At 44.0% G+C, this 56,150-nt stretch overlaps 2 protein-coding genes, 1 non-coding gene and 2 pseudogenes across 12 annotated transcripts; 4 read left to right on the top strand and 1 right to left on the bottom strand.

The window, feature by feature from the left end:
• LOC8084983 lies at nt 7,027-9,963 on the top strand (annotated as a pseudogene). The gene is made up of 6 exons (XR_002450438.1): nt 7,027-7,247; nt 7,379-7,457; nt 7,993-8,468; nt 8,554-8,744; nt 8,816-8,948; nt 9,104-9,963. The product of XR_002450438.1 is annotated as an inactive receptor-like serine/threonine-protein kinase At2g40270 (transcript).
• Nucleotides 10,157-12,171, top strand: LOC8084985 (annotated as a pseudogene).
• TRNAH-GUG lies at nt 12,657-12,728 on the bottom strand. The gene has a single exon. It is a non-coding gene; the product is annotated as a tRNA-His (tRNA).
• LOC8084988 (importin-11) lies at nt 30,406-40,950 on the top strand. Of its 2 annotated transcripts, none has more exons than XM_021453906.1 (24): nt 30,406-30,726; nt 30,868-30,977; nt 31,425-31,497; nt 31,583-31,644; nt 31,746-31,887; nt 32,348-32,566; nt 32,665-32,731; nt 33,026-33,431; nt 33,784-33,931; nt 34,010-34,170; nt 34,477-34,576; nt 34,699-34,773; nt 34,864-34,998; nt 35,258-35,350; nt 36,244-36,426; nt 36,510-36,614; nt 37,577-37,735; nt 38,110-38,154; nt 38,266-38,487; nt 39,244-39,350; nt 39,441-39,497; nt 39,602-39,686; nt 39,772-40,054; nt 40,137-40,950. In XM_021453906.1, exons 1-23 carry the CDS (start codon nt 30,586-30,588, stop codon nt 39,934-39,936), a joined length of 3,060 nt encoding a protein of 1,019 aa, XP_021309581.1. In that variant the 5' UTR covers nt 30,406-30,585; the 3' UTR covers nt 39,937-40,054; nt 40,137-40,950. The 2 variants fall into 2 exon arrangements, with proteins under 2 accessions (XP_021309581.1, XP_021309580.1); XM_021453905.1 differs by having other exon boundaries at nt 39,772-40,036.
• Nucleotides 47,717-52,183, top strand: LOC8084989 (pentatricopeptide repeat-containing protein At1g09900). Of its 8 annotated transcripts, none has more exons than XM_021452089.1 (8): nt 47,717-48,823; nt 49,880-49,982; nt 50,106-50,176; nt 50,274-50,353; nt 50,463-50,565; nt 51,215-51,300; nt 51,379-51,610; nt 51,833-52,183. In XM_021452089.1, exons 1-3 carry the CDS (start codon nt 47,926-47,928, stop codon nt 50,161-50,163), a joined length of 1,059 nt encoding a protein of 352 aa, XP_021307764.1. In that variant the 5' UTR covers nt 47,717-47,925; the 3' UTR covers nt 50,164-50,176; nt 50,274-50,353; nt 50,463-50,565; nt 51,215-51,300; nt 51,379-51,610; nt 51,833-52,183. The 8 variants fall into 8 exon arrangements, with proteins under 8 accessions (XP_021307764.1, XP_021307765.1, XP_021307766.1 ...); XM_021452090.1 differs by having other exon boundaries at nt 51,392-51,610; XM_021452091.1 differs by having other exon boundaries at nt 51,235-51,300.

Consider the following 56,150-nt stretch of genomic DNA (forward strand, 5'->3'; position numbering starts at 1 on the left):
TGGATGAGCACCGTGCTCGCCTCCTGGAGCATCGATGGTGACGGTCTACCAGCCACTCCATCCCTCCTCTTATCTCCTCCTCGCCACTAGGCCCACCACGGGACTCGGCCGTCGTCTTCCCTCCCAACAACGCATCCGGAGCGCTGCCGACGTTGGTAGATGCTTCGGCGTCTGAGCTCCTGGCCGCTCGTGCGGCTTGGCGAGCTTCGGAAGTGATGGCTGTCCTCGAGACCTTGAAGCTGGGTGCCAACATCCCTCGGGAGGCTAAGTCCTGCATCTGCGTCATGCATGGCGGCAGCAGCAGGCGTTTGTCTCGACGTTTTCAAGTCTGCATCTGCGTTAGCAGGCGAGTAGATTGAGGCCTTGTTTAGTTCCCAAATTTTTTTTGGTCGGGATACTGTAGCAGTTTCGTTTATGTGCTTACATATACGAGTTTCTATGGATAGCAATTATGATTTGGACTAAATAAATAATAGATTTCGTAAATTGTTATCATGTGTTTTGATTTTCTATGCTTCTTGAGCCAACCGTGTAATTAAGAAATCATCTGGAATTCTATACATTGTTAGAGCACATTTTATACATTGTTGAAACATAATTTTATACATTTATATATTGTTGGAACTCAATTTTATATGTCTTATGCTTTTCAATTTTCTAGTATTTGCATCAATGCGAGTTTTTATTCTAGCATTAGTGAGTTTCTATACATACATTCAATTTTATTTGACAAGAGGCTAAAATTGCCTTTTTTTTTGTGAAACTACATATATGAGCGTGGTGCCAATTGGCGGTGGCGGATTGGGGCGTGGACAACGTAATGGCATGGCACAGTCAAGGATATCTTCCACATGTCCATTTTTGATTTTTATACTTCTTGAGTCACAGTTTCTATGTCATGGATTTTTATGTTTTGATTCAATTTAGTGTCTATGCATTATTCCTCTATTAATTGTATGTCCCCAAAGTGACAAAATGGTTTGAGTTGTGTTCGTCACGGTTTTTGGATAAATAAATCTCCTATATGGGAGGGTTTTATTAGGTTCTATACATTGTTTCTCTATTAATTATACATCCACACAAGTAGGAGGAAAAGTAAAAGTTTATGTTGGGACCATAATACATTTTTGTGCATATTTTATACGTTGTTGGGTGGGTGCAGCCAGCTAGTCGAAGGAATAAGTGAATTTTTTATGAACGTGAATTATGTTTTTTTGCTGTATAAAAATATTTGTCACTGTAACTTGGTATATATTGTTGGTATACGATTCTACGCATTATTGATTTATAATTCTATACATTGTAAGAGCAATTTTTATGTGGTAAAAAAAATAACTTTTATTCACCGAAATACTAATTTCTATGCAATGCGATAAAAACATTTATGCGCATATTGACTACTAATTCTATGGTGTGCGTATGGGTAGTAATGATGGTGTTGTAATCGGCCCCCATACTATGAAGCATGATGTTACAGAGAATAATGATTGTGTCAGGTGAAATATCCCATCTTGTGGAGAGGTTTTTACGCATCAATAAAAATTATTGTTATTTATTCAACTACTAATTTATATGCAATGTAGCACTAAAAATCTTTATGCGCATCTTGACTATTGATTCTATGTACCTAATCGGTAAGAGTTTTTGTGCGCCATTGTAAGGGTTTTTGCGCCTGCTCAAAACATGTTTCTATGCCTTTGTTGTGGTGTAGGATGGTCGAAAGGATTCCACTATTTGGCGTGAGGCCAATGGTGGCTCGTCATAGGACATGGCTTGCGACGTCCGCAACTTCCTTGGCTTGTGACAATGGCGTAGTTTGATATTTGATATAGTTGATAGGTTAATGTAAAAAGTTAGTTTTTCATATGTTGTGGTTATATGCTTGGATGATACGAGTGAAACTATTGGTTTCTATGTAACCTCTGTTGGGTTTCAATATTTGGTTGACTTAGTGTCTATGCATATTATGAGTTGAGAACATTATGGATAGTCCACATCTAGTGTGTAGTGTTTTGTATGTTTCATTCCCCTAGAGGGAATTATGGTGTAAGGTTTCTATACATTGTTTCTCTATTAAATAAACATATCTTGGTGCAAAGAATGGTGTGAGTATGGGTAGTGACGGTGTTGGTTGTAATAGGCCCCTGTAGCAGGAAGCATGATGTTGTTACAGACAATCATGATTGTGTTGTGGAATGTCCATCTTGTGGAGAGGTTTTTACGCAGCAACAAAATTAATTTTTATTAATTCAACTACTAATTTATATGCAACGTGGCACTAAAAACCTTTATGCGCATCTTGACTATTAATTCTATACACCTACTCGGTCCTCACATGTCAGCATTCAAATTTTGGAGAACCCAAGATCGTCTCTATGTGAAGATGTTTCTATACGGTAACAAAATTAATTTTTATTCATCCAACCACTAATTTCTATTCAACGTTGACGCCAACACTTTCTTACATGTTTTGACGAGTGATTCTATATATTTAATTAGTCGTTATGTGTCACGATTCAAATTTCAAATTTTAAAAAACACAGGATCGTCTCTATGTTTCTCACTCACAAGATCTATTCGTAGACGAATGCATAAAACTTTGTGTCATAGTGCACAAAATTATGATTTTTTTTTTCAAAAATGTATTCACAACTACTTTCAAAAAAAATGTATTCACAACGGATCTTGAATCGTGCACAAAAATATCAGGAGTTCAATGGTAAAAACCGTTTTTGAATCAGATGTTTCATTGAGAAATTGTTGTGAAAAAACGGAAGATATTAGAGTGGACGCAAACATGCAGGCATGTGTCAGTATGTGTCAGTCTATGTCAACTCTTGTCAGGTGTAACATCCAGATTGTAGAAAGGTTTTTACGCAGTAACGAATTAGTTTTAATTCATCCATCGACTAATTTCTATGCAACATCGCGTCCAAAACTTTTCTATGCAGCTTGACCTAGATTTTCATGTATCCGATTGACAGGGTCCACTGCGGTCCCCACCGGCTGGGTGGACTGAGTGGCATTGGTTGATTGCCTGGGGTCCCCCACTTGTGCGCAGATAGGGGTTGGGTGGGGTGTTGGCCGGGACTTCTAATAACTATTTGTAGCCCTGGGCTCCCAATATACCAGCCATATATATATATATATATATATATATATATATATATATATATATATATATATATATATATATATATATATATATATATATATATATAAGAGCAGGTTGGTAGATTTGCGTAATGAGTGCAGGCAATCATTACCCAACCAACATGATGCTCCTGGATGATGGATTTGATTAGCACACGGCATGCGGCAGAATCTTCATTTGTATCTCTGCACTGCTGCTGCAGCGTCTACTTGTAGGAGAGGACGATGACTCCGACCCCGACCTGCTCTCGTGAGAAAAAAAACTATCGCTAGGGCGTTGTTTAGTTCGAAATTTAAAATTCTTTTTAAGATTTTTCGTCACATCAAATCTTGTGGCACATGCATAAAGCACTAAATATAGAAGAAAACAAAAACTAATTGCACAGTTTATCTGTAATTTACGAGACGAATCTTTTGAGCCTAGTAAGTTTATGATTGGACAATATTTATCATAAACAAATGAAAATGCTACAGTACCAAAATCTGAATTTTTTTCAAGAACTAAACAAGGCCTAGAAGTGAAGCAACTGCTGCTTTCCTGGTTGGATTGGATAAAAACCGTCCCGTCGCACGTCTTCTACATAGTTTACATAATATAAGCTCAGCATCTTAAGGAGCTTAGACTATCTCCAATAATCGTAACCTAAAATATAAGATCTATTTATCTTTCGGTAGCGCTACAAGTAAAAAATTCTATACCTATTTTTAATCTTCTCCAACAACAAGCCTTAAAAGACAATATAGGTATTGCGTTGGAGATTTATTTTAAATTCGAGTTTCCAAATGAATCTTCTATTGGAGACAACCTTAATACTCATGAGCCTAGGATTCTACTTCTACCATTCCTTATCCTAATCGAATACTACTTTTCAGTCCCAAAATTCTATATCATCTCGCATTTCAAGGAGCTTAACTAACTCTGAGAAAATCCTGTTAATATTTATATCTTTAAATAAGATCATACATGATTTATTAATGATAATTTTTATGCACCATAGTTATTAGTACAATTTGTTATATATTTATCAAACTTAAAAAAAATTGACGCCTCAGACTATGTAGTTATTTTAGGACCAAGATAGTACTCCGTTAATTACTCTAGATATTGCTTACAACCGCCTCTTTCGAGCAGTGAATTTTTTACCTGGTTTTTAGACTTGAGTCTGAAGCCCTTTCGCAACAGGCAAATGACTAGCTACAATAATTAAAAAGTGCACAGATCTAGTGAGCAATTTGGAATCGAGTCATCGGTCATTTGTTTCCACCCTAGAAAATTTAGATACTTCGGGTGGGTCCACTGCATTGCATTAGCGACATACGGTTGCTAGTCATGGTCAACGGTTAAGGCGTCTAGCGTTCTAAATTTATTGCTGCACCATACTGTATCGCTTTCGTTGGAGCCAGGATTTGAACACAGGAGGACCATGCAAACTAAGAACAATTATATGTGTAAAAATATTACATGGCAAAGATGTATATAGCACCAAAATAAACGTTTGCGTCGCAGTAAAAGAAAAACAGAAAAACTAGAAAAATAAAGAGAAATTTAATTAGTCTCAAGCCTCTAGCCTTCACCTGATCAATCTATTTCTTTGGCTAGAAAAAGAACCACAATAAAAACAACTAATTAAATGGGGCAAAATTAATTAGTACTAGATCCTAACATCAAATGGCAAACAATCAGTTACATATTGTTTAACCTCAGACAAAACGATCACTTAAATGAGTAAAATGATCATTTAAATAGAAGGTTAAACAAAAACACCATTTCATTGTTAGTGTTTAAAAGTTGAGTACATGGGCTAAATGGCCATTTAGACTTTAGATGAATAATGATAGAAACATAGGAGATAAGAGAGATAATAGAAAGACTAATGTTAAATAATATAGATCCCATTGTTGGAGATCAATTTAGAAGGATTAAATAAGGTAAACACTGATTTTCAATTGACTAGCTAATTAGAGTGTGTGGTAGGGGACAAACTAATGTTTGATAGACAATAATAAAAATAAAAGATATAAGAAAATATTAGAAAGATCTAGATTTTATATGTATAAGAAACTATTAGAGACTAATGTGAAATAAGAATAAAAATGTTAGCACATATAATATCTTTAACTAACTAATTAGACAATTAAGCATTTAATTACTGGGTGTACTCAAAGGAAAGAACGGACATTTCTACGAGTGAACTCGCTAAAGCTGAAGATCCACCATCCAATTTAGGCATTGGGCAGAACTCTCTCAATCCAGGAACTAGCTCCTATCTCGATGATTCCATTTCTTGGGGGTGCCAGGCCCCCCTCAGCCTCCCCTTCCCTCCGCCACTGTTTAGGCCTTGTTCAGGTTGCAGAAAAGAAAACTTTTCTATTATAGACTAACTAGGCTCAAAAGATTCATCTCTCGATTATAATCATACTGTGTAATTAGTTTTTATTTTTGACTATATTTAATACTTCATGCTTGTGTTGCAAGATTCGATGTGTTGTTTTTTGGGGGTGAACTAAAGAAGGCCTAGTGAAAATTTTTGGTTTTGGGTACCGTAGCACTTTCGTTTATATCCAATCATGGATTAATTAGGCTTAAAAGATTATCTCGCAAATTGCAGGCAAATTATACAATTAGTTATTTATCTAATCTATATTTAGTGCTCTATGCACGTGCCGCAAGATTCGATGTGACGGAAAATCTGAAAAAATTTTGAGAACTAAACAAGGCCGAGCAAGAGCAACAATCTTCATGTGGACCTTAAAAAACGTAACATATAGGTTGAATAACATAAGTTTGACCAAATTTAAAGTGAAAAATATGAACATTTATTTCTCCAACTAGATGTTACTAAAATATATATATTTTACAATTAATTTAATGATATTTATTTTATTATATAAAAAATATTACTACTTTTTTTATATAACTTTCATAAAGCTTTAGATCATTTGCCTTTTTGGAAAAAACGAGAATTGCATCCTTCAGTAAACAGTGAAGTAACTAGACTTGTTTAGATCCATCCAACATGTACACCATCCATCCAATATGTACCATCATTGAATTTGTGCATCATATTAGGCCCTTGTTTAGATCAAAAAGTTTTTAGATTTTTATGCTGTAGCACTTTCATTTTTATTTGACAAACATTGTTCAATCATAGAGTAACTAGACTTAAAAGATTCGTCTCATGATTTACAGGTAAACTGTGCAATTAGTTTTTGTTTTCATCTATATTTGAAAAGTTTTTGGTTTTTGGGGTGAACTAAACAAAGCCTTATTTAATTTTAACTAAACAATCTTAATATCTTCTATTAAATCCATCATTACTTGTTCGCTGGTCGACTGATAAAAAATATATAGCTTATAAGATAAGCCAACAGGTGTGTGTGCAAATATCTTTGGTTTGCGCCGGCATATCCACACGACACACGCTCGCTTGTGGAAGGAAAGAAGGAAATGATCAAGAAAATGGATGGACACGCCTATAGAAATAGAAACATGGCCCTGTTTACTTCCGAAAAATTTTATAAAATAGGAATAGTAGCACTTTCGTTTATATTTGATAAATATTGTCCAATTATGTACTAACTAGCCTCAAAAGATTCGTCTCGTCAATTTCGACCAAACTGTGTAATTAATTTTTATTTTCATCTATATTTAATACTCCATGCATACGTCTAAATATTCGATGTGACAGAAAATCTGGAAAATTTTATAAAATTTTTGAGGAACTAAACAAGGCCAAAGAAAAATGCGATAGCTGCCAAGCTGTGCGGTCGCTTTCTTCTTCCTTCGTTTGGCCGCGTCCCTGTCCCTGTCCTCAAAAAATCAAAATAAAAAAGTGCTGCCTTTTCATGTTTTTTTGTTTTGTTTTTTCCCCTTTCCCCTTCGCCTTGGCTAGCATTCACGCGTAGCTTCCTACCGGTCAGTCAGAATCATATCGCCGCAGATCTCTCATCATTCCCCTCCTCCTCTTCCTCTTCTTGCTCCTTCCTCACCTGTCGCCGTTGCCAGATGGAGCCGCCTTTGCTGCTCAGGATTCTTCTGCCGCTGGCTTCTCTTTCTTGGCTGCTGCTGCTGCTGCTCGCCCGCGGTAGTGCAGGTCGGTGACCTCAGATTTTGGTTTCCCCTTTCTTACTAGTCTGCTTTGTTTTTGTTTTTGTTTTTGTTTTTGTTTCTACTGATGCTGACTGACTGCCCTCATGGATTGGTTTGGGACTTTGGGCCGTGCAGCGACTGGAGTTATAGGAGGAATCGGTGCCCACGAGGACGAGTGGAGCAGGCAGCCTGCTGCTGCTCATCTCATTCTTGGGTGAGTGAATGGTTGGTGACAGTTGCTTGTCTTTTCTTTTCTTTTCTTTCTTGTTGCTTTCTATTTCTAGCAGCTTGGCCATTCTTCGTAATTTGATCCGGACAACCAGTATACATGGAATATGCATGTTTACCTCCTGATTGTTGCGATACCTACAGTGTATTGGAGCTTAAGAGCTGATTAAATGCCAGGTTATCAATCAACGGGTTGGGTTGGTGAGACGCGCATGCGGGGTATACTTTGATTTCCTCGCTAATCGAAGGAGCATCATAACAGTAGTATCAGCAAATTTGCTACTTTATCGAGAATATGCCTACAAAGCTGTGTGAATTCATCATGTGCTGGAATTTGGGCACCGTTTATATGGTGATATGGAGTATCATCTGTACTGTTGCATACCATAGGCTAGCACTGGCAATATATGATTATGAAGTTATATCAATGCAGCTTTCTCAACTCCATTTCACCAAATGCTGTTTTGCATTCTTCTCTTGTGTTTTATTTTCAAAGCAATTAATTTTCATTTTCGTACCAGAGACTCCAGAAATGCGCAGGCTAGAAGATTGCTGCAGAGTGGTAAAAACGAGCATCCCCAACCACCTACACACGCTCCTCCTCCTAATCCTAATCCTAATCAGAAGAAGCCAAAGACAAATGAACGCCCGCACAGACCAAAACATCATCGACATAAAATGCATGCTCCATCACCCTCGCCTTTTAGTTCTGCACCTAAAGCCTTGCCATCACCATCTGCTTCTGCACCTGCAATATCTTCTTCAGGATCTCTTCATCCATTGGCAGCCCCTCCCCGACTGCTTATTAGCTCTTCACCTTCCATCTCTCCACCACATAAACATTCCTCGAGAAACTACAGTTTGGTCGCTGCAGGGAGTGCAGTGTTTGTTGTCATGGCTGCAGCTTCTGTTATGTACTGTCGAGTTAAGAAGGTGGGCACTGTGAGGCCATGGGCCACAGGTTTAAGCGGGCAACTGCAACGGGCATTCGTAACAGGTAATTTCTTTCTGTTTTGTGTGCATTCCTTATGCTGTTCTATTTCAGTGTGAACTTACACCATGGCACGATACTCATGTTCCAGGTGTACCTGCGTTGAAACGATCCGAGCTGGAAGCAGCCTGTGAGGACTTTAGCAACATAGTTGGTTCTACTCCTAGCTGCATGCTGTACAAGGGGACATTATCGAGTGGAGTTGAAATAGCAGTTGTGTCAAGCTCAGTAACATCCGTGAAGGATTGGTCAAAAGAATGTGAATCCCACTACAGGAAGAAGGTAGCATGCTACTTACCTCATCTATTCTTGTAGAATCCACACTTATAACTGAATCTCCATCGCTTGATCAGATCACAAGTTTATCCAAAGTTAGCCACAAGAATTTCATGAATCTACTCGGCTATTGTGAGGAAGATCAACCTTTTACCAGAGCAATGGTTTTTGAATATGCTCCAAATGGAACGCTTTTTGAGCATCTCCATGGTAAGTGACTTCCAGAAACATCAAAACTTTGTCCGTAGCAGTGCGTTCATTCGCCATAAGCTAGGCAATATGATTTCAGTTATCTGGATCTCGTATTTTTGGTGGAAAATATATCACAGTACACCCACCTGACAACATGTTTGTTTGTATTGCAGTTAGAGAAGCTGATAATCTGAACTGGGCGACACGACTGAGGATATCGATGGGGATAGCTTAGTGTCTGGAGCACATGCACCAGCTGAATCCACCTGTTGTGCCGAGGAACTTTGACTCAAGCACTATATACCTCACTGATGACTTTGCTGCAAAGGTCTCAGACCTTGATTTCTGGAGGGACACTGGCACCAAGGGATCTGATTCCAGTTCAAGCACTGACGATGAGTTCTCCTCAGTTTCAGACATAGATGTCATGGTGCATCAGTATGGCATGCTATTGCTGGAGATACTAACCGGAAAAGTTGCCTACTCCGAAGAGGAAGACAGGGTTTCATTGGAGCAGTTGGCATCTCTCTACTTCGATGGCAACATGCCCCTTGCGGAGCTGATTGACCCGAGCCTCGGTTCGTTCCCTCAAGAAGCCGCGCACGCAATGTGCGAGGTTGCAAGGTCTTGTGTGGACCCGGACCCGAAGAAGAGACCACGGATGGTACAGGTGGCTGCTAGGATGAAGGAGATCACCGCGCTGGGGCCTGAGGGAGCGACTCCAAAGGTGTCGCCGCTCTGGTGGGCGGAGCTGGAGATCATGTCTTCTGAAGCTAGCTAGCTGATCATGGTGAAATAAACCACCGTCTGAACGTAGTGATTCATCCTCAGTCTCCTCCCGCTGTGATTGGCAATTCTTTGGTTTGGTTTATTGTGTTGTGGTTGCGGAGCCTGAAGCAGAGTTGCTTGTGGTATTAGAGGTTTGCTTTTGCATTTTCCTTGGTACCATTGCGTATGTGTATATGTACTGTATATATCATCATAGCAGACTAACAGAGAAAGCAGCAAAAAGGGAAAAGGCTGTCTTCCAATACACTACTTGAGTATATATGTATCATTCATTTACCTCTATTTTTGTACACCAAAATCTGGTCGTTTCTTAGGCGATTGATTGAATTAGTTGCGGTGATTGGTTCGTTTTGACTTGCTTCCAAAACCAAAATCAAAAGACCTTAACTGACACAAATTCTAGGAATTGATTTTTCCATGGCAGAGAATCCTGTAATAACGCACAAATGGAGGAGTCGAGAGAGGAAACGAGTAATTACGTCCAGCTAGCCTAGCGTCGTGGTACACAAGTCAATCAGGATCATCCTTGACTTGCTACACACGTCCTGCTGCGCTTAATTTGGTCGGTCGTCGTCCCTTGCTCGATCCTTAGCTTCTCCGATCCGATCCTATAAATAGGAACCAAATCGATCTATCCATGCATCCGTCTCGTTCGGATCGAGCGAGGTGACCTTCCTTCCTCCGACTCCGAGCGATCCATCCTCGATTCTTTCCATGGACACGAGCGGCATCGTGTCCTTGGACGGGCACAGGCCCGCGGCGAACGGCGTTCCGGGCTCGGGCTCCATCATGTCGTCGTCGTCCACCGGCGGCGGGGCTCCTCCTCCTCCTCCGAACGCGACGCTGGGCCGGCACCTCGCGCGGCGCCTGGTGCAGGTGGGCGTGAGCGACGTGTTCGCCGTCCCTGGGGACTTCAACCTGACGCTTCTGGACCACCTGATCGCGGAGCCGGGCCTCCGCGTGGTGGGCTGCTGCAACGAGCTCAACGCCGGGTACGCCGCCGACGGGTACGCGTGCTGAACGCCATCGCCGGCGCCTACAGCGAGAACCTGCCGGTGGTGTGCGTGGTGGGCGGGCCCAACTCCAACGACTACGGCACCAACCGCATCCTCCACCACACCATCGGCCTCCCGGACTTCTCGCAGGAGCTCCGGTGCTTCCAGCCCGTCACCTGCCACCAGGCCGTCGTCAACAACCTGGAGGACGCGCACGAGCAGATGGACAGGGCCATCTCCACGGCGCTCAGCTCAGGGAGAGCAAGCCCGTCTACATCAGCGTCAGCTGCAACCTGCCGGGGCTGCCGCACCCCACATTCGCAACGGACCCAGTGCCGTACTTGCTGGCGCCGAGGCCGAGCAACCTGATGGGTCTCGAGGCCGCCGTGGAGTCCACCCTTGCGTTCCTCGACAAGGCCGTGAAGCCTGTCATGGTGGCCGGCCCCAAGCTGCGCGTGGCCAAGGCCGGCGACGCCTTCGTCGGCCAAGGGCCTGGTGCCAGAGACGCTGCCGCGGTTCCTGGGCACCTACTGGGGCGCCGTGAGCACGGCCTTCTGCGCCGAGATCGTCGAGTCCGCCGACGCCTACCTCTTCGCGGGCCCCATCTTCAACGACTACAGCTCCGTGGGCTACTCGTTCCTGCTCAACAAGGACAAGGCGGTGGTGGTGCAGCCGGACCGCGTCACCGTCGGCAGCGGCCCCACCTTCGGCTGCGTCATGATGAAGGACTTCCTGGCGGCGCTGGCCAAGCGCGTGCGCGCCAACACCACCGCCTACGACAACTACCGGAGGATCTTCGTCCCCGACGGGCAGCCGCCCGAGTGCCAGCCCGGCGAGCCCCTCCACGTCAACGTCCTCTTCAAGCACATCCAGAGGATGCTCACCGGCGACAGCGCCGTCATCGCCGAGACGGGAGACTCGTGGTTCAACTGCCAGAAGCTCAGGCTGCCACAGGGATGCGGGTACGAGTTCCAGATGCAGTACGGTTCCATCGGCTGGTCCGTGGGCGCGCTGCTCGGCTACGCCCAGGGCGCCCCGGACAAGCGCGTCGTCGCCTGCATCGGCGACGGCAGCTTCCAGGTGACGGCGCAGGACGTGTCCACGATGCTCCGGTGCGACCAGCGGAGCATCATCTTCCTCATCAACAACGGCGGCTACACCATCGAGGTGGAGATCCACGACGGGCCCTACAACGTCATCAAGAAAGGAAGAGCTCACGGCAGCCATCGCCACGGCCACCGGCGACCACAAGAAAGACTCCCTCTGCTTCATCGAGGTGGTGGCGCACAAGGACGACACCAGCAAGGAGCTCCTCGAATGGGGATCCAGGGTCTCCGCTGCAAACTCCAGGCCACCCAACCCGCAGTAGAAACAAACATTTCATTTCGTCATGCATGCGTGCACATGCATGTCTCTTCCTCTTCTTCTTCCTAGATATATTATTGGACCTCTCAAAATAATAAGTAAAGTCGATCTCGTTCTTTCATTATGCATGCATATATTAGAGCAACTCCAACATTTTGCCATCCAATTTTTGCCATCCTTAATATATTTAAGCAAAATAAGAAAAAAAAAACTCTCTCTAATAGTTTAGCACCTTCCCTCTCCATCTTTCTTTAAACTCATAAGAAATTTATCCCAAACGCACATATATGTGTGCGGCCTAGGAGGGCGCAAATATGTGTGTGTCGAGAAAATATTGTTGGCAAAGAAAAAAAAAGAAAAAACAAAATATTTTATATATATCCTCCTAAACGAAATGCTGTTTGTGGCAAGGAAAAAAAGAAACGAAATAATGTTGGCAGAACCCTTGTTGGCAAGGAAAAACCAAATATTTTTGGCAGACTTCTAAACGAAATAATATTAGCAGCGAAAAACCGAAATACGTTGGCAGGAGAAAAACCGAGATATTGTTGGCAGAAAAAAAATATAAAAACAAACATGTGGCTGCTGGGATTCGAGCCCAGGTCTCTACGGCCACAACGTAGAATTCTCACCACTAAACTACAGCCACTTTATTGGCATGGCGTTGTAGAGCCGTTATTTGAATGGAATCATGTGCGCGCGTAAATCATTCATTGCATGCGAGGAACACTATGGCACACATGCTGGGAGTTATTAGGACTCTGTGGAAACAAATCATATTACAACGAACTGATCATAAAATCAGCTAGTTAGGTTTTTTTTGGTGGAACCTGTCTACCTGGGTTCAATTCCTCGATTTGACACAAGTGTTCAAGTTTTCTAAATTTATTCTAGGATTTAATGGTGCTATGCTGGTAGGCGACGTCCTGATGATTTTGTGAATCTCGAGATCTGCCAACTCAGTCGATCGAAAGTGCTCATAGAGGTAGGGTTTGACGAAAACAATAGCATGCATATATATTGGCATTGTGGTGTAAGCCCATATTGTTGGGGGCTGTCTGCATCCTTCCCCCTGGCAGCGTCGGAGGATATCCTTCACCCAGGGGACCTTCGCTCAAATATGTGCGGAGGATCCTAGGGAAGACTAATGCTGACACGTCTTTTGTGATGCTGAGCAAATGCAGGGGCTGAGACACTGGCGGAGGACTGCAGGCGGAGAAGGAGTGAACCTTCGGGCCTTACAGTGGCGGAGGATAGCCGAAGGAAGGGCGAAGGACGCGGCGGAGGGGGGCGAACCTCCGGCGCGTCAATGCCAAGGAACCTCCTGCGATGGCGAGGCCGGCGAACCTCCGGCAAGGCCAGGCTGGGGGACCTCCGACGTAAAAGTGCTGGAGGATCGGCGATCGGGCGGAGGATCCAAGCGTTCGGCAGGCTGAAGCCTCAGGCGAGGGACACGTGAGAAGCTCGTAGTGTGAAATTACAGAAATGACTTAGGGCCAGTAGACTGTAAAATAGGAATATACTGGGATATTCCCCCACCGTCACGGGGCATTTCTGTAATTGTCTTAGGTCGGTTTCCGGGCCCTATAAAAGGGGAGTGGTGCCGCCATTAAGAAAGAGAGAGAGCGCATTTACTGTTTTCACCCACCACTGAGCTCGTTGTTCACTGTTGCCTGACCTCTCACGACACCGAGTGAGAATGTTCCCAATTCACTGTGTCGTTGGGGAGTGCAGTACGCATTTTCGCAACATATATTTTTTTATGCTAAAATTTCGCGTGCCTTAATGGTACTTAGCACAGACTGAAAGAGAGAAATCTTGATCAGATCCAATTTATTTACATATACCTAATAATAAAGTATGAACCACCCCCCCCCCCCCCCCCCCCCCCCCCCCCCGCGTCCTCATATCTCGGGATCCATCACCCCTCACTCACACCTCTATTCTTCTATCAATTACTTTGACCCTTTTTCCTTTACTTTTAGCTCTATCCTTTGGTTCATCACCTTTCACTCGTTCACTTGTTTCGTCCCTGGTCTCCTACTTATTTCAAAGCTACAGAACTGAACTTTCATCAGTAGCACCACACTAGTCATGTTGTGTCGTGGCTAGCCAGATCCATGCAAGCCAGTCAATCACTACTATAAAAATAATTTGTACTCGTGCTTCGTATATATTTTTTTTAGGGGTGTTTGGTTTGATGTTACGTTGTCTGATTTTGGGGTGACCAAAGACAGAGCCGTCTCATTTGCGTCACGATCGACTCACGGAGGATATGATGTCCTCGTCTGTGTTCCTCCGTCTCACTCTGTCTCTTTTCTTTTGTTATGGCCTTGTGGCCTGGTACTGGATGGAGTGTGAGCTTGGAAGGCTGCAGGATGGCGGAGGTCGAGAGAGGCCACAAGCGGAGGACGACCTTAAATTACTTGGGCGCGCGGCTGCGACACAAGACAATTAAGCGGCCTTTTGATCACATCCCTCACCCCGTACCTGCTCCACCAGCGCCGTGAACTCCGCCGCCGCCTCCATCGGTTTCTCTCCCGATCCGCTCCCCACCCACACAATGCAAGCGCGACCAGCATGATCGATCGCCCACCTCTTCTCCCGCAGCCCACCGATCGACGCGCTTGGACCGGAGAGTCGTCTGGCACAGCCAGAGACGGAACCAGAGCAAATATATAGAGGGGGGCGAGTATAGAAGATATACATGAAGATTACACTTGGCTTAAGCTCCATCACTTAAAAATAACTAACTTTGCATATACTTTTAAAGAAAGTTTTAGGAGTTAGGGGGGCATGGCCCCTGCTAGCCCCCCTAGTTCCGTCACTGGGCCCAGCAGCAACCCGGCCTCTCCAATTCTTCTCTACATGCATGGTGCTGATCTGAGCCGCTCATCAGTCTTCCTCTTCGTGGATCGGATGTTGGCCCTCCTGTCCTACATACCAGCCTCCTCTCCTCTCCTCTCCTCTCCTCTCCTCTGCCATTGAGATTTATATATGAAGAAGCAAGCAAGCTTTCTCGCGTCCCTCTCCGTCTGATGTGTGCTCGATATAGAGGAGGAGATCGATCAGGCTCTTCGTCTTGCGTGATTTATTTGCTGGCAACCTTTGTAAATCGTGCTCTCAGTCTCAGTTTCAGCCTATTTCTTGTGCGCATCCATTGCATGTGCATCGAGTCGGGTGTTGGCCACATAAGGCTAATCTAGTCACTTCCCAGAGCTTCCCACTTAAATCGAATTTAATAATAGATCTAGTTTCCACTGAATGGAAGTATTTATTTCTTGGAAGAGTCGAAAATAAAGTCCAGATCGATCTTATACACAATGAGATGTTATGCAAACAAACTCATGCATGTTTACACACAATGAAATTCCTCTGCCCTGGAACGGGTGGGGCACGATGGAACACGGACGGCTCTCGCAGCCGTGCGGAAAGAGGCGCCAATGGTCGGATTGCATTGGACGGGTATATTATATATATATATATATATATATATATATATATATATATATATATATATATATATTCCTTGGCCGCCGCATTGTGTACGCCACGCCCTCGCCCAATTGCAGCCCAACACATACAATCAACTGCAACGCCTACGCCACTCCGGCCGATTGTGAGTCGCCGCCGCATGCACCGTCCTCCTCCTCCGATCCGCTTCTAGTCGTATCGTACGTAGAGGTGCGTACCTGCATGCGATTTCTTCTCCTTCTCGATCTGTTACCCCCGATCGATCGATTCAGATTCTTTGTATTCGAATCGCAGGAGGGGGATAAGGCAAATCGAATCAGATCCTAGTCTTTAATTTGCGCGCCGGTTCGTGTGTGTGTGTAGGCCGGAATCCGGATGCCATGGCCGGAGGGAAAGGGGAGTATGATATTGATGATGCGGGGAAGCCATGTCTTCTCGGTACGTCAGATGAGCCGACGACGGGGCAGCACCTTTACCTCATCTTTGATGACTGGCCGTGGGGCTACAGCATCCGCAAGCTAAACTTGCCGTTGCCATTGCCGCCCCGCTCTCCCCATCACCATCAGCCGGGGCCTGTGCCTGTTAAGCGCTTGCTGCCTCCTTGCATCTGCTTGGAGGCCACGCGTCGTCACCCCTTGTTCTTCGCCGCCGTTGGCACTAACATCATCGCGGCGCATACCAGGAATGACTTTTTCAATGCCCCGGTGCCCGAATGCATCCTGCCCGTCTTCGACGTCCGCTCGCTCGGCGTCAGGTTTGGCCCTGGGCTGTTGTGTCCAGCATTTCCCCATCTTCATCACCGTTGGCGACGACGAGCTATTCGCTCTGGACATGGACAGCTTCAAGATGTTCTCCATGAAGCAGCCACAACATGAGTGGTCGTGGTGCGACCTCCCGCTGCCGCCGCTAATAAAGAGCATGGACGTCACCTCCATTGCTGTAGGCTCCGATGGATGTACCATCTTCGCCAGCACCGATTCTGCCACCTTCGCCTTCGACATCGTCAATAGTGAATGGAAACAATCCTCCAATTGTTCGCTGCCATTAGCCGGCCATGCAAATTATGTCCATGCTCTAGGCATCTTTGTCGGGCTCTCAAGAGTTCCAGGCACCTATGGCCACCTCTGCTTCTGCAGCAAGTTAGGCGGTGATGATGAAAACGTGAGGCTCAGCAAGGAGAACCTGTTGCTCAAGGACCCAGTTAATCATGTAGGCGCTACACTCGTCTACTTGGGAGGAAGTGAGCCTGGGTTTTGTCTTGTGGAGTGCGTCTCCACTACACAAGACAAAACTGTCGACATGCAGCTAGAGGAGTGTGATCAGCTGGTGAATTGTGTGGATGAGGCCGGGGGTGGCAATTGTGGAGAGCTACATCAGAATGTGGATGAGGGGGATGGCGCGTCGGGAAGCATGCAGCATAGGTATCTTTACCGTTTGACGACATTCTCTCTCAGCTTTGACAACAATGGAGACCTGACGACTGATGAGACTTGTGTGGAGCAATGCTACAAGGTGCCTGAGGAAGTCTCTGAGGCGATCTACCTTGCGAATCCTGTGGCATTTTGGCTGTGAAATGCTAAAATCATGTCGTGGTGTTAATGAGGTCCAATGTTTAGTATTCAGCTGTCAGTTGTGACTCTCACTTCTATATGTTTTAATGATGTGTAACTGCGACTAAGTTAATGTGTTGCCTTGCTATGTTTTCTAATATAAGAGTTTGCAGCATCTTTATTAGTAATATATTTCTGTTGCGCAGTGAAATCTTGATCTTATTTGATCTATGTTAGATGCATTCAATTCCTCCAGTCTGAATGTGAGGTGGTTGGCCGCGAAAGAAGTCAGGTGGTTAGGCCTCAAACGTTGTAAACAAACTTGTACATGAAACATCAAAGCATTTTGTTGTATGTTTTGTACCAAAGATCTATTGTATGTTGACAATACTGTGGGCTTTGTACTATATATTTAATTATTTATAATGGCTTATGGCTCAGTGATTTCATTAATTGCTATTTTTTTGTGGACATCTGATTATTGTTCTGTGCTCAACTTTAAATTCGCTTCAATATATTTCGTTGCCCAGATGAATTATGGGTCATATTTTAGGGGGTATTTGGTTGAGGATGTTAAAATTTAACAGCCGTAGCATTTTCATTTTATTTGATAATTATTATCTAATCATAGACTAATTAGGCTCAAAAGATTCGTGTTGCAAATTATTTTCTAGCTATATTTTTAGTTTTATAAATGGTATATATTTAGTACTTCATGCATGTGTCCAAAGTGATGGGTAATAAAAAAAAATCTCGGGTAACCATGAAAAAAGCCTTTAGTGGGTATCAGGAACCTATTCAAGATTATTGGTTCCCATATGTTTATGCATAAGTGATAAGTGATCATAAACGAATATAAAATGCATTCTGCCTAAAAGCTATTATTTGCATTAAGCTAATATGTTCCGTCAACAATTCTAGGCATTCATAAGCTTATCCGTCAAATTTATCAGTCACTCAACAATGCTTTTCTCTCACAACAAATCAACAAACAGTATTTTCATCTACGACTTTTCAGCCAAGTGAACAAGTTATAGTCAATAATAATCGTACTAAACATCTTATAACAACATGAGCCTCTTATTTCGAGCAATATCATGGCTTACAGAAGTGCTATCAAATAGTTACTTAGCAAAAGCAAAACTGAAAACAAGCCTAGCGAATTAGGGCCTGGAGCAGCTGCATCATTCACTGACACGATGTCCTGTGGACATAAGATAAATGACGGCAACATGAGCTTCATTGGTGAAATGACCCTTGCCCTGGACAATCTGTCCAATCTTGAAGGTTTTTCCTGTCATGTTGAATGAAGCATTAAGCAAGGACTACATACTCTGTTTTTAGATCTTTATAAGAAAGGAGCAAGAATACACAAATTGAGATGAAAGAACTTTGGAATATGTTCAATCCTCTGTGATGACTTCAAGCTTCTAAGAATCTCCTCCGGGTGCACCACCTTGTACTGATGACTGCAAGCTTTCCTTGCTCTGAACATCCTGCACAAAGGCACTGAAGATGATATAAATTGAAGCAAAAGAGAAAAGAGACAGCTACAAGTGATGAAAGCATCAGAATCGCTCATGCACTGAGCCATGTATGACACAGAAAGAAGTAGTAAAACATAGATAACCTTTGATTAGCTTGTCATCTTTTAATACTTCACAGGGATTCACAAAAGGAAAATACTCCATAGAAAAAGGTTCAAGTTATATCTTATCTTGTGCCTCTAATATGTTCCAGAGGAAGTGTATGACACACTTAACATTTTACAAAAAACCATGCAGAGCAGCGCATGCTTACATGATCAGTATAGTTATATGATGCGGCGCCGGCGGTGAGGTGAACGGAGAGGAGAGTGGAGGAGGCTGGACTGAGAATTGGAACGCAGAGGGTAGCGAGGAACCTCGGCGGTGGGAGCTTCCTCCAGTGATGGCGGCTGAAACGCCAGACACCACCATCGAAGGGTAAAACCCTAAAACCCCACCCCGATACATAGGGAGGTTTATTCCTTCTTCGATGCCTATTACAATCTCCTAAGGTGCCCCTTTATAGTCCAGGTGCACTTCCATACATAATTAAACCAATCTACTAGAACTCCTCCCTGCCTTATCTAAACAGCCAGCAGCCTATTAGCCCCAGCCTGAGCTGAGACCTTGTTTGGGGCGACGCCTATACTGGCGGCCCACAAACGAGTCCACAACATTTCCCTCCCCCGGACAAACAGTTCGTCCGTGAGCTGAAACTCTGGATAGCGGTCTTTGAAATCCTCTACAGCTTCCCAAGTAGCATCAGCAGGAGTGCGGCCATTCCAATGAACCAGAAGTGCCAGTGTCTGCGGTTGAGGCGAGTACGGATCACAACTGCTGGAGTAGGAACCACCCGAACATGAAGAATTGAAGGCAATGGAACCAATGCAATTGGCGGCTCCCCCACAAACCTCTTCAAGAGAGCAACATGGAAGACGTCATGAATGCATACCTTGGGAGGAAGGCGTAGACGATATGCCACTGCTCCAATGCGTTCAAGCACCTGGTATGGCCCGAAGAACCGAGGCCCAAGCTTGGACGGCGAAGCAGTAGTAATGCCCACAGCCGTGCGGTGATGAAGGCGTAACAAAACCCAATTACCCACAGCAAATTCCACTGACCGACGCGTCTTGTCTTGATGATCTTTCATCAGATCCTGAGCCAACTGCAGCCTATCACGGATCTCAGCCAAGAAAACATCACGATCACGAAGCTGTCGATCCACTGCAGCCACCTTGGCCGAACCAGGCATATAAGACACAAGAGGCGGCGGTGGCCTACCATAGACAACCTCAAAGGGAGTGGCACGAAGAGCAGACTGGAAGGAGGTATTGTAACAGAACTCTGCCCATGGTAACCACTGAAGCCAAGAACATGGGTGATCACCAGCTAAACACCGCAAGTACATCACAATGATGCGTTTAGTCACCTCAGACTGTCCATCAGTTTGGGGATGAAATGCTGAGCTGCGCAGTAACCGGACATTGGCTAACTTAAAGAGTTCTCCCCAAAAACTGCTTGTAAACACCGTGTCACGGTCACTAACAATGGAGCAGGGAAATCCATGAAGGCACACAATATTATCAAAGAAGGCACGGGCCACGGAACTTGCTGAATATGGATGACTTAAAGCAATGAAATGAGCCATCTTAGAAAACCGATCCACCACAGTAAGAACCACTGATTTTCCACCAACCGTGGAAAGCCCTCAACAGGCGATGTCACTCCACACATGTTCTGGAATGGGCAAAAGCTACAGCAAACCAGCCGGATGTAGATGCTCCGTCTTATTCCGTTGACAAATAGCACAGAGCCACGAACGAAGTCACGAACCAATCGGTGGGCACCAGCATTATAAAAGGATGCCCAAAAACAGTGAAGAGTCTTTTGCACTCCTTCATGGCTGCCATGCGCCTCCAGCAGTAGATGCAGCCAAAGGACCGAAGCGTCCAGAACGAAAAGGCGCCCGCGGTGCAGCAGCATGTCATCCACCAGCAACCAGCCATCAGGCGCTGTAGAAGCAGCCAACTGGGCCTGCAGCTCCTGTGCCTATGGATCACGCTGGTGCTCCACCCGAAGGTCGTCGTAGAGGGAGAATGTTGGGCCTGAAACCGCCCGGACAGCAGGCGCCTACGAATCACGTAAAGATGGCAATTTCTACCCAAAACCCGATGGGTAAAAACCCTATTAGGGCAAGGGTATGGCTAATTTTTTCATCCATGGGTAAATAAATGGGACAAAAGTCTTACCCAGCGGGTAAGGGTATGCATTGCCCATACCCTTTATCCCATGGGTAAATTAAACCCGACCCAACTCTTCATGGGTCAAAATTACCACCACACAGCCCAAGCCCATTAAAAGTGTATATAACGCAACCCTAGGTTTTCACATCCCATCCCATTTCCTCCCTCCGCTCCCGCCTCCCGCCTTGCGGCACCGCATCTCATGCGGTCACGCACGCGGAGACCGCGACCATGAGTTGCCGTGACTCAGGACGCTGCTGCCCCCATTCCTCGTGACTCCGGATGGCAGATTTTATATTAGACTATTTGATCATGTAGCCACTGAACGTCGATGACAAGATCAAACCCGCCCAAATCGAGAGTGAAGCAGTCGATGGAGAAGCGTAAGTCGTGGATGAGGACGTCCGTAGCGAGACATACGCCGGGGCTGTGCAACCGATCACCGTTGGCCACCATCACTAAGAGCCCAGCGTGCTCGGTGACCACCAATCCCAAACGAGCAGCCACCTCAAAGTGGATGAAACTATGAGTGGAAGCCATGTCAACCAAAGCTTTGAGCTGAACACCACCAATCACCACCTGCAACATCATGGAATTAGCAGGCCCAAGGCCGGTGAGGGCGTGTAAGGATATCTCTAGGTTGGTGACGTCTTCACCGAGCGGGTCCTCCTCGCCTTCCGCAAGCTCCATGAGGAAGATGCCCTTTGCGGCGCACTTGTGATCCTTGGAATAAGGCTCCAGACAAAAATAGCACTGCCCGTTATGCCGCTTCTCTTACATCTTAGCTTGCGTGAGGCGGTGAAAGCGAGAGCGCGTCACGTTCGTCTTGCCATCCTGCAGATTGGCACCAGAACTACAATACTAGATGAAGCGGTGGCGCGACGTGTAGAAGACTTGGGTGCCGCCGAACTGTTGACGGTGGAAGCCTCCACTTGGTGCTGCTCGTAAGCCCGTGCCAAGCTCATAGCATGCTGCAGGTCGACAAGATGCCACAGTTCCACATCGGAAACTAGTGGCTGACCCAAGCCACCAGTGTACAGATCGATCTTGGTCCGTGTACTGAGGTGGTCGCAGCGAGAGAGCAAGGCGAGGTAGCACCGCGAGTACTCCACCGTGCCGGTACAAAACAGGGCCTTGATCTCACCGACGGAGTGGGAGCAGATGGGCGGTCTGAAGCGGAGTTTGACGAACTCGACAAAGCGCGGCCATGAGACCATGGCGAAATCATGCTCCATCTGATAATACCACTCAGTAGCAGTGTCGTCCAGATGCAACGGCGCCATCCACACATTATCATCCTCCGGAACGCGATGACCGCGGAAGTAATTGTCGCACTTGTTGAGCTAAGTCAGCGGATCAACCTCCCCATTGAAGTTGGGAAACTGAATCTTCGGCGGTCGAAGGGGTTCCCGGCGGTCATCAGCGTCAGCACGGAAACGTCTGTCGCGATCGAAGGCACGACCACCGTAATCATGGTCACGAGCAACGCGATCTACATCGCGGGCGCGGTTGAAGTCACGGGCACAACCGAAGTCGCAATTGCCCCAGCCGTAGTTGCGGTCACCGCGGAACTCGCGGTCGTAACGGACCGCCTCACGATAACGTTCGCGATCGCGGAGGGCCTGCTTGCGGAAGTCAGCCCAGGCATGGTCCCGCTCAAGCTCCTGATCTTCATGGATAGAGCCGCTGCCGCGGTGGTGCTCCCTATCGTCACGATGGTCATCCTCGCCCCCAGTCATGTTGCCCCCGTCGCTTCCCTTGCTGGGGTCAGGCTTGCCGGTCTCGATGCGGGCGAGGTGAGCGTCATAGGAGTTCACCTGTTGTTGATGGTGGTGAGCTAGCCCAAGATGCGGTCCAGCTTCGCATCCATAGCCGCAGGATCAGGAGGAGCGCCGGACATTGCTATCGATGCGCTCGTGGAGGTCTGATACCAGATTGATTCGGCGTCGGCGGTGAGGTGAATAGAGGGGGAGTGGAGAGGAGGCTGAATTGGGAATTGGAACACAGAGGGTAGCAAGGAACCTCGGCGGTGGGAGCTTCTTCGGTGACGGCGGTTGAAACGCCGAACGCCACCGTCGAAGGGTAAAACCGCACCCCGATACACAGGGAGGTTTATTCCTTCTTCGATGCCTATTACAATCTCCTAAGGTGCCCCTTTATAGTCCAGGCGCACTTACATGCATAATTAAACCAATCTACTAATAGAGACCAATCTACTAAAACTCCTCCCTGCCGCAGTAGCCTATTAGCACCGGCCTGAGCTGAGGCCTTGTTTGGGGCGACGCCTATACTGGTGGCCCACACACGAGTCCACAACATTATAACAACAAATGAATGAAGATAGATTCATCGAATGTAATCTAGCGATATATAGAAAAAACCTGATGTCTTTTTCTGCACTTTACAATCACAGCAAAGTCAAATAAAAAGGAACGCTGCTAATCATGGTTTCATGGTGTATCATGTACTTGAAACTTTTAACTATTTAGAAAGGTTGATCAGCTAAGCTCCAAATATTCAGATATCCATTCGGCTTGCATTTTCCATCTAATCTAGTAATGTTTGTTGTAGTATGTATGTATTTGATTAACGCCAATTTTGTAGCTGGCATGTAGCTGGAAAACATCTGGAAGTGAATAGTCGAATATAATGCTAAATTGCAGCAATGTATTATCTGTCCAATTCCTAGTATTTATGAAACGCCAATATGGATTACATTTCAAGAATTTACCAAATCAGCAGATGGAATGGGAGAAAGTTTATCTCCAGAGTACATACGTTCCAGCTTCTACAATCTTCGTTTGATATATCAATCTTTCATGCTCCTGTAACATGCAGAGATACAGTTACTGAGCATATATGTGTAGTGTAGAGTACTAATTTTGTACCCTACTAGTTTTCCATGTTTCAGTTTCTCATATAACATGGTACCTTGGCTATGTGTAGACAGTGTAGTGGCTCAATTTTTTCGTTGTCTTTATCTATGTTTCTTCCATAATTAAACATGGTCCCTTATTAGGCCCTGTTTAGTTCCCACCCAAAAAATTTTCATCCATCCCATCGAATCTTTGGACACATACACAGAACATTAAATGTAGATAAAAAAATAAACTAATTACACAGTTTGGTTGAAAATCGCGAGACGAATCTTTTAAGCCTAATTAGTCCATGATTAGCCTTAAGTGCCACAGTAACCCACATGTGCTAATGACATATTAATTATGCTTAATAGATTTGTCTTGCAGTTTCCAGACGAGCTATGTAATTTATTTTTTTATTAGTTTCTAAAAACCCCTCCCGACATCCTTCCGACACATTCGATGTGACACCCAAAAAATTTTCATCTTCAATCTAAACAGGGCCTTAGATGCATATATAGTTACATATCACCTACTCTCTCTGCCACAGGAGGAAATCAAGGTGGTTCCTTTGCTAGGAATATCCTGTAGCACGCCTGTCTTAAATTTCAGATGCACAGCACTGCGATGTTCTCCACTGAGCTACTAGATGATCAAGCAGCGCATCAAGAAACCCCCCAAAAAAAATCTAGCTGTCTCCCCGTGGTTTCTTTAAGCAGGGAAAGGCGCTACCTTTTCTACTCCGCCATCTCAAGAATTGCAACCGCGTACATACACAGCAAAATAGGAAGAATCTATACGCATAGAGCAATCTTGGGAGGGGAAAAAAGCAGAATTTTCTTTTCCATCTGAGGTGAAGAGCAAGTCTCAGCTCTGAGGAAGAGGAACATGGACAGAAGAACACTCTACAAACGCTACTCGATGGCAAGATTCCAAGAAAGATTTGTGAGGAAGAAGAGCAACAGCTACCTGCAGGAGGTTGTTGATGGTCTTGCGGATTTGGGGCTTTGCGAAGCCTCACTGGGCGAGGTGGTCAATGGCGGCGTGCTGAGCTGTGTGAAGCCGAAGGGGATGTTGCTCTGTGAGCAGGGGTGGCCGGACCTCCTAGGAGGAAGGCCAAGCGACGGCGGCGGTTCGGGGGTGGAGGACGGCGAGGGCCGCGACATCACAGGCGCGGCGCAGACCAGCGTACGGCGGGAGAGATCGAGCGCGCGTGGTGGCCCCCGGCAGACGCTGGGTCTGCCGTAGGCCGATTGGAAGAGGCGCCTGCGGATGCGCCGGCAGCCGGAGCGACGCCGCCGGGAAGCTCGTGTAGGACGTGGCTGCGAGACCCATAGCTGAATGGCTAAGAGGATGGCAGCGGACGATGGCTGGAGGGCGGGGCAGGACTGCAGGAGGTGTGGCCGGGGGAGAACGTGCGAGCACGGGGACCCATCCCCGCCCCCATACCCCATTCGGTGCGCCAAGAGCCGGCGGCATCGCCCGCTCCGGCCTTGCCTGCCGGGGAGGAGGGAGGTGCGGAGGGACGGCGAAGGGCAACGGGATCGGTGGACTGGAGGAGGGAATCGCGCCGCGGGGCTGCGCCGTCGCTGGTGGCTGACGCCCGTGCCGCCGCTCGCTCGACGGCTCTCGAGGTGTCGGGTTGACAAAGAAACGGGTAGAGGCCAAACCGATCCGCCATCGCAAGTTCGCCAGATCGAACGGCTGCGAGCTAACGGGCGACGTGGCCCTCTACCCGCTAGCCCGCTTTTGGTGTAGGGCCTTGTTTAGTTCACCTCGAAATCCAAAAAGTTTTCAAGATTCTCTATCATATCGAATTTTACGGTACATACATGAAGCATTAAATATAGATGAAAACAAAAACTAATCACACAGTTTAACTGTAAATCACGAGACGAATCTTTTGACTCTAGTTAGTCTATGATTAGATAATATTTACCACAAACAAACGAAAGTGCTACAGTTCCGAAAACTTTCTTATATATAATATAATAGCCCACAAGAAGGACACAAGCCCTTCATCGTGTCCGACCTCCGCCGCCGCGGACGCCTTTGCCCATCACGATCAACTGCTAATAGTTAGTCGTCGCCGCACCATATTCCTCTTGTAGGTGCGTACCTGCGATTTCTTCTTCTCTGTTGCCCCCGATTCAGATTTGGATACTGGATTTGTCGGGTTAGTTAAGGCTGCGGGAGGGATTGGGATTATTAGGGGTTGGGTTGCTGTGGGAGGATTGGGGTTTATTGATTTCCGTTCTCCGGCCGCGTCGAGTGGTCGCTGCCATTCTCTGGCCGCGCAAACTTTGTCCATGGCCTGGACGTCTTTGTTGGACTCCCAAAAGACGACGTAGACGACGCCTTCGGCCACCTCTGCTTCTGCAGCTGCAGGTGGTTAGTAGGTAATGATAATGATAAACATGTGTGGTTCAGCAAGGAGAATCTGTCAAGCAAGGACCCAGCTGAGAATCATGTAGGCACTACACTAGTCTACTTGGGAGAAAGCAGGTTCTGTCTTGTGGAGTGCGTCAGCAATGGGGATGCCGAAGTTGTGCGCAAGTGGCTGGAGGAGTGTGAAGAGCTCCATCGCACAGAGAAGTGGGAAGAGCTCGATCACGCATACAAGTTGGAAGACGGCCCCCTAGCCTCACGTTGTCGTTTGACGACATTCTCTCTCAGCTCTGACATGAATGGAGACCTGACGGCTGCCAAGACTGCGGTGCAATGCTACACGGTGCCTCTGGAAGCATCTTACGATCTGAATCCTGTGGCATTTTGGCTTTGAAATGCTACAATCATGTCATGGTATTAGTTAGGTCCAATGTTTAGTTTTCTCTCAGTTGTGACTCTCTTGCCTTTCTATATGTTTAAAATAATGTCTACACTCAGCTGGGACTAAGTTAATGTATTGCCTTCCCTATGTTTTCTTGTGTATAAGAGTTCCGAGTTCGCAACAACATTTTTATTATTAGTAATATGTTTCTTTTGCCCGATGATATCTCAATCTTATCTGATCTACCATTAGACGCATATGCATTTCATTCCTGGCCTTGTTTAGTTCACCCTAAAAACCAAAAAGTTTTTAAGATTCTTCGTCACATCGAATCTTACGACACATGCATGAAGCACTAAATATAGACGGAAAAAAACTAATTGAACAGTTTATCTGTAAAATCACGAAACGAAACTTTTGATCCTAATTAGTTCATAATTGGATAATATTTGCCACAAACAAACGAAAATGCTACAGTGTCAAAATCCAAAAACTTTTCACAACTAAACAAAGCCTGAATATGTGTGTATCCTGTGAATTAATGCAGGTGGTTGACCACGAAAGCAGTCAGATGTTGTTAGGCCTCCATATATAAGCTGTAGTCTTTTTGTACATGAACATCAAAGCATTTGTTGTATGTTTGTAGTAAAGATCTTTTGTATGTTGACAGCACTGTACAATGACGGGGCCTTTGTGCGTTCAGCTAAATCTGTTAAATTTGCTTCTATATATTTCATTGCCGAATGAAAATCTATCTAGTTGTACGGTGCTAGTCCAGCTAATTTATATTTATAAAATGCTAAAATCATATTCTGTCTGATAGTGAGTTACTATCTTTAATTTAAGTTTCCATCAGCAACATCAGACTCGCGCAGAAGGTGTTTGAGGGAATAATGGCCATGAGGTAAACAGTGTGTCCTTTAATCTCTATGTGTATATCATGATAGGTTCTCAACTTGCTGATGAAAAATTGTTGATTATGCCTAATGAGCATGGATAATAGATTTATCAATAAGAAGTACATAGAGAAAATAAAATTGCACATCTATTTTTAGGTAGGAAAGCAATATATGTTATAAAGTAAGCTTAGAGAACTTTTGAGTCATGCCTTGTGAAACATATTATGATATTGTCATGCTTTTACCGTGTGTCCCTTGTTCTTTCACATGTTATCATTTTGTTTGCCAATGCTTGAAGGTTGTCTTTTTTTTCACGAATAGCATCACACCAGTATTTCACTAAGCAAAGTTGAAACAGAGTTTTACGGATAGCGAGTGAAGTCCTGCTATCAAGTCACAAGCAGGAACAAACGCACACAAGAATGCCCGACATACTGCAAAGTACTATACGACCGAACTAATTTGCAACCGCTGTGCAAGCAAAAGAACTTGAAGGTTGTAGTAGCTGACAGCCAAGGGACTCGAGCTACGGCCAGCGACCTTCATTTTTTCTGTCATTGTATGTGCAAACCTATGAAGAATCAACAATTGATTTGTGTCTGTATGCTATCATTGAATTTGAGTGTTCCTCAAAATTTTCCTCTCTCTAGGGTTTCATGAATTCTCTGAGATTGGTATTAAGCCGTGCACTCTGACCATTCATAATTTCAAACTCAGTTTTGTTTTAGGTTGCATTTTTTCAGTCTGTTATACCAGTATTAAATTTTCTTTCTTATTATTTAGCTTTCAGGTTAGGACTGAATGCATGTTCCTACATACTAAGCTTTCAGTTTTGGGTCATGCAAAGTGACTTTTTGTCATAATAGCTAGCATATATATAGGAGCGATTGGTGTTCATTACTATACAAAATAATTCGCTAGCTGATGGGATATAGGTTGATTTGTGCAGTTTCGCTTAGCAGCAGTATGTGACTAATTAGTTTCAGTATATATGACTCAAAAATATTATACAATACCGTGGACCTTTTGAGTACTGTATTTTGATAGTACACCTATTACACCAAAATGAATGATAAATATCTTAATGGTACTGAGGTAAAAGGAAATTACAGTTTAGTACAAAGAAACTCCCACCTAGCAAAGCCATACTTTCAGGCTTGTTCTTGAAAAAACTTTGCAGAGCAGTTTTCCTCCTTTTCATCATTTAGTTTTGCTCTTGAATCTTCAGTATTTAGCATTGGCAAGTAGAACATCTTTCTTTAGAGGCTTCAAGGCTTATTGATAATATCACCTTATGATTTGTAATCATTAAGCAAGACTTACATAACATGCTTAAATATAGCAAATATTGTCATCATCATGGATCATATTAATATTTTGTTGACACAATGCTAAAAAAACAGAATTTAGATATTACTTAACTGAGGTATATGTATATTTGGGCCTTGAGTTGAGAATCTTTTGATGAATGATTCATTTTATTAGAGAATAAACAAGGTGATCTTCTGCTGATTTGCACACATCGTCTCTCTCTTTCTCTACGAACAAGGCTGTTAATATGTGGATTATTAATGTATACTATCTAATAGTCGAGGACAACAATGTAAGTCAGTCTCATTCTTCGATTCATACAGAGTGGTTGATCTAAACCCTTCATGGCGTTGGGATCTCACACGCAAATTCAAAATCTCCAACCATTCAAAGCTAGCCTCCATTGTTACTTCACTTGAGAATAAAGTGAAAGGGAAGGGCATTTAGTTCCCGCGTGGTGCTGCGATGTGCCAGTTGTTTGTCAACGGCTGCCTTGGCTAGAGTGACATTGCTGTATAATTCACCTGCCTCAGGATAGACTAAGTGTAGGACGTCTCCAATGCAATGCGTTTAGGTCAACATTTTTCTCATGTGGATGATAATGGTGAGAATGTAAGTTGTAGCTGAGATTTCGATCTTGATGCTTTGATCCCTTAATTTCTAGATTGGAATCGATGATCAGCTGTGAATTTAAATATTTGCCTCTCTTTTATCGTTCTAGAATAGTCATCTTCTGGAATGTTCTTTGAATGAATGATTTGTTTTTTAGTTACGTGGGATATTTTTTAATTAGTGGGTCTATTAAAAAGAGGTGATCCTAACTCTACAATTACATGTTTTCTAAGACAAGATTTGAATGCTAGAATTACGTGTTTTTTAAGATGGAGGGAGTATATCTATCTCTAATAATAAAGAGGCAAAATTTAAGTCGTTTTTTGGTCTAGTGTATTTATTAACGAGTCACCCCTCCGTATATGTGACACCATGGTTGATTTCATTTATAGGTGGTCACAGAGTTAGATTTATAGGTGGTCATAGAGTTAGAGAGCGACGTAGGTCGAGAAGTTTTTCAAGATCAAAGTCGAATCAATTTGCGCATATTTTTATCCTGTTCGAGCTCTACTCTTTGAGTCACACCTAAAATGTCTTAATCACACAAAGTACATTGAAGAACACAAATCCAACTAAAAAAAATCCATATTCCATAAGTTGACTACCATGAGACAGAGAATTGAGATCCAAAATAAATCGAAATCAAAATTCATCAAATTTAGTTTCCGAACGAGTCCAAAGCAAAATCACATAAAGGCCACCAACTATATATACACACATAAAAATCAAGCAAAAAATCCAACTCCCATAGGTACGATTTCAGCATTCGACGACTATGGCAAGGGATCGATGACCATTTTAATTTGATATATAAATTTAATAAGATATTATCATATTAATGACACTACTAAGTTATATTATGGATATCATAGTCATCGTAAAGTAAATTATAAAATTCAAGTTTTATATAAAGAATAAACTATAAATAGAAAAATTATATTATTACCATGGTTCCTTTGCATTAAGACTTGAAAGTTTTTTTACTATTACAACGCGCGGACATGTTTTTTTAGTAAAAACTACAAAGTGAGAGAATATTTATTTTATTTTTTAAATAAAAAGGGAAAAAATTGCGTCCCTTTGGCCATCTGTTTGCGGCCGACTTGCAATTTCCTTTTTCCTCCGGAAGTCCAGTCCCGGACATTTTCTCCGATCATCCCGTACTGCCGCCGCCGCCGACGACGACGACACCTCCACCACCTCCTCTTGTCGCCGTCCCATCCACTGCCCCTTTCCCGCCCTGCCGTTTTTTGGTGCTGCGAGATGGCGCTCTCCGCCAGCGATGTGCCCACTATGTATACCGTCCTCGTCAATTCGCTCAGCGCCGACGAGGCGGCCCGGCGCCCCGCGGAGGCAGCTCTGTCGCAGTGCGAGACCCGCCCGGGCTTCTGCTCCTGCCTCTTGGTAAGCCATTCCACCTCTCCCCGCAGTCTCACATCGCATCCTGGTTTCTTTAGGGCTAGGCTTGTCGCCACCGGGTGTCCGATCTACGGGGCTTCTGCTTCAACTCCTACCGACCTATTTCTCTGGTTTGCTGCTTCGCAGGAGATCATCTCGGCGAGGGGATTGGCTTGTCGGGAGGATGTTCGCCTGCTCGCCACGGTATATTTTAAGAACAGTATCAACCGCTACTGGAGGCATCGCCGCGATTCGTAGTGAGTCCCGATACCTCTTCTTTAATTCTAAGTGATTGATTGATTTCCGCCCTCCCACTCCCTTCTGAAAATCGTAGTAATATTGTCTGCTATGAAGCCTTGCAATTCGTTTGGGTGGCAGCATTTTTTATATTATATATCACTTATATGTTTAATCCCATTGCCACTTCGGTTAGAGTCATTGCCAATTCGAGCTTACTGACTCATGGAATACTACTAGTTGGTCTCAAGAGGAGCCCTGAGCTCCAAGATTCATTGATTAGTCTCCTGTCACCTCTTTGTGGAGTAAATAGTTCTTTAGATTTGTTGGTAATCCAAACGCCGCACTTTTAACCGAAATTTCTGCTTGATAATTTGATGTTGCATAGCATAAATGGCACACTTCTTCAACTACATGTTAATAGTTTTTTACATCTCACTTACCAGATTAAAATTTCTCTGGTGCAGTGGAATTAGCAATGAGGAGAAGGACCACCTTCGGAAAAATCTTTTGCTAAACATGCATGAGGAAAATAGCCAGGTGTGCACTATAATATGCATCCAGTTTGAGTCATAGATGGTAGACACATATAATGTGTATTGACGAGGTTGTTGCTGTAATGTAGATTGCACTGCAGCTAGCTGTATTAATCTCCAAGATTGCACGCTTGGATTACCCAAAGGAGTGGTATGTATTTGCAAAACAACTACTATCAGCTATCTTGCACATAGTTCGATTTGTGAATTGCGATTCAAGGCTACAATGGTTCCTCATATCTTGTCATTCAGGCCAGACCTTCTCTCTGTATTGGCACAACAGCTGCAGTCCGCTGATGTTCTTGCTTCACATCGCATGTTTATGGTCCTGTTTCGAACTCTAAAGGAGCTGTCAACTAAACGGCTTGCTGTGGATCAGAAGAATTATGCAGAGGTAATTTCATTTTTTAGAAGCCACTTATCCATGTGTGTCCCTACTCAGTTGTGTTTATGTTTTGTCCATTGATATTTTTGTTTCATTTTATATTGGTCCGACACTGACTTCATAATAGCTTGTTGCCAGTGCCCCATAATGCATGAGACACAACATAGCAAACTCATATTATTTCTGGTTTATCTTATTTGATCACATCAAGGCATCTCAAGGGGTTCACAGGTGGATTGTCATAATGTGAACTTTTCACTATTGTCAAGTTGTTATTGAATTGGTCGAGAAACATGCCTTTCATATTCCATAGCATCTGCAATTGTGTCACCGTTCCATGAAATTGTGAATATGTGTTGCAAGTTTTTTTTTATGATAGTATTCGTTGTAAGGAGGTATTTACTTTAAAAAAAGGAAAAAAAAATGAAACTAAGCAGCACGTTCTTACACATCTTGTTTTCTTATGTAGATCACTGGCCACTTGTTTGAGTATACCTGGAACCTTTGGAAGAGTGATGTGCAGACTATATTACAGAATCTTTCTATGCTCTCACAGAGGAATGATATAGATTCCATTTTGGAGCAATCCAATGACCTTGCTTTGATTTGCGACCGGTGGTTGCTCTGCTTAAAGATTGTCCGGCAACTAATTTTTTCAGGTTATGCTAGTGACTCAAGAACTGCTCAGGTAATCATATTATCTCCTTTGCTCATAGTCTTGCTGCTACTGAATGTTCCTAAGCTGTTCCAGAAGCAAGATCTGCAACGAGCTGTTTACTTTTGTAGGAGGTCTGGCAGGTTAGGGAAGTTTGTCCAACAGTTTTGACTGCCATTAGATCCCTTCTTCCATATTGTAAGTTAATATTTTACTTGTACATTGCCTCGAATGCCCTCTTTTACCTATGTAGTTTCACCTGGGCATTAATTCTAATACCCAGAAATTGCTCTGATTATGCTTTGACTTCATCAAATTTAGGCATTAGTGCAGTACTGTTTTGTGATATGTTTTTTTTTCTTCGCTATTTAATACATTACTCAGACATTATTGATTAGAAAACTCAAAGAGTGCTATTGTAGTCATGTGTAAATATGCCCCGTTATTCTCTGATCACAAGTCAATTGTTTGTTGTTGTTCTTTACTCTACAGACGACTCCTTCAAAGACAAGCAAGCTAAACTATGGGACTTTGCAAAAAGAGCATGCACTAAGTTGATGAAAGTCCTCGTTACTCTACAAGGCAGACATCCATATTCTTTTGTTCACCAAACTGTGCTTCCTGCTACAGTGGACTTCTGTTTAAATATGATTACAAATCCTGAACAGACTGGCACAACTTTTGAAGAATTTCTTATACAAAGCATGGTTTTGGTTAAATCAGTACTGGAGTGCAAAGAATACAGACCAAGTCCCACAGGACGTGTTATCAATGAAAATGCACAGCCTTTAAGTCTGGAGCAAAGGAAGAGAAACTTTGCAGCAGTGGCTAGTGACATGCTGAAGGCCGTTTTGTCTGGTGATCGAGTCGTGCTCCTATGCAACATTTTAGTAAGGAGGTAGTGTTTTGATTCCTTGACAATCATATAATGAACCTTGTCAAGTTTAAGATAAAAATACAACTTGTCTCTTGTTAACCGAGTAAAGTGTGCATTAATACTGCACAAACTGTTGAGCACATCATTTGGCCAACAACCTAGATTGCTGCACCAATGCATGTTTAATGAATCCATCAGTGTGATTACCAGTAGAACAGGCGCCATTGAATATCTTGTAATTTTTCTGCTGTTCATATTACATCTACTATTCTACACACATGGTGTTTTTTTTATCATTCGTAGCTCATTTTATATTTTTATTTAAGATTTTTCTGGCCTTCAGGTACCTTAGAAGTTTGCAATTCTTTTTCAGATACTTCATTTACACAGCAAAGGATTTGGAAGAGTGGTCAGAGAATCCTGAGTCCTTCCACCATGAGCAGAATTTGGTTCAGTGGACCGAGAAAAAACGGCCATGTGCTGAAGCCCTCTTCATTGTTATCTTCGAGAAGTACCGAGAGGTGTGCACATTTAAATTTTCATTGTGGCTGTGAGTCAATTGAATGCTTTAATGCTCACATGATCATGTGTCACTTCAGCTTCTAGCTCCAGTTGTTGTTTCTGTTCTTCGTGAAGCTATGGTTGTTTCGCCACCACAAGAAACGGGTGTTACTGCTGGAATGCTTTTAAAGGATGCTGCCTATACAGCCGCCGGGCATGTTTATTATGAACTTTCGAACTACCTCAGTTTTAATGAATGGTAGGTTACTAAGTTCTAACTTTATGAGTTCTTAATGAAAATGATATCAGTGTTTGTAGAGGCATTTGCAAATGCTTATGAACTTTCGAACTACCTCAGTTTTAATGAGTGGTTACTAAGTTTCTAACTTTATGAGTTCTTAATGAAAATGATATCAGTCTTTGTAGAGGCGTTTGCAAATGCTCTTACATGTTTGTGTGTTAGCATCTTGTGTTGAGCATACTGACAAAGCATTATTGGGAAGTTGATGGTCATAGTGTGTTCTAAATGATTGCATTCCTATGTGTTTTTCTCTATTTTCTACAGGTTCCATGGATCTCTATCTATTGAAATTTCAAATCATCACCCCAATATGCGTATCATTCGTAGAAAAATTGCATTGCTGCTTGGGCAATGGATTTCTGAGGTACGTTTTCTCTAATCTGATATGATTTCAGAAAACCATGTATTGTATAGTTTACTTTCTGCACAGCGTCTAGGCTTAGTGGTTTACTTTATATTTGGGCTCCAACATTTGTTGCTCTATAGATCAAGGGTGACACTCGGAAATTGGTCTACCGTGCTTTGGTTGGATTGCTGCAGGATAATGACATAGCCGTAAGGGTATGTTCTACCTCTGCAATTCCTTGGCATTATGAGTGTATAGTTGTACCTACTTGTTTTAATTGTTTGTTCATTATGTTCAACTTTCAGCTAGCAGCATGCTCTTCTCTGTGCTATCTTTTCCAAGAATCTTGCTTTTCTGAAGTAGATTTGTTTGAGTGTCTTCCTACATGTTGGACAATGAGTTTCAAGTTGATAGAAGACGTCCAAGAATTTGATTCAAAGGTTTGTATCTCAAAAGCACAATCCTGTTCTCCTTCAACTTCTTTTTAACCTGATTTCCCTGTACGCATTGGAACTTCATGCTGTGCTATTAGTCAATACCATGCCGAGTAAAAGTTAGTCAGGAAGCAATGAATGGTTCATTAGGCAGGATCTAGTTGGTAGTTTGTGTTTGTTGCACTTGCACACCAAATCTTGTACATCTACCATTATGAATTTTCAGGTTTGTCCTCTCTCCTAATTTTTACCTATTTCTTTGTAGGTGCAAGTGTTGAACTTCATTTCAGTTCTTCTTGAACATGCGGGAGACAAGGTTATTCCATTTGCAAGTCAGCTATCACAATTTTTTCAGATGGTATGGCTCACAGATTTCTGTCTGATAAACTTTATGTTTGCTGCTCTCTATCCGTTTAGAATATCCTTTGGGGAAAGCTGAGTTCACATAGTGCTTCTGACATACCATCATTTGCTAAGTGTTACACTAGAAGGGTCGAAGGGAGATAAAATGCTAACTTCTCTGGCTACACTTTATTCAGGTTTTGTGTCACAGTTTCAACATCTATTGCTGACTATCAGAGAAAACACATGAATATTACCGCGTCATGTTATATAGATTTGTCCTTCATAGTATCTGCTATTAAGTACTGCAAGGGAGCAAGTTTGTGTTTGCTCCCTTTTTTTTCACAAGAAGTAGAATCACAATATCAAACTTCAGTGAGGGCTGGTTCAATGCTATCAAGGGCTACCTAGAGTTTCGAGAAAAGGACTCAATACGTTGATCATTCTAGTAGCCTGGGAATTTGGAAACACAGGAACTCTTTGTTTTTGAAGGAGCTACCCTGTGTCCAGGCGGTTCTGCACAAAGTGGGAGAGGAATGTATCCTTTGGTGCTCTGCTGGAGCCTCAGCTCTCAGCTAACTCCTCTCTAGGTTGTTCTCCACGGGTCATCTCCTGAGGAGATATTTTTCTAGTCGAGGTTGTATTTTGTTTAAGTTTTATAATAGGTGCTAACTTAATTTAAGGGGTTGGGTCTTGGAGAGGCCTCTTGATATCTCCTTGTACTGTTTTTTCTTAAATGAAATGACATGCAGCTTCCCTGCATTGTTCGAGGAAAAAAAAAAGCTTTGGTTAGGGTGAAAAGAACTTTGTTGAGGCCCTACGGGACTTCATCAGTTCAATATTCAGCGGTGCTGATTTTCCTTTGTGGTTCAAATTATTTAGTTGCCTAATTTTGTTTTCCTTTTCCAGATATGGAACGAATCTGCGGGTGAAAGCTTGCTACAGATACAATTACTAACAGCACTTAGAACTTTTGTTTCTTCGCTTGGATTCCAGTCACCTCTTTCTTACCACATGCTTATTCCTATATTGCAAAGTGGTATCAATATCAACAGCCCTGATGCTCTTAATCTTCTTGAGGACAGTGTTCTGGTAAGTGATTCTTAACCATGTTGGCATGAAGGCAAGCACACGTGCATGCACAAAATCTCTAATATTCAGAATTCATACTGCAGTTGTGGGAAGCAACCCTTTCAAATGCCCCTTCCATTGTACCTCAACTTCTGGATCTATTCCCTTACCTCGTGGGCATCATGAATAGAAGTTTTGACTATCTGGAGGTTAGAACTTACACCCCTAAAAAAAAGAAAAAGAAACCTCTCTTGATTCAGAATAAGGCAGTGTGTGCAAGTAGTTCTATTCAGTGTGATTGGGTTCTTTTAGTGTGTATGTGGGCTTTCTGCTCCCCTCCCTCTAAATATTTTTTGCTCCTTCTGTCCTAAAGTATAAGGTATGCAATATGGTAATCACAATATCTTAAGGGAGGGTTATGTGCGCCATTTCCTTTACCCTATAATATTTCGTAGTCCTAGAATTCATAGTTCACAATATCTTATTGTAATCATTTTCTTTACCTTGTATTTCATGATGGAATAGGATATTTGTTAGTCTACTTCACAGTTCAGAAAGATGTGAATTGATTTTTTTTTTCTCATTTGTTTACGGTAACTTGCTGCCAAGTAGATCAATTTAACCTTACCATTATGGTTATTTACATATTGCTCATTAGCTTTTGTGCTGTTATATTTGCTTATTTTGTTGATCTCGGTGTACTATCATCTGGAGGCGGTAAATGGTCCAGCTTCTGCTTATTTTACCAGCTATATATTGCTGTTAGCTTCTATTTTTTTTTACCTCATATACATCCATGAAAGGACCAATTGAGTTTTGGCACAAGACCAAAGTTCTTCATAATCATACGATACATTGATCTGGTGAAAGTGGAACTTCTAAAAGCAACTTCTCTTAGCTTTTGCTGCAAATTGAGTGATATGCAGCATGGTTTTTGAGGCATTGTGGCGTCCTGTGGCGCTGGGGGTACGCCTGGACGCCTAGGCGCCTTAACTAAACCCCTGTGGCGTCCTGCGGCGCGGCGACAGCTCAAAAACCATGATATGCAGTTTTAGATTGTTCGTATTTGTATTTGTGCTATATTTGAGTTTATAAGTTTATTTTATTACATGCCATATCTCCAGATTTGGATATATTTATTTGCTTTGACTCAAATTAAATTATTTTGCAGGTCTCAATGAAAATAATTGACGATTACATAATTTTTGGTGGATCAGAATTTTTGAAAAGCCATGGTGCAAACCTAGCTAACATCATTGATACTATTGTTGGAAATGTCAATGACAAAGGACTTCTCACTGCACTTCCTATTGTTGATCTTCTTATTCAGGTTACAATACTTTGTCCTAGTGAAGCAACTCTACTTTCCTGAGTAACATCTGGTGAGGTTGCTTACTGTGAATTTGTTGGGACAAGTTGATGTGAGGGAACCTAGTTTTTTGCCGTACTAAATTTGCTGTAACCATAATTTCATGGGCTAGAACTACAAGGAAACTGTTGGTCCTGAATATGCAGTGCAGAGTTAAGGAGCCTTGTGCTGTGATTAATTGCTATTCATTGACTTTTTATCTGCCCATCAGGTCATAAGGTCCTTTAATTGAATTGTCTAGACCTATATCTCCTTTCTTTTCTAAAAAAACTTGTTGCAGTTAGCTTTCTTCTTTTGCTGAGATCTAAGTTTCTAATCAGAGCTTCTTGGTGCAGATCTTTCCTCTGGAAGCTCCACCATTGATATCCAGTGCTCTTCAGGTGCTTCTAAACTTGGCCATGTGTCTGGGGTGCTCCAATGACCCTCCATTTTTCATTACATTGTTTCTCCATTTCCATTGATCTAACTTGTGCGTTCATGACAACTTCTAGAAACTTACCTTCATATCGTTGAGTCAAGATGATGGGCAAAACCCGTCTAGGACAACTGTCCGGGCATCCTCTGGGGCAATTCTTGCTAGGCTTCTGGTGATGAATACAAACTTTTTGGCACAACTATTATCAGAGCCTGCCCTTTTGGCAAGCATCCAACAAGCTGGGATTTCTGTGAACAATAATCTGCTTCTTTCTTTAGTTGATATGTGGATAGACAAGGTACTTCCTTCAGTATTAATCGTTTCTTGTAAATTCGGCACGTTGTTTGAAAGATTTTTTTTTTCATAAGGTCGTTCTAAAGATTGGGATACCTACATAGTTCTAGTGGCTAGGCTCTTTTGATCCTGCCATTTGACTTAAATGTGTACAAGGCGTCAAGGCCCCATTTGGATGCTCCTGGGATTATAAGAATCCAGATAGTAGATAGTGATTTTGAGAGTCTAGTTTTTGGATGGAAATAATCTGATCTGTTTAGATTCCCAGATTATACTCTGGATAGGGGATGTCTAAAATTCCCTTCAGATGGTTCTGTGGATAAAGTTGAAGCAAGGGCAAAACTGTCTTTTCCCACCCTCATAGAGAAGGGATATCATAGCCTTGGATTTCTCAGACACATACCAGAATCCCCTATAAGCCCTTTTGTTTGGATAGGATTCTGGTTTTTTTTGGCCGGATTGTAAAATCCTATCCGGATACAAACGAGCCCTAAATTATGCTGTGCATTTGATGTATCTAACCTATTCTTGTTTCAACATATATCCTGACCTGGTGATGCTGGGGTTATGGTTGTGTTGTCAATGAAACTTTTCTGTTCATACAAAACCGTGCTATTCATACAATGATTGAACAATTGATATCAGCCTCACTTTAGTTTTTTTGACGTGTTTTAGCTGTTGATATGCGAGTCTTCTAAATTCTGGAAGAGCTCAGTGATTTTTGTGGTATTATTTTAACAAGCACTATGTCATTGGACAGGTAGATGATGCAAATGCTATACAGCAGAAGGAATATGCAATGGCGCTTTCTATAATTTTGACATTACAGGTACCTCAGGTCATTGACAAACTTGATGACATACTGAGGTAAGATGTTTCTTGGGCATTTAACTGAAACTGAAAGTCTGCCCTGTTGGTGGTTGGGTATGTACTAATGAGTTATATGATTTAATGCAGTGTCTGCACTACTGTCATTATAGGAAGCCGTGAAGTAAAGATCGAGGATGATACTAGGTATCGTTTTGTCCTTCATTTTAATACGATTAAGGCTCTTTATTTGCTGTTAAACCTGAGGCCTAGATTATTCTGTCAGCAACTCTTGATATAATTGTTTGCAGTGGCGATATCACAAGCTCTTCATGGATAGGCAACGATGGTTCAGGTTATTCCAATACTTCAAGCAAAGAGCTGAGAAAGCGCCAGGTATGGCATGCTTTACGTGGCTGTTCATTTCCAAAAACATACAGGTTTGTAAGGGCACTGTTTCTGAAAGTTGTTTGTTGACTAGGTAAAGGATTCAGATCCTATCAAACAAGCATCGCTAGAGAATGTGTTAAGAGAGAACTTAAAAGCATGTGCAGTTTTCCATGGGGATGTAGCATTCAATGCTGCCATCAGCAGGATCCATCCATCTGCGTTTGCTCAGCTGCAGCAGGCCCTGAATACTGCATAAGATGTGCATAGCTGCTACTTGATTGTTTGGTGATGAACTGATAATGAACCATTAGGTGGAGCAGGCATTGCTTCGTGAGGCACCATGATCGTATAGTGTGGTGGGTGATAGAAACACAGTACGGCCTACCAAAGCCTTGAGTAGTTCAACAAAAGGCTGCATGCTTTGATGTATGTAACGTGGTCCTTGCTTCTTTTCAGGTGCTGCCATTTGAAGCAGAGTGGCGATGTAGCATACTGTTGAACATGGCATGAGTTATTGATGACACAGCAGTGCAGAGTGCCTAAGCTACCTAGCGTATGAGCATGTAGGGGTAGTATGGATTGGTTGGTATTTGTTCCTGAATTGTCTCAGGGCAATGATTTTTGGATGTCTGAGACCATGAGGTTTGGTTGGTGCCGAGATATGATTGGGGCTGGGTGATTGTTGTTCGGTGTGTTGTAGGAGAATTGGAATTGGTCGGTCGTGTGGATGGCCAGAGTTTTTATAGCTGTCCTTCCAATATGACTGACTCGAGGTCCTGGGTTCAGTTTGTTCATTCATACGGTTTTTTTTTCCTCCTGGTAAAATCTGAAATCATGGCCAGGCAACCATCCTACTTACAGGTGACCCCGAGGTGGTTGTTTCAGAAGGACCTTGTCGTGTGAGAAATACAATCCAGTGGTTGTCCTGAATGCAATTTTGTTTTACGTTTATGTTCTGCAGGCTCCATGCTTTCATGCTCTTGTGTCGTGCCTACGAATAAATAAAATGATCGAGATGTTTGCAGTGGATTTCCTGGTCTGTGGCCTATTTTGGTTTGGTCATTCTTACATTTAGGGAGTGGTTGGTTTAGTTTGGTTTGGTTTGATCGGGAGTCTGGAGAAGACGTGTACTGTACTGGTTTTGAACAACTGCCTGCTCCATTATCAGGCTTGCTGATTGATACTCGAGTTGTAGCCTGTGGGCTTGTAAAGGCATCGAATTGTAGCCTTGTGAATCAGAAATGTCGACTGCAACTCTGTTATTTGTGTACAAAGTGTTGACAGCAAGTATAATGGTACAAGTTTGAACGGAACATTTGCCTCCTAATCCCTCCGTGTACTTCAGAATATGAAAGGCCAGGAAATACAAATGGTGTGCAAATCCAAGGAGTAATTTTTGGTCATTTTTTTACATTTGAGTGGCCGAAACACAACTAGATTCGCATGACAATGGCAGCACACTAAGGGCTTTGATTTACTGAAAGAATGACTCTGGTGCTCGATGAGCCACTATCGTCTCTCTCGGCAGTTACACCCAAAGAGAACACTTCTCTACGGGTTTCATCCAAAGGGAACACTTTTCTACGGCAATTGGGTTCTCTCAGCTAAGACGAGAACAAAAACACACGTAGGAGTGTCTCCTATAGGGTCCTTAACATAGACGCTCATCTCATGAGATCAAAGAAGAACAGGAAAATTCAAAGACAAACTTACTCCATATACACGGGATTACATATAGATTTCTTTTTAGGAGGCCCTGAACTCATGAACTACAAGAACTATCTTACCTCAGGACAAGCAAGGCACCTGCTTCTGCTTGGCACTACTGGTATTACAAGGATGGGGGTGGAAAACCTAGGACTCAATCTCTCGCTCGCTCCTCTCACTCTTGGCTGCCGGCTTGACTTGCTGATGTTGGCCGATGGCTTCCTTCATCTTTAACAAGGCTTTTTATAGGAGTATCGTGGGCTTTATTGTTGGACAAGTCAGGGACAGCTCTGCGAGATGCCAAAGCACCACTGTCTTTCATACTCTCTAGCCTGTCTCCAAGCACACTGCTGCGACATCTTCTATCTCACACCTGCGTATACCACATCGTGCATGTTTATCTTGGTCTTCTGGTGTGACCCCAGATGACCACCCCATTGTTTAAGAGCCTCAGGAACTTGCGTCGAAGCTTATCCTGTAGAAATGAAGAATGAGTTTTGTCTGATGTGAATCAAAACCTATTTAACCTTTCACTGTTTATTAGCTGGCCAGAGTGATTCTGACAAATTGCGCAAGCAGCGTTGCCAAACGGGTGTGCAGAGAAAAGCTTCTCATCTTCACCACACCCCGCACATCGCATGGCTCCAACATCAATCACCCACCACACCATTATTATTAACTAGTGGAAGGGGCGCGCCCTCGCGCGCCACATCAGTCAGCTAATCGTGAGATTGAATCCACAAACAACATTGTAGTTAATAATTTAGAAACCCAATGTACCTAAAGAATCATTAGAGTACATAGACACAAGAATCATAAGTACGAAGAACCATTAAAGGACATCTAGTACAGTACATTTGTCTAGGTAGGTTCAACTGGTCTTTGAGCCCTCAGATAAACAAGCATCTAGGTTCTTCAAAGTACTACATGATCTTCCCCTTGTACATAAGGAACGATAGTTTAAGGTAGCATAGCCTGTTTAATTTACACATAACATATGTTCCTTATTTGTAAGCAAGAACTTTTATTAAGTCCATGTGACATCTTTAATGATCTAACAGACTTAACACGGGCAGGAATCATTGTCCATGTTGAGCTTGTTAAGCATAGCCATGCACATGTCATAAAATTGTGTAGCACATACTTTGTTGAGCGACAACACCTGGTTGCACAAAGAATTTGGTGGATCAATAGATGACAGATATACAATATGATGTGTACAGTGTAGGAAAGTGTTGGAGTATGAGGATTAGACCCATGAGGCTAGGCCCATGTATGACATATATTGCTACCCTTCTAAGGTTAGCCTAATTGAGGATTTTAGAAATTTCAACATGGTATCAAGCTAGGGTTTTCTTCACCCCCACCTCCCCAACCACCAGCTGCCGCCGGCTGGCCCTCCGCCACCACCACCATGGCCGCGTTCTCCCTCCTCCTCCCCATCCGGGCGCAGGCGCTGCTCCCTTCGTGGACGCAGGCGTGGCACCCGACGCGGGCACAGGTGCAGGCACACCCCCAGCACGTGCGAGCACGGCCCCCAGCGCCGCCAGCTCCGGCGTGGCCCCGGGCGTGGCCAGCCCCAACGCAGACGCGGGCGCTGGCCCAAGCAGCTCCCTAGCGCGGCCTCTTGGCGCGGGCGTGGGCCAAGCGCAACCTCCAGACGCGGGAGAGATCCTAGCGTGGCCTCCAGGCGCCGGCACGCCCCTAGCACAGCCTCCGGTCGTGGCCCCGGCATGGCCTCAGGCAAAGTTGTGGGCTTTCCCAGCGCGGGTCTGTACGCAGGGCGCCACCAGAACTAGCAGCATCTCCGCCACAGCGCGAGCGTCCCTAGCCCGCCTCCTGTGCCGCCCGATTCTCTCCTACACGCAGCGACCGCCGACCTCATCGTCGCCCGGGTGAGCAGGGTTAGGGGGCCACCTGATGCATGCCTAGGCACCAGCACGCCCCTCCCTAGTGCTGCTGTCGCCGCCCACATCGCCGCCTATGGTACTCTGCCGCCATCGTCTCCTCTTCGCCCTCCTCTCTCCGAGCCGAGCGGGGGTTAGGGGGCCAAGGTGGCCGCCATCGCCGCCGAAGTGGACGCGGTGAGCCTCACCCGCCGGTGGCCGTGCTCATAAGTGCTCCTCCAGCGTTTCCCTCAGCACCCTTGTGGCCTCCACCCCCTGGCACCTTGCCTAGGCCTATCGGTTGGGACCCGGCGGTCTGGGCATCTTTCCACACCCCGTGGTCGTGAGCCATGTGGCCTCTCCAGGCTCCTAGCGGTGCGACTTCTCGCCCAACGATGACCATGCTCACTTGTGCTCCTTCGATGTCTCTCTCCGCATCTCCGTGGGCTCCACCTCCTGACGTCTCGCCCGGGCCTATCGGTTGGGACCCGGTGGCTTTGGCCACCTCTTCCAGCGCCATGACTCTGACACCTCTTGTCAGGCCACACTAGGTCGCCGACTCGGGAGCCACTTACCACACCACTCCTGACCCAGGTATCCTATCCTCCGTTCATCCTCCTTCTGTCTCTTATCCTTTGTCCATCATGGTTGACAATGGCTCGTGTCTTTCTGTCACATTCGTGGATACCACCGACGCTCATGGCTCCTTTCGTCTTCCTGACGTTCTTGTTGCCCTGTCTATAGTTCACAACCTTCTTTCTATTCGTCGGTTTACAGCTGACAATTCCTGCTCTGTTGAGTTTGACTCTTCTGGTCTTACTATGAAGGATTTGGATTCTCGGCAGCCTCTTCTTCGTTGCACAGCACGAGGCCCCTTTACACCCTTCAGTTTTCAACCTCTACGTCCTCTTCTTCGCCTCCTATTTTGTCAGCTGCCTTTGCCACCACATCTTCCTCCACTACTTGGCACCGTCGTCTCGGCCATCCTAGTCGTGATGCTTTGATGCAGCTGAGTCATCATTCCGACATCTGATGCCCTCGGGCTCATGATGAGCACCTGTGTCATGCGTGCTAGCTGGGCCATGTGAAATCCCTAGTTTGGTTTTGGATAATTGATGAAACCCTAGTACTAACCTCTATACTAAGTGTGTGTAGACTTAATGAGGTTGGTACATACCATGTGATGGAGCAAGAGATGATCATGATGATAATGTGATGATCACAAGATGATCAAGTGCTCAATTTGGAAAAGAAGAAAGAGAAAAACAAAACCCTATGGAGATCAAGGCAAATGTATTGCTTAGGGTTTTAGTTTTAGTGATCAAGACACCATAGAGGGTGTGATTACATTTAGGATAGATAGTCCTACTATAAAGAGGAGAATTCTTTGGCTAAGCGGTTATCGCGTGCCACTAGGTGTCATTGTTCATGTGCATGCATTTAGAACCTAGTGAGCTAACTTAACTCCTTCGAAGAAAATGGTTGTAAAAATGCTAACACACTTGCACATGTCGGTACACACATGGTGGTGTTGACACACTTTGAGAAGGATGTGGAGTTTGAAGGGTAGAGAGAGGTTTGGGTTTACTCAACGCTTTTGAGAAAATGAAACACATATTTTCTATTGCGTTGGTGGAAAGTTTGGAGAAGTCGCGTCGGATGCTGGCCTCGGAGGCATTAGATGCTGATCCTGCGTGGTGCACTCTCATTTCTGGTAGAGGTGAAGGATGCATCAGACGATCAGTATGAACGCTGGTGGGACACTATTCGTGGGTCCAATGTTGCCTAACGTCAGCAAGTGCGCAAGTGAGGCTTTCTGACAAAGAGAGCATCAGACGCCCAGGGAGCATCCGGTGTGAATGCTCAGACCGTGTCCGGTGACCCCGCACATTTGTAAACCTCTCTGCCTACGGGTCTAGTGTGTACCGAACGGGTCTAGTGCCTACTTGATCGCGTTCGGTGGTTTAAAAGTGACCGTTAGAGATCGACGCGTGAGATTCAAGTTGGGGACAAATGGCTGTCTTCTGAGCACCAGACGCAGAATTCGAGCGTCCGGTGGTCACCTGTTGTGCGTTTGGTGATCCTGATTTTTGCCCAGTTAAAAAGCCAACGACTCTATTTATTTTAAGGGGCTTATAAATAGTTGTTGGTCCGCTTGGGGCTTACTCTCTTGGTATTTTAGCATACTTGACATCCTTGTGAGCCTAAGCAAATATCTCCCACTCATCTCTTTTATAGATTAACCATCTTAATGAGATTGAGAGTGATTCCAAGTGCATTTGCTTGAGTGATTGCATCTAGTGGCACTTGGGGATCGATTTGGCAGCGGTTTTCTTGTTACTCTTGGTGGTTGCCACCACCTAGATGGCTTGGAGCAGCAGATGAGCAGTGGCACGAGTTGGTGATTGTTCGTGGCCATCTCCCAATGATTGTGAGGGGTTTTGTGCCTTCCCCAGCGGAGAGCCGAAAGGTAACTCTAGTGGATTGCTCGTGTCATTGAGTTACCTCACTTGTGGGTAGGTTCTTACGGTGTCCTAGTGAGAACGAGGTTCATGCTACACCTCTTAGCCGTCGAACCACCAAGTGTTGGTTGACACAACGAAGACGTAGCGTGCCGGCAAGCACGTGAACCTCAGGAGAAAAATCGGTGTCTCAATTGTGTTTGATTGGCATTCTCTCGATGCTTGATTGTTCATATATTGGTGATTGGTTCATCCCCTACACGGCGGTATAAGTATCTCATCCTATCCATTTACTTACCGCAAAGTAGTGAAATTAGTTTAGTTGCTTACTTTGTCTTGTGTAGCATAGTTCCCTAGTGTAGCTTTTAGTGACATAGCTCTTGTGTGCTTAGTGATCATATCAACTAGAATTATTAGATAGGTGGCTTTCAAACACCCCATTAGAGCTAGAGCAAAAAGCTTTGCTTTGTTATTTACTAACCTCTTGCTCTAGCGAGTTTGTAGAATTTTTAAATAGGCTATTCACCCCTCTCTAGCCATATTAGGACCTTTCACCGTCATGTTTGTATTCCCTTTTATTCTTCTTCTTCCCGCGCCACTCGTGTGTTTGATCCGATTCACGGCGACCTATGGACTTCTCCTGTCCTCAGCATTTCTGGCTACAAATACTATCTTGTGGTGGTCGATGATTTCTCTCACTATTCGTGGACTTTTCCCTTGCGTGTGAAGTCTGAGGATTTCCCCACCCTTCTGCACTTCTTCGCCTGGGTGTCTACTCGGTTTGGTCTTACCATCAAGGCTATCCGGTGTCACAATTGTCGTGAGTTCGATAACTCCACCTCCCGTGCCTTCTTTCTCTCCAACGGCGTCCAGTTGCGCATGTCCTGCCCTTATACCTCCTCCCAGAACGACAAGGCCGAGCGCATGATTTGCACCACTAATGACACCATACGCACCCTTCTGCTCCAGGCGTCTCTTCCTGCGCGTTTTTGGGCAGAGGGCCTGCACATCTCCACCTATCTCTTTAACTGCCTTTCTTTCGCTGCATGCGTAGCTCCTACACCTCACCATGCTCTCTTCGGTACCCCTCCTCGCTATGACCACCTTCGCGTCTTCGGGTGTGCGTGTTACCCCAACACCACTGCCACTACTCCCCACAAGCTAGCTCCTCGTTCGACCCTGTGTGTCTTCATCGGGTATTCCCCAGATCACAAGGGTTACCATTGCTTTGACCTCACCTCTCGTCGGGTTCTCATCTCTCGCCATGTGGTGGATGAGTCTGTTTTCTCCTTCACCACCACCACACCCTCCACCTCTGACCTTGACCTCTTCTCTCTTTTTCCCACTAACGCGGTGGTCTAGCCACCTTTGCCGCTATCTCCTGCAGGTACTACCGCACCATACCCGTCGGGCCTGTGTCCCAGCTCGTGCAGTCGACAAGACGGAAGGAAAGACAAAAGGAGGGGGCGCACGGATCTAGCCAAGTATCCATCGGAGCTGACGCATCACGAGAAGCAATCGGGGCCATGGTCGGGCCACGCCACCCCGACGGGGCTCCTCGTGCCGCCGCGCCAGGCTGCCCTAGCCGAGGCTGGGCCTCCCTCGCCCGGGGGCTGCCGCGCCCTCGCACAGACATGCACGCGGTGGCTGGCCCTTGCCGTCGCCGTGGAGGAGGGATAAAGGAGCGATAGAGCATGATAACGAAGAAGAGGAAACGTCACGGAGGAAAAGAAGAAGAAGAAGCTAGGGACTCAGAGCTGGAGCCCCAAATATATGTGGCAAGGCTGATTCGAGAGAGAAGTTAAGAGAAGCTCAAGGTGGGGCACAAAATAACACAGAAATCACATGAGAAACCGCTTTCCGCAGAATCCGTTGGAGGTCATAGAATTCGCTCCAAACGACAGCCAAGATGGAAGATGGAACAGTCAGCATTTTTTTGGCGACGGCACCTGCTTCTGCCCCTGGAAGCTGCCGGATCATTCAGGGCGAAATTTATAATTACCAAAAACCCCTCTGTCATCTCGTCATCATCTCACTACCCAGAGAAACGCAAACAAATCACAGCTCCCACCACGGCGCCGCCGCCACCTCTGCCCCACCGCCACGGCGGCCGGTGCAACTCCCTTCGTCGCGACCATTGCGCGCGCAGCCGCCCTCCTCCCCGCAGCTCGGCTTTTCCTGCGCGGGCGCATGGCTTCCTCTTCTGCCGCCGCCGCCGCCGCCTTCGTCGTCCTTCCCTTCCCCTCCCCATCGTCCTCCGACGACTCCGACGACGCCGATACCCTCCCTCCCCCGCCCGTGGCGGAGCCGGAAGCAGCCTCTCCGCACCATCCTCCGCCTCCACAGCTGCACCAGCTGGAGCGCGACTGCAACTTGGCAATGAAGGGGCTGGCGCGCGCGGGGGACGTCGACCAGGTCGTCCACCTCTTCTCCGACCTCATGCTCTCCGCCACAAGCGCCGGCGTCCCGCCCAGCGTGCTCTGCTACAACACGCTCCTCAACGCGCTCGCGGAGGACGGCCGCGCGGTGGAGGCCCGCAGGGTGTTCGACGGAATGCTCGCGGCGGGCGTGGCGCCCAACGCGTCATCCTTCAACATCCTTGTCAAGCTGTACGCGTGGCGGACCGCCGAGTTCCATCTCGCCTACGACGAGATCCACGCCATGCGGCGCCACGGGTTGGTGCCCGACGTCGGCACCTTCTCCACGCTCGTCACGGGGCTGTGCCGTGCGGGGAAGCTTGACGAGGCCTGGGGCGTACTCGATTGGATGCTGCAGGAGGGGTGCCGCCCCATGGTGCACACGTACACGCCCATCGTGCAGGGCTATTGCTGTCAGGGCCGTATTGAGGAGGCTACCAACCTGATTGGCTTCATGGAGGAGGCTGGTTGTCCTCCCAATGCTGTCACTTATAATGTTCTGATAAGGGCGCTGTGCGACGATGCCAGATTCGATGAGGTCAAGCAGGTGTTAGCAGAGATTGAAAGTAAGGGCCACAAGCCCAGTACGGTTACCTATAACATATACATGGATGCTCTTAGCAAGAAAGGCATGGCTAAGGAAGCACTCAAGCAGTTTGAAGTCTTGCAAGGTAAAGGGTTGCATCCCACAGCTTTTACTTTGAGCATCATTCTAAATTGCCTTTGCTGTAACTCGAGGTTTTCACAAGCCATTCCCATCTTGGAGAGGAGCGCAGAGCTAAATTGGTGCGCTGCCGTTGTTGCCTACAACACTGTGATGAGCAGACTATGTGACATGGGCAGATGGCCAGCTGTTCTGGAGCTCTTGGCAAACATGATCAAGAAATGTATTGTACCAAACACACGTACGTTCAACATTTTCATTCATAGTCTTTGCATCGCTGAAAAGCTTTCTGTAGCCAAGAAACTGGTCTATAATCAAGGGTTTCCTGCAAATGTTGTGACATACAATACACTCATCCATTCGTTTTACTTAAGTGGAGAGGCCTGTGAGGCGGAAAGCTTGTTTGCGTACATGACAGAAATAGCAAATATTGCTCCAGATGAAGTCACCTATACCATAATGGTTGATGGACTATGCAGACAAGGAAAATTTGATAAGGCTACCAATTGTTTTAAAGAGTCTCTCAAGGATAAACTGTCAAAGGATCTTCTTACTACCCTTCTAAACAGGCTTGCTCGCAGTGATAGAAATGGGAACATCCTTGTTACATTCCAAGAAATCGAAAGACAAGGCTTTGTCTGTGGTTACAACATGATATTCGAGGATACGGTTAGATCAATCTGCCAGGTTGGTTTTCGTCAGCACATAAAGATGTTTAATCTGCAATTTCTGCTGGATGGAATGTTGGGACCTGGCAAGGAAGTGTACCGAGAGGCAAGAGCGCATAAGGGCCAAGGAAAGTGATAAATGATCGCAAGAAAGATGGCAACTGGTAAATGTCTCTTTCAAATTTGTCGTCAAATACATCTGACTAGTGCTAAGTGCTTCCAGATGGATTAACAACATTACACATTTGTATGAACAAATCTTAGGTTGGAATACAGGATAGTGGGTGGTCATGATTTTGCCTTCAAAGTGCCTCGATTTTTTTCCCAACATGAAATATTGTGTATATTATCTTGTCTCTATCTAAATGACAACTTTTTCTTGCTTACAATTGCAGATGAAGTTCAGTTCACTCTCAATGGTACATCCAGGAATATCCAATTGCATTATATGTGTCACAGCCTCCAGAATGTGGGACTTCAGAGGCAAAACAATGAAGAGTAATTCATCTACTCTAGCTATAGCTATTCACAAACATAAACACAGCTGTAGTGGCACACTTAAATAGTTAAATGATAACAGTCTGGCATTTCACTTACCAGATTTGAATTTCTTTGCTGCAGTGGAATTAGTAATGAGGAGGACCACCTTTGGGAAAAATCTTTTGTTAAACACACATGAGGAGAATAGCCAGGTACACACTAGATAATATGCATCCAGTTTGAGTCATATGATGGTAGACACATGATGTTTATTGATGAGACTATATTTTCTAAATGCTGTAACTGTAGATTGCACAGCAGGTAGCTGTATTAATCTCCAATATTGCAGCTTGGATTACCCAAAACAGTGGTATGCATTTATGACACAGGTACTGTTAGCTATTTTGCACATCATTCAATTGCTGGTTTAAGGCTACAATGTTTCCACGCATCTTGTCTCTCATACCAGATCTTCTCTCTGTATTTGCACAACTGCAGCCTGCCAATGTTCTAGCTTCCCATCATGTATTTGGCCCTGTTTCAAACTCCGAAGTAGCTGCCGACTAAACGTTTTGCTGTGGCTCTGAAGAATTATGGAGAGGTAATTTCATTCTATAGAAACCACTTATCCATGCGTGTCCCTACTCAGATGTGCTTGTGTTTTGTCTGTTGATATTTTTGTTTCTTTTTATTTGGCCTGAGCCTGATTCCATACTGGCTTGTTGTCACTAGGCACATCATAGAAAATTCATAGTACTCCCTCCATCCCAGGCATTCCAAGAATCTTGGAGAGTCAACATCCTAAGTTTGACCAAAATTATAAAGATTTGTGGCATCAAATAGATATACTATGAAAATATAATTAATGAAGAACCTAATGATACTTAGTTAATATTATAAACATTATTATCATATAAATTTGGTCAAATTTAAAATGATTTGACTCTCCAAGATTCTTGGAATGCCTTATAATTTGGGATGGAGGGAGTATTTCTGTATTTTCTTATTTGAGCACACGAAAGCATCTCAAGGGATTCACAGTTGCATTGTCATAATATGAGTGTTTCACTATTGTTAGGCTGTTCTTGAAATGATCAAGAAATATGCCTCCCATATTCCATAGCATCCATTTTTGTACCATTCTCGTGAAATGTGAATTTGTTCTGTTGTTTTTGTAATCCTATTCACTGTGATCTGGTATTTGCTCAGACTAAGCAGCATGTTCTTAGGCATATTGTTTTCTTATGTAGATCACTGGCTACATGTTTAGGTATACGTGGAACCTTAGGAAGAGCAATGTGCAGACTTTCTATGTTCTTGCAGCGGAATGACACAGGTTCCATTTTTGGAGCAATCAAATGACCTTATTTTAATCTGCAATTGATGGTTACTATGCTTAAAGATCGTTCGGCAGCTAAAATTTTCAGGTTATGCTAGTGCCTCAAGAACAGTGCAGCTAAGCATATTATGATATTGTCACTTCTGCTCATAGTCTCACACTCTCACTGCTACTGAATGTTCATAAGCTGTTCCAACACCAAGATTTGCAAGTAGCTGTGGGGGTCTGGCACTGGCAGTGGCAGGCAAGGGAAGTTTGTCCACCAGTTTTGTGTCTTTCGACAGGCACTAAATCCTTCTTCCATATTGTAAGTTATATATTGTATACTCCTACTTGTTATATCTTCTCTTGACATGCGCCCTTTTTCCTTTGTAGTTTCACCTGGGCACTAGTTCCAGTACCCAGGAATTTCTCTGATTATCCTGGCTTATCAAATTTAGGCATTACTGTATTGTGATATTTTTTTATTGGTTCCTTTGCTATTTGGCTTAGCCATTTAATCTACCCTTTCGATTGTTCTATTGGCCAGAAAATTCAGACGATTCCTTCAAAGCAGAGTTGATGGAAGTCTTTGTTACTTTACAAGGCAGATATCCATATTGTTTTGTTCACCAAACTGTGCTTCCAACTACAATTGACCTCAGCCAGAAGATGTTTACAAATCCTGAACGGACTGGGGCAAAGGAAGAAAAACTTGGGTACTGGGGCTACACGCTAAAGGTCGTTTTGCCTGGTGATCGAGTCGAGTTGCTTTTCAACATTTCTTGGCAAGCATATAATGATTCATGTCAGGCTTATAAGATTAAATACATTATCTCTTATTACTGAAACGTTTGCAACTGCTGAACATGCAATTGAGCAAATCTTTTGGTTACGCTTCTCTTTGCTGCGCCTGCACCGATGCCATGCTTAATGAACCCGTCTTATGAAGTATGATAGCACTATTTTGTGATGGAGCGTTGTTGATGCAACATAGAAAAAGAAATTTGAAGTAGTATTAGCCATGAGAAGTATAGTAGATTGAGAAGCTGCTTATATATATATATATATAGATAGATAGATAGATAGATAGATAGACGCACACACAGGAAATTAAGCGCGTTGTTATATTATAGTAGAGATGTATAAGTATAGGCCGTCGTTCATCGCCGAAAAACTGACAATGAGGACGGTTATATCGTCGGTGGAGCCTCTGGACGCCGCCAACTCGAGCTGGCCGCCGGTGCAGCACAGCGGGCGCGCGACGTCCACCGCTTCTTGCACGCCCACCTTGTCCCATGCATAGGCCGTCGGAGGCGAGGACGAGCAAGTCGCAGTGCGCATCCACGGGCAGCGTGGTGGTGTCCGGCTCCGTGCGGCAGTCGCCGGCGTTGGACACAACGATGCATGCGGTCCTTGCGGAGCAGCGCCGTGACGGATATGATGGTGGTGCGGCTCCGGCGTGTCCTTGTCCTTGTTGAATGAGGAGGAGGAGAGGAGGGAGGGCGGGAGGCGGCGGGACGGGGAGAAGACCGGCGCGGCGAGCCCGGGTTGGTCACCGCCGACGCGGAGAATGGCATGTTCGACGGATTGGATTGGATTATTGGTTGCTTTGCTTGCTACTGTTACTGCCTAGTGCTGTAAGGTTTCTTACAGTCTTCTCCCAGCCCATCCATACAATAGTTAGCTATTCACTATTAATACATGGCCCACTTATCTTTCTCACAAAGTCAAAGTTTCTTGGTTATTGTGTCTACTTCTCTTTCTCCTCCCTTCTCTCCTCCACATCAGCATTTAGCCAGCTTACAGCCCACCATAATACTTGCTCTTAGCGGCCGACGACGGGGACATTTTCGGTTTCAGGCCTTGTTTAGTTCCCACCAAAAACCGAAAAGTTTTCAAGATTATTCGTCACATCAAATCTTGTGGCACATGTATAAAGTATTATATATATAAAAAACAAAAACTAATTATACAGTTTGTCTGTAAATCGCGAGATGATTTTTTTGATCCTAGTAGTCCATAATTGAACAATGTTTACCACAAACAAACAAAATGCTACAGTAACGAAATCCAAAAACATTTCACATTTTCACATCTAAACAAGGCCTCAGTAGAGAACAGGGATACGGTGGCCCACGGACTGTCTTGTCGTGATGGGCTGTAATGAGGCCTTCGGCGCAATGACGCCTAGTTCTGTACAACTAGGCCCTGACACTTTTTTTTTTGATAGAGGCCCTGACACTTTAGGCCCTGTTTAGGGCCTCTTAGATTGTAGATAAAATTTTTTTAAGTGTCACATCGGATGTGTCGAAAGGATGTTGGAAGGGATTTTTAGAAACTAATAAAAAAACAAATTACATAGCTCATCTAGAAACTGCAAGACAAATCTATTAAGCATAATTAATCTGTCATTAGAACATGTAGGTTACTGTAGCACTTAAGGCTAATCATGGACTAACTAGGCTTAAAAGATTCGTCTCTCGATTTTCAACCAAACTGTGTAATTAGTTTATTTTTTTTATCTATATTTAATGTTTCATGCATGTGTCCAAAAATTCGATGTGATGGATAAAAAAATTTTGGGTGGGAAACTAAACAGGGCCTTAGTATGTGCCACTGTAATAATAAAGGTCTATTTTCTGCTAAAAAATCAAAGTATTTATTTAGTAAAAAATTACTATGTTACCCTAAAAAAGTACTCCCTCCGTCTCAAAAAGACCGTTGTTGTTGATTTTCAGACATCTTGTTTGACCATTTGTTTTATTAAAACTTTTTATATAAATATTATCTATTTTGATATGACTTATTTGATCATTAGAGGTACTTTAATAATGTTTTATCTATTCTAGAACTTGTACAAAAATTTTGAATAAGAAAAGCGGTCAAACATGATTGGTCAAAATAAAAAATATCAATCTTTTTGAGACGGGGGAGTGAATTATTATGTTTTTTTTCTGAAGGCTGAGTAAATTACGTTGGGTCACTACACTTGTCTATATATATGCAAACAGCTCACTAGAATTTTAAACTATACAGAGCAATTTTGATGGCTTCCAACATATTCCCTTTGTTCGGAGAACAATACAATTCTAGCAAAGTACCATATCAACTACCAAGCCATTCAGAGTTTGATTAAGTTTACTAGAAAACAAAATAAATATCACTGAGTTCTCAAAAAAAATAGTGTACTTACGTATTTATTATCTTAAATATTTATATTTTTCTTACAAATTTACATTTTAGATAGTTTGATTAGGGTCGTTTTTTTTCAGGATGTTCATCCATGCAGAGATTATAGTTAAATGGTAGAGTAGTAAGTAAGGTTATCCTCCGTCGTCTCTGTCAAGCAAACTAGTGCTCCATACGATTATTGCTCCAGCAAGTAGGAGGTGAGCAGTGGCGGATCCAGAAACGGACTAAGAGGGAGGCTAAATAACATAGCTAAAATTTTTTTTTCTCGCTCAATCCAGTACACTAATAAATATAGCTAAGATTGATAATTCAAAGTGCTCAAAAGCAAAGATTCATAAAACAAACATAGAAAAAATACTAAATATATGAAGTCTTTTACTAAAAAGAAAATCTGATAAAAAAATTTTGAGTCCAAGAGGGGGGCTGCAGCCACCCCAGCCCCCCTTGAATCCGCCAATGGAGGTGAGCACGTGCACCGTACCAATTGATCGATACTCCACGGTAGAGTATGGACACGTACTACTAGGGGTAACATAACACGCCATTTTGGCCTTCGTTAGTGATTTGTTTATTTCTCGTCCATTAACATTTGTCACGGGTATCCTTTCAGCAGCCAGCCTTCAGTTTTTGAGATGGTAGCTCGTATTACAGTTAAAAAAAAAACTATAAGAACAATCTCAGACTTAGTGCACAATAATCCAGTAGAGGTCAAAAGATTTGAAATTGTGTACTAGTATTATCCTGGGATAAGATTTGAAGGTGCCACTAATAAAGATTCTGCCTTATGAACACATGACTAGTTAATAAAGCTAAGAGATTTCAGTTGCTGCACTTCTCTATCTATTTCAAATCCTATATACAGCATTTTAATTTTTAGATACATATTTTACGCTATACACTTCATGTACACTATATCTAAATACGTAATAAAATCAATGCAATCTCAAAATGCATGCTACTAGTATTATAGTATATGTTCCTAGAATTATTTATTTTGATGTTTCACCGGGGGGAGTAAAACCTCGAATTTGTATTATATGATTAGCCCAAAATAGCTCGGATGATTACATAAGACATTTACTTTTTTACACGCCCCTGGTGCCGTTGCACGAGGGGTTGTTCCTAGAATTATAACAGCACCCGTTCCCTAACTGAGGAAAGTTTATCGGATTGCCAAAGTCCCAGCCCAATTGCCTAGATGCCACATGCCACATGTGACATGTTGGCGCATTTGGATTATTATTATCGCTCCCGATCTTTGCACAAGCAAAAGCAAAGTCACTATCTCCCGTATAAAGTTGTTTCACTTCCAAATTACGTCGTGATCATTTGAGTTTATTAACCAAATCTATTAGTCATTTAGTAGTGTTTTGTCTCCTACAATAAATTAACGAATAGTAATGTCATGATTTATAAACAATTATCTTGCAAGCTTTGTCGTTAAATTTTACTTCTGCTTGATGAAAAACATGCTTCGGCGCGATCACGGAAAAGGTTCCTGCTAAGTTAGAGTGATTTTCTCTGGAACAAAGAAATAAAAGCTTGAATCTTTTGAGATTTAGTTAGAACAATGTAACATGTAACAAATTCTTAATGAATAAATCGGCGCTAATAGCGTTTGTTTCTATATGAGGCTACGTAGCGTTTGGTGGGGCAAACTACAGTATGTACCA

The sequence above is a fragment of the Sorghum bicolor genome, chromosome 2 (assembly GCF_000003195.3).
Source record: "Sorghum bicolor cultivar BTx623 chromosome 2, Sorghum_bicolor_NCBIv3, whole genome shotgun sequence".
Lineage (NCBI taxonomy): Eukaryota > Viridiplantae > Streptophyta > Magnoliopsida > Poales > Poaceae > Sorghum > Sorghum bicolor.

Coding starts and splice junctions, on each gene's coding strand:
- LOC8084988 (XM_021453906.1), top strand. CDS start 30,586: ATGGCGCTCTCCGCCAGCGATGTGCCCACTATGTATACCGTCCTCGTC. Junction 31,645..31,745: donor TTGGATTACCCAAAGGAGTG/GTATGTATTTGC, acceptor CTTGTCATTCAG/GCCAGACCTTCTCTCTGTAT. Junction 39,687..39,771: donor AAGAGCTGAGAAAGCGCCAG/GTATGGCATGCT, acceptor TTTGTTGACTAG/GTAAAGGATTCAGATCCTAT.
- LOC8084989 (XM_021452087.1), top strand. CDS start 47,926: ATGGCTTCCTCTTCTGCCGCCGCCGCCGCCGCCTTCGTCGTCCTTCCC.